This window comes from Micromys minutus, assembly GCF_963924665.1.
Source record: "Micromys minutus genome assembly, chromosome: 27".
Lineage (NCBI taxonomy): Eukaryota > Metazoa > Chordata > Mammalia > Rodentia > Muridae > Micromys > Micromys minutus.
Genome location: NC_137962.1, coordinates 16,956,900 through 17,008,649, shown reverse-complemented (window position 1 = coordinate 17,008,649; position 51,750 = coordinate 16,956,900). Strand labels below are relative to the sequence as shown.

Sequence of the window (51,750 nt, the reverse complement as noted above, 5' to 3'; positions counted from 1 at the left end):
ATCATAAACAGGAATGAACCTTAAAAGATGGCTTTTAAGCCTAAGATAACAGTTCTTCACAGTCTTTCTAGTGGGTTAGGAAAGATGTTAAAAATCCAGTTGGAGAGCTACTGAGAACTCAGAGCCAAGTGGCGGGGGCAGGCCCAGCAGAGCTTCAGAGGTTCAGGGCTATAGACATGAGGAGCAAGGCGCAGGGTGAGGTCTGGGTGGGTGGACGGTAAGTGGAGAGGTATTGTCAACCAGTGAGCTGATCTACAGTCCTGGTGACAGCCGGGAGTTCTCTACCTTGTTGGTCTCCAGAGGCACACACTCAATGGTCAGGTGACAATTTGGTGATGGCCATTATCACCACATTATTAGTTACTCTCCTTCCAGGATTTGAAGACCTCAAGGTTTGTATACCTGACTGAAATCTACAACAGGATTCAGGGATGATCATGATCATCTGGTATTCCAAGCAACCTCACAAAAGGAGGGGGCACTTCCTCCATCATAATTAAAGTCTTCCTCCTTTATTTTATCTTATTTTATTTTCTTGGAGACTAGGAAGAGTAAGGGAATAATCTTTGTGATTAAAAACTCTGACCTCATACAGATAAATAGATTTAAACCAGGCACAAGGTCACACCACCACTCCTAAGCTAAGTCATTGCTTGTCATCATTAAGGGAAAGGTCACCTACCCACCCAAAAAATGCTTGGTCCAACTTAACATTTGGGTGACTTTTTTATGGAAGCCTGGGTGGGAAAGATCCATGAGAGATGTATATCCTTTAGCTGAACATTTTCTTGGGCCCTGTCCAGACCCTGAATGTCCCATTTCCTCAGTGTATTCATTAGGCCAACACCAGCTTTACCAACCTTACTCCTTTTCAATAGCAAAGGAATTAAGGTTTGAGGCACACATCATCCTTAGTGTAGCTGATTGTGTTCTGTCATCTATTCACCGGATTTGCCAGGGACCCATTATGTCTGATGGTCCCTGGGAATAAGGATGTTTGTCTAGTTTGCTTTCTTCTTTTTCTCCTCGTCCTCTATTCTTTTTTTTTTTCTTCATTGGTTTTTTGAGACAGCATCTTGTGTGTAACCTTGGCTGTCCTGGAGCTCACACAGTAGACTAGCCTGGCCTCAAGCTCAGAGATCCACCAGCTTCTGTTTCCCTAGTGCTGTGATTAAAGGCATGTTCTACCACTTCCCACTTGGCAATGTTTTATGATCATAAGTTTTATCATCCTTATTAACTTTTTAAAGCATAAAATATAAATATTAAACATTAACCAATAAAACGTGTTTCGTGCTGAATGCTGGTAAGCAGACAGAAGACAACTGACAAAAGTTACTTGGTTACTTAGTATGCACAAAGAATTCCAGCAGAGAAGCTGTGTCAGCAAAGACTGCACTTGGGACTAAAGAGAAGGCCCAGTGGTTAAGAGCACTGGCTGCTCTTCCAGAGGATCAGAGTTTCTCTGTGTAGTCATGGCTGTCTTAGCTGGCCTCAAACTCAGACCTTCTTCTTGCCTCTGCCTCTCAAGTGCTGGAATTTATGGTGTGCACCACCAGGCTTGGTCTGGCTTGCTTTTTACTGCTATGATAAACACCATGACAAAAAACAGCTTGGGAGAGGAAGGGACTTGTTTTACCTTCACAGCTTAACAGTTTCCATCAGCACAGGAAGTCAAATCAGGAACCCAAAGACAAGAACACACAGGCCACGGATAAAGGCCTCTTACAGGCTTTTTCCAGTGGCTTAGTTCATTTTTTTTAAACACAGCTTAGGATCACGTGCCGAGAGACAGTTGGGCCCTCCCACATCAGTCAGCAATCAGGCCCCACAGATTTACCTATAGGTAAAAGACCCTCGTTGAGAGGACCTTTAGCTGAGGAGACCCCAGGACCCAAGAATCAGCCGAGACCACTGGATGCAAGTCGCAAGAGGGTTTTATTGGTCACAGACGTCCGTGGGTGACAGCCTATTCAGAAGACTGGCGCGCCGGACCAAGGGACAGTTTCTTTTTATAGGGTTTGGGGGGCAGAAGCAAAGTTCAGAAGCAGAAGCATAGTAACCGGGTTCTAATTGGCTAGTTTAAATGTGGCCAGGGAGTGAGCCCAAAAATATGTCTCTAAGGACACAACTCCTGGTACCAGCCGGGGTTACGGCTTCCGAGAATAGTTGTGTTGGGCTTATCTAAGTGTGGGAACTATGGCAGAAATATGGCTCCAAGGAAGCAACTCCTGGTACCAGTTGGGCTGCAGCTTCTGAGGATAATTGCTTTGGGCTTATCTAAGTGTGGGAACGGTGGCAGAAATATGGCTCCAAGGAAGCAACTCCTGGTACCAGTTGGGGGCTGCAGCTTATCTGAAAACTGGACTTATCTGAGTGTCTTCCTTTTTTTGTCTATTGTAAGCTGGCCGCCCACCGGTATCTTGCTTGGCCACCTGGGACCCTGACCTAGCCTGCCCCGTGTGTGCACAGCCTTACAGAAATGGCATTTATTGTTGCTAAGCAGGGGTCTTTCATAGGTTAATATAATGGTACTATTTCCTTCACCCAGGCTCCCTCTTCCCATACATCTTTAGATTGAGAGTTGCAATTAACCAGCATTGCATTTCTTTTCCCAAACCGACATTTCTTTTTCAGACAAAACCTTGCAAACTTAGGGACAGTCAGATTCTGCTGCTTCCCTGGGCCCTTTCTTGGAGCAATCCAATGGCAAATCTTTTGTTTTGAGGCATTGTGCTATCAGAGATATCTGAGGACCTATAGGGGACTAGGGAGACCCAGGCCCTGCAGGCAGGAGTATCCTGGGTAGAAAAAGAAGGAAAGCAGATAGAAGCAGAGCTACAGATAGCAATGGAAACCCTACTTCTTGGCTTGGCCTTTTCCTGCACTAGCTGTTCCCTGTTGTAGGTAGAGCAGCCACTCCAGATAGGTTTGCTCGGGAATGTGGGTGGGGAAAGGACAATCTCTATCCAGGACTTCTCTCTCTTTCCTCCTCCATCACTGCAAATGGGATAAAACTAATCCCAGGATTTGTTAGAAATTTCTACTGAGCTGCCTGGCAAGCACTAGATCCCCCAATTCGCAAGTAATGGAGTCTGTTGGTTTTGTTGTTCTTCTTTGTTTTGTTTTGCCAAGGAGCCTGGTTTCAAGGCCTCCCTGGGGGACCATGATAAATAGCTACCTGTTTTATTAGGATTTTTAGTGCTGTGGTAAAACATCCTGACCATAAACAACTGGAGGAGGAAAGGGTGTATTTCAGCTTACAACTTCCAGGTCACACTCTATTGTTGAGGAAAGTCAGGATAGGAACTCAAACAGGACAGGAACCTAGAAGCAGAAGCTGATGCAAAGGCCATGGAGAGTGCTTCTTATTGGCTTTTATACCTCGGGGCTTGTTTGGTATGCTTTCCTACAGCATCTCAAACCAATACCCCAGGGCTGGCACTGCTCACAATGAACAAGGTCTTCCCACATCAATTATAAATAAATCAAAAATATACCACTGTCTAGTCTTCAGGCCAGTCTGGTGGGAGAATTCTCAACTGAGGTTCTCTCTTCCCAAATGACTCTAGACAGTGTCAAGTTGACTTAAAAACTAGGCAGTATACCACTCCAGAGAACCCTAATTATAATCCCACCCTCTAAGTACAAAAAGGAAAGAAAGTGCTCAGAGGTGCTGACCTCTAGCCTCAAAGCATCCTGAACTGATCAGGAAATTCCAGTTAGACATGTTATGCTGGCCATGGTCTGCAGAATGTAGCTTTTTTCTTTAGATGTTTATGGTCCCTCCCTTTGTCATCCCTGGTTTTCTACCTTCACCCCCTCCTCTTTTCTAAATACTCTTGAGCCCCCATATCTCACTTCATCTACTTTACAAACATGTCTCTCATTATTTTAGGGGATCTCAGAGGCACATCCAGAGCCTCCTAGAGCTCACCTTGTGGTACCAAGGATACTCCCTTTATAGGAGGTTAGAACAGGAGTAGAAAACCCCAACTTTGTCTTGGAGCTTTTTTGCTTAAAACTAAGAAGTGTAATAAACAAAAGAAAACAGTATATTAGATGCCTTGCTGAATAACCAGACCTGTATTTACAGGCCTTCCAGCAACTAAAAACCCTCTACGACTTAACTTGGAGAGACCAGAGCCTAACCCTAGTGGAAAAACACAGGGTAACTGACGTGAGCAATGAATCTCGTATTTTCCATGGCAGTGGTTCTAACGTAGCAAACCCTACTGACGTGCACATAGTACTCTTAGAATACTTCAGATCAGGTGGAAACCCAGGGTAGAAAGCAATACCTATTGCACAATGGAGATGCTAAGATGGAAAAAGGATAAAGTCCTTCAACTGCTCTCAGTTGGCTTTGGTCTGCCACGGGAAGAAGAAACCTCCTGGTGCTTTCCTGAAGAGATTTAGAGAGGTAATCAGGAAACGTACTAGCAAGGGTTTAAGGGCCTTTGAAGGAGGAGGTTCTCTTGAGAGACAAATTCCTGGCCTAATCTTCCCCAGATATCTGCAGAAAACAGAAAAACCTGGTGGATCAATCAGGCAAGAGCTTGAACCAAGTGATCTAGAGTGTCACATCATTTCAAATTAGACCTTGAAACAAAGCCAAAGGAAACCAGACCCATAGGTCATCATGAAAGTTGCCCAAGGGAGGGCCATCCCAAAAAGCTGTTTTGGGGAATGTTTTGTCTGTGGATAGCTGAGGTACTTATTGAAGAGATGCCATCCCCCCCAAAAGAAAAGCGCCATAAGGGAAATGTTTTGACCCTTGCCTAAAACTGTTTTAATTACAGAGGAAATCACTAGAAAGGCCCCAAGAGTTCCAATGGCCCAAGATCACATCTCTCATTTGAACACTGGCAGGTACCCAATCATACCAGTCCAACTTGTAGTGCAGTGGGCATCCTTATAATCAGGACAGTATATGATTAACTTCTTTGTAGATATGGGATCCTGATTCTATTATCTTTTTCTTCTGGTTTAATGCCTAGCCTCATCCCAACCTTTTGAGGAGTATTTGACCAACTCCAAAAATACTTTCTCTTGCCTAAAAATGGAAATGGGTCCTCATCCTTTTCCAATAATACCTGAGACTATTCCTCCCAATGGGCATACATATCCTCTCCCATGTCAGGTATAGTTGGTTCCTCCCATAAAGGAGAACTCATGTTTACCTCTGGTGGAGAATGATGATGAATGGACTGGGAAACTTTAGTCTGGGCCACAACTACTTCACAAAGTCCTGATGTATCTTTAAAGGTACCATGTATTTTCTCAGTCAAGAACAGTACCCACTCAAAACAGAGACAAGAAGGGGACACTAAAGCCTAGTATTAAACTAAACTCTACCTAGTTCTTAAAAGGTAGAGATTCTTGAGAAAATATTCCAGCCACTAAAACTGCATGTGGCGACTTTAGAGGGATCTGTGGTGGTTTGAGTGAGAATGGCCCCCATATTTAAGACTTATGTACTTAAATACTTGGTCTCTAGTTGATGGAACTATTTGGGAAGTATTAGAGGGCACAGCCTTTTTGGAATAGATATGTCACTGGTGGCAAACTATGAGGTTTCAAAAGCTCTTGCCATTCTCAGTTAGCCCTCTCTCTTTCATACCATACCTGGTGAATCTGTAAGCCTGCATGTAAACAAGAAATAAGATCAGGACCCAGTCGGATGTTACAGCAATGAACAGTTAGTGTGAATCTAGTAAGAGTTGGATGTTACAGAGATGAACAGTCAGCTGTGTGGAGTAGATAAGAATGAAATAATTGCTCCTGATGTAATGCTAGAGTGTGATTGATTAGAGTGTGACCACGCCCTTGTAAGCAAATAAAAGCAGAGGTTCACAGCTAGTAGCCAGTGTGCCTTGATGCTGCCTCAGTGAAGACCATCATGCTGTCTTGCTCTCTGAACAGCGGCCTGAGACACACAGACACATTGAGACAGATCTCAAGCCTTGCCTGCGAGCCTCTCTGCCACTTGCTTCATGTGTGTGACATGGATGGATGATTGTCATTGTAGTGAATAAACCTCGAGATCAAAAGGTCTCTGGACTCAAGTCTCTCTTTCCCAGCCTTAAGCTGAATGTGACTCATGACAGAATCAAATGTAAGCTCTCAGTTACTGATCCAGCAACACGGCCTGCTTGTATTCTGCCAGGCTGTCTGCCATGGTGGTCATGGACTCAACTCAAGTTAAATGCTTTGTTTTATGAACTGCTTTTGCCACATTGTTTTATTACAGTAATTGAAAAGTAACTTTAAGACTGAAGTTGGTACTAAGAAGTGGGCTATTGTTATGGTAGACAGGAACATTCTTTGGTTGTTGTTGTTTGGTTATTTTTTTTTCTTCTTCTTCTTGGAGGAATGAGGAAGACTTTAGGATGAGAAAAGTGGTTGAATGCTCCAAGTGAGGCTTAATGGGAAAATCCAAGTGCTGAGAGCAACATGGACCATGGGAGGTCTAGCTCACAAGGTCAGAGGGGAATAATATTAGTACTTGGCTGGAAATCATTCTTGTGATATTTTGGCAAAGAATGTGTCTTCTCTTTGCCTTTGTCCTAAGAGTCTTTCTGAGGCTAAATTGAAAAGTTTTAGAATAATTTGGTTGTCAGAGGAGATCTTAAGACAGCTTACTATTGACTTTGTTGCTCTGTTATTATGATCACTTAAATGCAGGTCTATGATGAAAAAAAAAGAAAGCAGGGCAAAAAGAAATTTAAAAATATACAGTTTGACAAGGAGAAAGAGCACCAGGGAATTTAATGTTGTAGCAAAGCCTGTGCTGAAAGAGACAAGGAGAGGCTGGAAGTAAAAAGCAGCAAAGGACAGGGGCCCTCAAGGTAAGAGCCTGTTGCCTCATCCTGCCTCATCCTGCAACTTGTGGAAGAGAAAGGCCTAAGGAAATTCCTGTTCTTAAAAAAAAAGGCAAAGACAAATCAAATTTTTTTGCAAATTTAATTTAAGGAAGAGGCAGGTTCCACTCCAACCAGGCAGCAAAACATTGGAGCCTTGACCATGTGGTTCTGACTTTGGAGTCAGGATAAGGTGTGAATAAAGGGGTTGTGGAAGATCCCTCTTGGTTAAGAAATGCCTTGGAGGCCAAGCTTGTGGCAGAGGAGGCTCCACGTGGAGGCCTGGAGAGACCCTCTTGTGAAGCTATGGAAACAAAGACTGAATCACATTCGAGACCCAAAGATAGTGGAGATCCCAGAGTTGTGAAATGCCTGCCAAAGAGAGCTGCAGACAGGGAATATAATCAGCCCAAGAGAGGGAAGGAAGTGTGTTTCAGTCAGCAAAGATGTATATGTATGGGGAGAGCTGTTTTACATCAGACATACACCAACAAGATTTGGGGTCAGATCCTTTTGAGTCAGATCCGTGAAGACAAATACTGGCTGACAGGATGCACAGAAAAATCTTTGCTTTACTGGGTTTTGGTTTTGCTGGGTCCACTATTTCTTCACTATACCCCCCTTTCCCTCATTTTGAATGGTAATATATAATCTGTGCCATTATAGGTTGGGAGTATATAGTTCGTTTTTGTTTTGTTTTTTAAATGGTGATAGTAGGAGTTATAATTGCTTTGAGTTTCAGAAGAGACTTTTAGACTTTTAAAGTGTTGAGACTATAAAAGGCTATGAGAGATTTTTGAAGTTAGAAGAAATGCATTTTACATTATAATATGGCTAAAACTTAATGGGAGCAGAGAGTGGAATGTGGGAGTTTGAATGAGAATAGCCTCTATAAATATTCGAATATTTGGTCCCTAGTTGGTGGATCTGTTTGAAAAGGATTAGGAGGTGTGGCCTTGTTGGAAGAGGTGTGTCACTGGAGATGGACACAGGAGGCTTGAAAGCCCTTGCCATTCCCAGTTCTCTCTCTCTTTCTGACTCATGCTTGTGGATTGAGGTGTGAACTCTCAACTAACCTCCTGTGCAGTGCCTGCCTCCTGCTTACCCACCTGCCACCATGCTCCCCACCCTGATGTTCAGGCACTCTAACCTCTGGAACCATGAGACCCAAATAAAAGACTTTCTAAGTTGCTTCGGTTATGCTTTATTACAGCAATTAAAGAGTAACTAAGAAAGTTGGGGACAGTGTCACACACCTTTAATCCCAGCACTCAGAAGAGAGAGGTAGGTGGATCTCTGATTTGAGACCAGTTAGGTCTACAAAGTGAGTTCTAGGACAGCCAGGACTACACAGAGAAACACTGCCTTGAAAAACAAACAACAAACAGATGGGAAGTGACTAAGACAGCATTGAATAAAATAGAGGTTAGGGTAAGACCTCCAACTAATCAATAAAACTATGGTCTCTCTTGACCTGTGGTCCCCTAGCCCTATACCCTCCTGACCCAGATCCTGCATTGGATGATGTACTGTTCTATTTTTAATTTGAAGGGCATCTTCTTTTGTATTCCATGCATCCTATCAGCCCTTATTTGCCTTCAAGTGTCTGACTCATAAGGCAAGACAATTTACTTGGATGGTCCTATCCCAGGAGCTCAGATAGTCACCACTTGTTTGGACTGTCTTTTTCCCAGGATCTCTGAGACTGATCACGTCTCCATACAAACATACCCTAAAGTAGATTACTTGCTACCTTGTGAGACATCTGAAGAGGACATTTCCCAAGAGATGTAAGGTGTTTCAGAAATGGCTCACCTTTATGGGAACGATAGTAATGGAGAAGATGTAGCCTGAGTTCTGTTTGAGTTTGGCCTATCATAGTTTATACCTTCCCTTAGACTGTTAAGAGGGCTTTCTATAGGGTAACAGGCTTCTGTAGGATCTGTATCCCTGGATTTGTTGGCTAGGCTCCTTAGCCAACTATTTACAGAGACACAGAAGTGTCCCCAGATTTTCTAGTCCGGGAGCCTTGCTCTTTCCAGGACCTCAAAGGGGAATTTACTTGAGCCCTTACTTTGGGACTACCTACTTCATCTCAATTTTCCCTTTATGTAGCTGGAAGAAAGAAGGATCGCTGGGCATTTTGGGGACACTTGTCAAACAGTTTAAAATATACTTCTCCTGAGCTAGAAGAGACCCAAGGTCATGACTGCAGCCTGAATCCCCATGCATGTTCCCTTATGACTGAGTCAGACCCTGTCCTGGAAGACTGTGGAATCCCTTCCCCTACCTGGGAGGGGAAGCTCTGTTTTGTGACTTAAGAGAACACAAAGGGTGGGGAAAGGAGAAGGAGAGATGAGACCAGAGGAAGGAGAGGAGAGGGCTGAGGAAGGACCAGAGTCAAGAACACAGAAGGGAGTAAAAGTAAAGGATTTAAAGACAAGGAAAGTAGCAAAGGGACGGGAAGGTTACAGACAAGGATAAGTAAGAAGGTAACAGGAAGTTTCGGTGGCTAGGTGCTTCAAGAATGGGAAGGACAACCACAGTATCTATTCAGGTTTGGTAGGTCTCAAAGTAAGGCTTAGAGAAGGTAAAGAATGAGATTTGTATTAAATTTTACAGGGCTGGAGAGATGGCTCAGTGGTTAAGAGCACAGGCTGCTCTTCCAGGAAATCCAGGCTCAGTTCTCAGAACCTGCATGGCAGCTCACAGCTGTTTGTAACTTCAGTTCCAAGGGATCCAACACCCTCACACAGACACACGTGCAGGCAAAACACTAATTAATATAAAAATAAGTTATAGATTTAAAATAAAAGAAATTCCTTTAAATTTTTTATTTTTATTTTATATATGTGGGTACTTTGCCTGTATGTCTGTATATGCATGCAGTACCCAAAGAGACCAGAAGGGCACATTAGAGCCTTGGGGAGCAGAATCACAGAGTGCTGTCATATGGTTACTGCGAATCAAACCGTTCTTCTTAACTGTGGCATCATCTCTCCAGCCCATGGTCTTAACTAAGATCAAATAGTCCAATATCTTGATGTCAAATTCCTGTTTACACCGATAGAGTTATTGGGCTGCTTCTCTTAACCATTGCAGGGACCTAGTTCCATAAAATTTACTGATCAAAGTTTAAGTGTTTGGGTCTTATGCTTGTTTTTAAACAAGCCTTATCTAAACATTATACAGTAATTACAAGTACCTACAAGTGATTACTAGTAGGCCTGGCCTTCTGGGTGCTTAAGAACCATACCTGGAGGCTAAGCTAATGTGGACAAAGGGATAGAGACAGTACTTTGGCCTAGGTTCCCCAAGGTTAACTAGGTTCAAAGGGACTATGGAACATCTCCCAAAATGTTCTGTACACATGGGAAGCCATCTGTTCTCTTGTTTCAGGAGGCCACAGAGAGGTGGGGGTAGGGGTATCAGAGGGGGTGGGGACCTCTAACCAGCGTCTAGTCTACAAAGAGGAAGATCAACACAGATGGGAAACTCCCTCCATATGTTCAAGCAAAGTCATGGTAAAAAAGGCCTTTGCTTTATTCTCACACAGATGAAACAGGTGGTAAAGAAAGAACAAAGGAACCAGCCCTGCCAGTCCACATGTTCTTAAACACCTAAAAGCAAAGTAGAACCCAGTGATTGGTCTTCTTTTTAAAAAGCAACCCAAGGAGGTTTTAAAACACCTGGAGGGTAGGTGGGGGTTAGTAACATCTCATTAACCATCTGAGACATTATTTAGATAATTATTTCACACTAAGGATTTTCTTCTTGATAAGGAAAATGCTGCTCAAATGTGGGACCTCATTCTCTTGCCTTAATTCAACCCTACAGTGTCTACTTGAAGCTGAGTAAAACAGACCCATGCCCATCTTCTTAAGGGTAAAGGCTAGATTTAAGAATATGTTTACCAACTATAGGAGACTCTGAGAGACTAACTTTTACAGTCATAAACTTGTACCTTCTGCACCTTAAGCACCCATGTTCCCCAATTAAAAGAGAATATCACAGAAACCCTGTTGACACCTCACAGACATGGGCTAAATCATTCAGGATAGGAGAACGTGTTCACAGGACATCACAAGTCAATTTAACAAGACCCAGTGGCATTACTTTTCTCTCAGATTATCAGTTAGATAGCTAGTTGTGCTTTCAACGAGAATACAGATTTTATTCAGGTTTGGCCCATGGTGCTAACTCCCATTAGGACATGGATTGGGATTATCAGGTGCTGGCAGGGCACTGCCAATCAATCAGTTACTTTAACCAACGACACTTACAAAGTTTCCAGGAATTCACCTCATTATTCAGGAGTCAAAAGTACAAACTGATTGCACAGTTACACTTAGGTCTGTCAAAACTGGAGGACCATTTCTTTGACCTTCTCTACCTTCAGGGCACTGGTATGTCATTAAACTCTGTTGCCTGGTTGCAGCTCATCTCATTAAATGAGACATAGTATCTACAATGTTGAAGAGTTCTCTTCAAGAGACACCATGATTGACCTCTGAACTTGAGGTGGCTGATGATCTCAAGTCAAGCCTCAGTGTATACTTCCCAAGGGACCAAGGCATTAAGGAAATCATGAGCCTCTCCGATGCTCATGGCAAAGCTCTTGGGATGCTTTTCTTGCCTGTTCTCCTCCTCTAAGGAGGACAAAGGTGATTCAGCTGCTTTTAACCACATTTTCAATGGCAGGTCTAGTAGTTCAAACAGTTTGACGTCTTCTGTGTTATGGATGGTGCCTCACTGGCACACTGTAAGGAAGACACTGTCATCAGCTAGCTACCTTTGCTCTGACTCTATGACTCTGTGACTGACTAGTTCTGCTGACGCCATCTGGATCAACCCCAGAATCCCAGCTTCTGAGGGACTCCTTTCTCTCATCTGCACCATAAAATACTACCCATCACAGCAAGGACCAGTAAGAGCAGTTGCCCCCATTCCCAATGGAAGTCATGCCAGTTTCTGAGATCGGAGAATGAAGCAGAACCAGGGCACCTCAGCCTGACTGAGAAATTAGAGATGGGCCTCTTTAAGAAGAACTTCTTCATGCTCCTGTGGTTGCTCTGCCTTTTTCACCTGTCCCTTGAGGCTGTCACTTTTGTTTTCTCTACATTGGTCTTCTCTCCAGGGGAGATAGCATAGAGTTCTTTGTCCATCCTATAGAATGGACTCGGTGGTACCCTCTACATGATCACCTCACCCAGATTCCCAGAGCAGCTGTAGGGGATTGTCCAGGATTTGAAGACAACTCCTCAACCCCAAGAATTTGAAGACCTCCACTTAAGGTGATTATGACTGATCAGACATCAGAACAAAGACCACCTCTGGCCACACATGTACACAGCCAACTTCCCTAGTCAGTTTCACTACGAAGGTCTTTCTTCCAGAATGTACAGTTCTTTGTCTATCCCACAGAAGAAACTTGGTAGTATCTCCGACAACCACTCTTCACCCCAGACCTCCACAACAAGGTAAGTTCTCAGGTCCTATCTTTCTGCTCCAGTTTCAGTAAGCCCTTGTGCAATCAATACCCATGTGTTCCCAGGGTCTTTGGTGTGTTTATATCTGGTAACTTTTTACTTTAAAAGTAAATCATGTATCAGTCTGTATCATGTGGGTGGTGCTGGCCATGTGGTGTCTGTGTACATAATTAGGTGCGGAGTCATTCTGAGCTACATGTACACTCAAAAGGGTGCAGGTGCTTCTTGTAAAACGCAGTTACCCAGGGCAAGGCTCAGCCTAAAAGCCACTGTTCACACAATATGAAGTGACTTAGAGCAGGACACAACCTGATATCCATATTCTTTGTGTTGAAAAGGGTTCTACTGAGGCCTGGGGTGTCCAAAATGGCAGAGGAGATGCCATCATAATTAGCTCCCCAGTTCTGAACAGCTGTGGGTCTGGTGGTTCCTCCCTAGAAGGGGATGATTTTACTTGCTTCCCAGAGCTTGCCTTTAGCTTTCTGAGTCCACGCCTGCATGTAGACAAATGTGGTTTTCTCTCCACTGGACAGTTATCTCAGGACAGCATTACCCCTCCCCAGTATAACCACCAAAGGCCTAGATAAGACATCAAGGACAAAAATAGGGATAGTATATGGTAAAGCCTACCAAGTGAAACCCCCAATTTTAGAGGTCTGGGGATCCCCACAGGACAGCGGCTGCTCTGGAAAGAAATGACCTTGCCAGAACCCTAGACAGTACAAGGCCAGAGGCTTTTTAACTCACTGCCCTTCAGTTTAACTCTCTTCTCTTTGGGGACCTGGCTGAAAAGGCACAGGAGTAGGACAGAAGTCTGATGGCCTCTTGGCCTCAGAAGTTCAGCAGTATCTCATGCCTTCCTCCTTGAGGGGCATAAGTAGTCACTATTCCAGATCAGCTTCACAGTTTCCAGGCCAGGGAGGTGCACATAGTCCCTGCTTGCCACCAGGACAGTATAAGCTGCCACACTAAGGTGTTGCCAGACACCCTCAGCAGGCGGGAAGGCTGAGGCTGCTGTCCCGCTGCTGCCTAGCTCTCATCAGACAGGCCTCAGGGAAGCATTAGAGAGAACTTTTCAGAAGGTAGATGCCAGCTCCACAGAGCCCTGTACTTGGGACCCTAAGACAAGGATCCCTGGAGGGGAAAGCGGGAACAGGACCACACTTTTGTCCTCACCAGGCAGACTATCCCACTCTCCCAGACTTCTGCTTCCCCCTTTTGGAAATAACCTGTCACAGCACCTAGCACCTCTGCCACCATGGCTGCGCTGTGGCTTCTGCAGCTGGGACAAGGGTGAATGTCCACCTGGATAGGTATTGAGAGACAGCAGATGAGGGTGTGGTCACAGCTGAGAAGACCCTCTGGCTGGGCCCTCGGGTCTCCTTCATTAGCTCGGTTAGGTGTTCTTGCTCTCCTAGAATCTTCTAGAGTCTTTCTAAGCACACAGACCAGAATAAGTCTCTGGTCTCACTCAGGTGAAGAAGAGATATTTGAAGAAAAAAGGTTTCAAGATTAGAATTGGTTCATTCAAAGATCACACAAATGGGTATCAAGGCTTTTAATTCACAAATGAATGAGAAAGCAAATTCACAAATGAATGAAGATGCTAATAAGACAAGACTGACTCTCAGTTTATAAACCCCCAGGCCCCATGAAAGAACTCTCTTTGCTAGAGATACCCCCTCCTCGAATCTAGAGGATGACTCTGTGATCTGCTCAGGAAGGAAGCAAGAGATACTCCCTCCTCCTTTATGAAGTGGGTTTCACCCTAACACCCGAACCAGAGACAGCATGAAAGACAAAGTCACCCTAAAACATGGCAAAAGAGGAAGGGATTTGACTCCTCGTGTTCAGGGCCTGATGTGCACAGAGAATAAAATGGGAAACAGAAATGTACGTCCATTCCTACCTGCTTAGTGAAGAACAGCCGGTCACTGAGTGCTGGGAACTCCATGACTCTACTGTACCCCCAGTGGCCCTGGCTGTATGCCCTGGAGGATGACAAGGGTAGACAGCCCACTCATGAGCACCCCGAATGGTGAGGGGTGTTAAAAGCTGCTGGTGCTGCCAGTTCTGAACACCTTCTGTCCACCTTTTCAGGTAAGCCTGAACCATACAGGCTATCTTGGCCTCCTCTGCACACTCAGGGCCCTTCTCTGAGACTCATAAGGCTGTCAATGCACACCCAGCTCCTCTAAGACAAATGTCTGGGAAAGGCTCCCTTGCCCACCGGTCTGCCCCCAGGCAAACATGCTGTAGCTGAGGCCTCCAAGGGATGCCTAGCCTTAGCTGGTCCACCATTGGCTCTGATGGGCCCTGTGCCTCCTTCTCTGTTCTCACCACCTCCCATCACTCACTCATTCACTTGGCATAGAGCATCACAAAGTGCCAGAGAAGTTAGGCAAAATCATTTTATCTCAGTGCTCTGAGACTTCTTGGGTAGCAGCAGGCTGATGCTGGGCAAAGGGCCTGCAGCTCCTGTGCAGGAGGCAGCAGAGGACTTGTTTTCTTCTGCAAGAGATGTCAAGGAAAGTTGGCCAAATCATTGGCTGCTCACCTCCTTTGTTCTGGAAACCTTACATTGTAACCAGGCAGCTCAGGCACTTTCTGTACACAATGTGAGTCCTCCGGAAGGTGTGAGCTGAGGGACTGTGGGGGGCAGTGCTCACCTCTGCTGCAACCTGTTAAGAACACTGAATCGGTGTGGGTAGAGAGGGCCTCTGGGAAAGGACAGCTTGGCTGTGAGTGTGTGGGTGTGGCAGTGGGCTAACCTACCACACACTCCATTCTCCTTAGCCTCCAGCTTGACCCTTGGAGCATTAAGTCTAGACTGAAGAGAGATTGGAGGAACAAGTAGTGTCGCAGCCCCTCAGACCCTCCCTGGCTTCTCCTAGGGCACGGGAAAGCATTCTGTGCTAGAAGTCTTAGAGACCATCCATGTTCAGGTTTCCTCCTGAGCTTAATAACCAGGCTCCAGTCCTCCCAGTTGGAGCTGTGTGCCCACTGGGCACCTGCTGTATGCCACACAGCCTTTATCTTAACCAACGTCCACTGAACTCTTCCAACCTAGTGCCCAGTCAGCCTGAACTTATGCCACATGTCAGATGGACAGAGGCAGACAGAGGAGTAGAAACCATGTACAGAGTGGCCTTGGATTATCTGTGCTTCCCCTGGCACTCCTGGCTCCTCCTTGGACATAGATTTACACTCCCAGGCCTCTGGCCCATTCTCTAGGCCACCCCCATTTCTCCAGAACACCCCATCTCCTCAGGCCCCTAGCCAGAGAGATGTGCCTACCACCCTCACTTTCTCGCCTAACCCAGTTACTATCCAGCCTGCATTATGTAATGCCTCCCCATCAACGTGGCACCTATGGTGCAGTCTTTTGTGATTTGACTCTGTCTGCCCCAAGCCCCACCAGGCACTTATCAGCCTTCATCACAGGCACTATGATCAGGGATCCTTCCAGAGCTGACCCTTAAATCCGGGGGCTTGGTGCTCCATCCCAGATACTGCTGGTTTGCTGAGGTAACAGCCAGATGTTGATGACCACACACTTCCAACTGCCACCCATACCACCTGGTGAGTCTGGAGTGTTTGTAGAAGCTCAGACCCTGCAGGGGAATACCTCAGACTAACTCCGGCTCATTACCATCACCATCGGAAACCACCCTCCCCATCTCCATAACAGATTCAACCAAATCAGAGGAGGAGGTAGTGACTGGTCTCTGCAGGTTTCCTTTTTGTGAAAAACTCTGACAATGACAGACAGTGTGCACACCACACCCTCACAACCCTCTCCTAGAACAAGCCTTAGGGCTCAAGCCTGCCAGAGAAACTGATTTCTAGAGGTGGGACCCCCTTCCTCATTCCCTGGCCACTGACCCCAATTTCCTGCCAGTTCTCAGGACTGCTGGAGTATCTGCCCTTGGGTATGAAGAGGAAGAGGACTTGTAGGTTCAGTAACAATACAGCATGACCCTAGTGGAGGTGTGTGGCTCCCACAGGAGCTCAGAGTGGGTGCCTACCTCTGGTCCAGCCCTTTGGGCTTAGGGGAGAATCTATTGTTGCTAGTGTAAGGGCTGTGTCCAGGACCACCACAAGGACTTCCCAGAATTCCCCACCCTCAACTTCCAGTTCTCATCTGGGACTCAGATTCAAAGGTGAGGGACACTCTCTTGAGATAACTGAGGAGGCAATCATGGAACTCTCCCTGTGGTAGCCCAGAGATGGGAGGAAAGGCTCGACAAGTCAGACTGTCTCCCAGTGATTGGGTGATCCTGCTTTCTTTCTGAGGTACTGGACATTGACTGGTCCCTGCTGAGTGACAAATCAGTTGGGTGTAAGGAAGTAGGGTGGCTACCCCTGCGCCTCCTCCTCAATGGGCTTTTCCTCTTGAAAGGGCCCAGAGATGTCACCCGCCTCCACTTCACGCCTTTCAAATCTCATAAGACACCTTGCACTTTCAAACAAACTTTGCCCACTTCCTCCTCCTGTTATGTTGGCCAGGCTGGTCATCGTAAGGACAAACCCCAACCCAGTACCTTCAGCCCCTCCCTTGCCACATCCATCTTGCTACGGGTCCCTGTGTTCCCTTCCAGCTTCTGTGAAGCCATTTCCCTCCCAACCACCCAGCAAATGTCTATATGTGTCCCAAGCCCCAGCTCCCAGCTCCATGACCCTGGTGAGGTCTGCACCCACTCTCCAAGCAGAAAAGCTCCTTCCTCTGCTTCCTTGCCCTGTGCTTTTAAAAAGTCTTCCCTGCTGGCTCTTAGGCTTTGCCTCCCTCCTTTCCAATGTGACTGGTGACCAAATATCCTGTATTCTCAGTTATTTTATGCAGAATAAGAATTCAGTAGGGACAGCCTGAGGGGAACAGTGGTCACAAGTAGACTGGGGAGCCAAGAAGATCCCCTCACCCCTGCATCTCTATAAGAATAGGAGCTACCTTCCAGCACTGACCCACATTGCCCTGTCTTGTTCCCTTGTGTCCTAAATTCCCTCCTGCTTCACCTCCATAGGTAATGGAAGCAAGTCAACAAAACAGTACAATATAAAACCTCTGGGAAAGCAAGCCCCACCCGGGTTTCTGTGCCTGTAAGGGAAGGAAGCAGTCTCAAGTGCCCCGTAAGTTTTACACAGCCTAAGTCTTGGGATAGGACTTGGTTTGTTTATTTATTTTTCTTCAGGTCCCTGTTAGGAGTGAGGGTGACCCCGTGTGGTTTAGATGTGAAGTGTCCCCAGAAGGCCAAAGAGTTGTAATCTTTGTGCTCAACTGGTGGATCCAGTCATTGAGAGGTGACTGGACTTGAACCTCACCAATGGATTAATCTGTTGCCGGAGCCATAGTTTGGTGGCATTTAGGAGGTGGGAGTCTTGCTCGAGGTAGTTTATTGGGAAAATATCTTGTTCTGCTTCCTGGCCATTAGGGAGTAAGTAGTTTCCTCCGTCTCCCATGCTAAGCAATGGATTCAGTTGTCCATGGGATAAAACAATTGAATCTATGAGCCAAAATAAATTTTCCTCCCTTGCTTGGTCAAGTATTTGTTGTAGGGACAAAGCATCGGACTCTCACACTGCACCAGTATCTTTCACTGGGAAGCAGAAGAGACTCCCCAGACTGCCCCAGGAAGTGACAGAGAGGGCCTTGGCAGCCAGGCACAAGACCTTCTGACGATCTCCCATGCCAGTCTGGAAAAGGGGTGCTCCGAGAAAGCTGCAGACTGCAGGCGCATTAAGTGTCAGCTCTGGGATGCTCATTTTTCTAACAAAATGTTCACAGAGCTAATGGTCTGTGAGATAATACCGCAGGGGAATTTAACTCAAGCACACTGAGATCTCCAGCCAGGGAGGAGCTTGGGCCTCACTTCTGTAACGTGGCACGTGTGGAGAATCAAATAGGTGTGATGGCACTGGGAAGGACAGGTCCGCCTCTGTTCTCACTGTCCGCTGATTATCTTTGCATGACATTTTCTCTCATTCTTCTGCTCTTAATCTGCACAAAGAAACAGTCTCATCAAGTCCTTATTACAAATCACTAATGGCCCAGATGGGACCTTTCATTTGAGCTCATCAGCCTTTCCCTATCTGAGAAGTGCTATTGACACCTGCCTCAGAGAGACCAGGCTCAGCTTTTGCTCGGGGATCCCTCTAAGACAAGAAGTGATACCATCTCTTTGACCTAGTTTGGGAGCTGATTCTACTTGTCATACGTAGTCTGGTACTACGCGGGGAGGGCAGCTGGAAGTGGGTAGAGAAAGTGGTTTATGGGACTCTGTGGTAGGAGCCCTGGTGTGCTTGCTGGTGAAGCCAAATGAAAGCGGCTGGAACCTGGTCAGCACACCAGTCTGATTCAAATCCATTTCTCTGTCTTTTGGGGATACCCGACAAAGAGGCATTCTGTATCATTTAACTGTGAGCCTCACACCCTTACTCTCCAACTCACAAAGCCTGCTTCCTTTTCCAGGATAATCTAAATGATCAGATCATTTACTTCAGTTTTGAAAGTAAAAAAAACAAAAAACAAAAAACAAAACAAAAAAAATGACATGGTCCAAGAATCTAGGTGTTTAAATACAATTTGTTACCACACTAAGCATGTTACTTCTGGACAACCTTGGAGACTATGCATAGGGTAGGGTGAACCCTGTGCCCTGGGGCCCAAAGGTCTAACTAGAAAAGCTTGGCTAGGATGGTTTTGCTTGACTCCTGGCCTCTGGACATGGTTCCAGTCTCCATGGTCATCTTATAGGCTCAGGCATTGATACTTGATATATTGATAATAATTAGGTCTTTTGGGTAAAATGGAATATGTCCCAGATTGTCACTACACTCTTTCAGAACTTAGGAAAGCAACAAGCTCACAAGGGCTCCAGTGTAAAAAGGCACAAAATGAAATAAAAGGCCAAGGCAGGAGGGGATAAAGGGGCAGGAATAAGCCTTTCCTAGTAAACACCTACAGCATGTAGCTATCCATAGCTGCTCAAAAATAAAAAATGGCTGCCCAGTGGTCCTGGCCTTAAAGACAGCCTTAAACCCCACAGATTTGAGCCTAGGTGAATCTCCATGTTCTTAGGGGACCATTAAAACAGTATGAGGGACCTCTGTGGTAGACAACTAAGTCAAGGGAATCTGTAGGCTGTGGGTGTGTGGGAAGAGTGGATCCAGATCCCCAAGCTATGCACAGGACTACCTTGGCTCTAATGTCAGTTCTCAAAAGCAGAGCTCAAGGAGGGTGCCTGAAATAGTGGGGCAGTGACTAATCGTCTGGTGGGACCTTTGTCCTAACAGGAGGAACATTCTCAACTACTACTCAAAAGGTTGCAGCCATCATCCCAGGCTCACAGATAAAATGAGATTCTATTTCAAGCTCCTCTGCAAACTGGGTCCTTCACAGCCTTGATTAGAATTCCTGGATTGCCCCATCACCTTTTGGAGAGTAGGGATGGGGAGTGTGCCAGAAAATACATCATGACATTTTTCTGTTGGTGTGTCAAGTCAAATCCAGACTCGCATCATGGAAGCTTTATATGAGGCCACTTGGATCTATGATATAGAAGACTCGACTCTCCACAGGGATTTGGGACAGTTGAAAAACATCTCTCCCAAATTCAACCTGGTTTCAACCAGGTCTACGAGGCCCCCAGAAACTCTCATAAAAATTCTGCTATAGACCTTGTATCCTTGACTGCCCGCTGTCTTTTCTTAGACATAGATGAGAGATTGTTTCTTGGGGTACAGACAGTCTGACATACCCCAAAATTCCTCAAACTTATCTAAAGGAAGATACTTAACACATTTAGTAGTGATCATTGAGCATTTAGTTCCCTTACTCCACAGAAGTAGGTTCAGAAGGAAGGTCTATATCCCTCAGGAAGAGAAGCCCCAAAATGTCTCAGGGAGGGGGCAGAGAGCAGGGTGCAGTGACACCTTCAGGGGATTTTCTGGAGAGGAAGGAGGTCTCTCAAGAGGGCCTGAGGCAGCCATAGCAGCTATCCTGGAGTTTCTCATTCAGAGGTTTTCTGGGGACCTAAGACTAGCCTCAAACCCTAGACCCCAGTTCTTCTCAGAGGAACCCTCTCTCTAGACAACATATGGATGTCTGTCAGCCCTTCACAGTGTTAACTATTCTTGGCAGCCTCCTCTGTGCACCAGTCTGACCTGCTTCAGTTGAGAGGAGCCTACCTCTTGTCCTCCCAGGAGTAGGCAGCTTTGCATCCAGAGAGACCCTGTCTGCCTACGAAGCTTCCATCTGCCAGCTTTTTTTTCTGCCTCAAATTTATGGGGAGTCAAACTGTTCATCAGGATTCCTGCAAAAGTCCCCAAAGCTTAGCTGTGAACAGACCTGGAGCTTCAGAAGCACACCTGGGAACTCAGTATCCCTCATTAAAGAAACCAAAAATAAGCAATCAAAAACCTCATCACTGATGGGTTACCACGCCCATTTAAAAGCAAGACTTCTGGGCATGAGCCAAGCCTGTGTTGAAGCCAGATCCAGACTACAGGTTGTTCCTGAGGCCCAGTGAGAACAGTGCCAGGTGGACTCGTGGGGCCATGTGTTTCTCTAGGACAGCTAACCTCTCTACCATCAGCCTACACAGCTGTTGCTTGTCAACTGGGGTGGGGGGTTACTGGTGATCTTTCAGATCTGCAGGAGGCAGTTGGCTTAGCCACACCCCTTCCAACTGTCATTCTGAGGGGCATTGCAGATCTAAGAGTAAATGAGTCCAAATGCCCTGGGGTAACCTGGATGTGTCCACAGTGATAAGAACTTCTAGACATTGCTCATTCTTTGGACACCAGGTCCTCGAGTGGGACTTGAAGCTCAGGGGAGCAAGCCAGAAGCAGAGCTGCAGACATTGCAGGGAGCGTTCCAACTAATTGTCCCCCAGCCCATCTAAAACATGAATCAGGCTCTGCCAAGCAGCTGTACATGGTGTTCAAGCCTCCTATGGGGACAAAGTCTCCTCTTGAGACTGTCAAATGGGCAAAGGTTTTACAAGAAGAGCTCCTTTTAGATCTCCATTGGGACTATTCCCAGTAGCCCTTCTTGTTTTTCAGATGACACAGAACCCAACTGCCACTAGCTAGGATACTATATCTTGTCTCTGTCTGATTGTCATTGCTCCTCAACTGCCTTCAGTGTCAGTTAGAACAGAATCCTCAGAGGTGAGGCTCCCTCCTGACCTCTTGGCAGTGGCTGTTGGGAATTTGTCATTCAAGCCTTCTGGGTCTTCTGGTTGGATTTTTTGGGGCACAATCCCCACAGAGCCTAGGGGATAATAACTCAAAACAGGTCTGTCTTTGAGGAGGAATTTCCCCATAATAAAGCCCCAACTGGAGACTAGTCCAGTTTTTGTCTTCTCAGGGTACCTTTCAAGTCTGTCTCCTGCCCAGAAGAACCAAATCCCACAGTGAGGGACTGGGGTTTCCTTCAGAAGCTACAGTGGCAGATGGCAGAAGAATATTGGGTGGATGTGCCCACACCCTGAAAGATGAGAAATACCCTCTCCCTCTTCTTCCTTAACCCTCAGTCACACGACTTCCTTTTCTCTCAGGCTGCCCAAGGCCACCAGGCTTAAAACTTCAGGTGCTGGCAGAGCCCTTGACCAGCTCCTGCCTCACGGTTTCCTTCCCCAAAACCAGAGGTATAGTTTTACAGAACATCTGCTTGCATTTCACAAACCAACCAACCAACTAACCAACCAACCAACCAACCAACCAACCAACCAACCAACCAACTAACCAACCAAAGACCTCACAGCTTTTTAAATTTTAAGTAGCATTTTTTTTTGTTGTTTTGCTTTTCTGATAATAGTAAAATGTGCTCCTTTGAACACCCCCCCTAGAATTTTTAAAAGAGGATTCAGAAAAGAAAATCTGCAATCACAGTATCTTGGGAAAGTGGATATTCAATTAGAATTTTGGGTCTTTAGCCCCAAGCCAGACAATGTCAATGTGGTCAGCCAACATTTTGGGAGCAGGTTTCTGACACTGCCCACTGGGCATTTCCTTCTATTTAAGACCTGAAAAGAATCAGTGAATAGTGATTTTTGGGGAGCATTTCTACTTTATGATCCTTGGACTAAATTCTTGAAAGTGGGAATCTAGGACAAACAGGTCACGATGCCCCAGAATAGGGGACTCTTTAACAGCAAGTGACCTGTGCAGGTGCAGACCAGTGGGGTTCTCAGGGGCTCTGGTGATGGCTGTCCTCTGTGTTACCATCCAAGCCATGTGCATGTGTAAGTAACAGGTCTTCCCCCCTGTGTTTCTGTTTCTGTTTGACTAGCTCCAAGGTCACCTCTGAGCTGCCTTTCAGCATGCAGAAGTTTTTCTTCATCTACTAAAGTCCTGTTTTACTGCAGCAGCCACAGAGTGTGCAGGCTGAGCACTGATCTGGTGGCCCTCAGTCCACTGCCTGTGGGAGTCCAATATTAGCCCAGAGCCAGAGAATAAAGAGACAGCCAGAGAGCTCTGGTGGGAGAGGCCACAGCAGCGAGGGATGGAAAGGTGACGAAGAAGTGAGTGGCGTGTAGGCAGTCAAGACAGAAACATTCCAGGTAATATGACAGTTTATACAAAGGATGGTGGGGAGACCCTTGTACCTCCCTTCAAAGAACTAAAGAGGATGGTGGCTTCCTAGAGATTGGACTGTGGCTGACCACAAGAGACTTGGCAGGGAGCTGTAGCTGAGTGAACCAGGCCATGGGAGCTGTTCAGGGACTTCAGGGCCCTTGTGGATGAGAGAGAGAGAGAGAGAGAGAGAGAGAGAGAGAGAGAGAGAGAGAGAGAGAGAGAGCGCTGGCACCCTCACCCTTTCTTCTTCCCTCCCTTCATTGCATCTGGGATTCTGGCCTATGGAACGATGCCAGCCAATGTTTGGGTCAGGACTTTTCCTCATGACTGATCCCTTCTGAAATCACCCTTACAGACTTACCTAGAGGTGTACTTGGCCGATCTCCTGAGTTATTCTAAATCCATTTTAAGTTAGCAATGAAGGTGGAGTGAGAGCCTGATGTGAGAGCTTTACAATAGAGTTTCGAGACAGAGAAATAGCAGGGAGTGGCCCTCAGGATACTTGGGAGCAGTGATGTGGATGGATGTCAGAGAGGTGAGCGAATGGAGTAAATTGGCTAGCTTGCTGCTTAGATGTCTGGTGTACACCCCAACTGGGCAAGGCTGGACAGATGGGACATTTGTTCAGAGTTCTGAGATGTCCCAAGCATGGGGTGAACCCATGTAGCCAACACCTGCAACCAGGAATTCTGGACTGTGGGTCTCTAGGTGGCCTTGGTGACATATAGGGTCCCCAGATCCCCACACCATAAGGTACATTTTAAGAAGTCCAAGGAGAACCTCTGAAGCCTATGTGTGGGTAGGACGGCTGGTCCACAAAGAAGGAGCCAAGTTCTGGGGATGCCAGAAGAAAGGATTGTCAGGATGAAGGCGTCAGAGTGGGAACAGAGTCCCCCCCACACACCCATGTTAAGTAGCTGTCTTAAAGCTGCCTTAGTCACTGCTCTACTGCTGTGAAGAGATACCACGACCAAAGCAATTATTATAAAAGAAAGCATTTGACTGGGGGCTGGCTTACAGTTATGGTTCAGTCCATTATCATCACAGAAGGAAGCAGGGCTGCAGGCAGGCAGGACTTGGAGCTGAGAACTTTAATTCTGATCTGTAGCCAGAAGGAAGGGGGAGTAAGTATTCGAGAGGGAGAGAGGGAGGGAGGGAGGGAGGGAGGGAGGGAGAGAGAGAGAGAGAGAGAGAGAGAGAGAGAGAGAGAGAGAGAGAGAGAGAGAGAGAGGGAGAGATGAGTTTTTGAAAACTCACATTTTCTAAACCATGGCCTTCTGGACATCACACTGTGGCCTCCAGGACTAACTGTTGTGTTGACCAAGGGAAGGGGGATTGGGAAGGCTTGGAGAGGTTGTGAGTCCCTGTGGCCTTGCCCTGACCCCAGGTAGGTAAGAGATATGGAAATCCTGTCCTTGTCAGGTCCATCTTTCAAAGAATCACTGGCTCCGTTGGTTTTGGCTATGCTTGGTGATGGCTCCTGTCGGCTCCTCAAAAAGATCCCCCCCTCGTAGGAAGGCCAGTCGTCCACTGCCCAGGCAGAAGCAAGAGCTGGAGCTTAGTAAGTGGGGTACACAGCAAGTGGGAGTTGGGGTGGGCACACTGCTGAGGGAGACCAAGGCCCCTTTGGGTTGATCAGGGGGTTGAGAGCAGGTGCTCACGCCCATACAGTGTTCAGGTTGAGGATCATTCACACTCTGACTTCCTGAAGTAGGGCAGAAATCACTCATTTTCACGTCTCTATCTCTGGGAAGGACAGCTGAAATGGCGCTACCATCCCTACATCCAAGAAGTCAGGTGGAGCAGACTAGGTACCATTGCCACCCAGCTGAGTAGAAACCTCACAGCTTCTCTGTGTTGTTCTTATGGCTCTAGGGGCATAAGGAGTGGCCTGTTAAGAAATAGCTGTGCTTACTAGGGGTCTCAGTGACTGACAGGCGTACAAGCAAAAGGTTTTACTGCACGACCAAATATGTGTGGGCATGAATGAAGGACTTACTGACTTCCAGTGGGTTGTGCATTATCTTGGCTACCAGCTTAAGGTAGGGTGAGCAATGCCCTCAAGATGCCAACAACAGGATTCTTTCTGCTCTATCTGCACAGGGCCAAGACCAAGGCTCAGGTGAGGACCCTGTATAGCACTTCTGGTACTAGGTCCTACAGGTCATGGTTTGCAAAGGTTTAGTCTGACATGCACCCTGTGATGAGGCAGCCCATGTGTGTGAATCAGAGTTAGGCGCATCCATCATGACTGGCTTTGGATATCATCTTTGCAAAAATGCTAGACAATGAATAACACATAGCCATCATGAAACCTTTAGGGTTTCCCCATTGGTGAGGAAGGGACCTTTTATATATACATGTTAGGTCTACATGGTGTTTGCCAAATACTTGGCATAAGGAAAGGAGGAACTATGTGTTTGGGCTCATTGAGAGTATTTGGTGCACAGTGGGGCTACTTCTGTAGCCATAGCCTATGCAAAGCAGTACAGCATGGTGGAAGGTCCAGATGGGCAATGCTTCTCACCAGATGATGGTCAGGAAGCAGGGACTAAGAAGACCATCCTTCCAGGGGCATTCCAGTGACCTACTTGCTCTATCCAGACCTTCTTTCCCAGTAACACCAACACTGAAACAAGCATCAGCAGACAAGGCTATTGAGTGAATCTGAGCCCTCATGACCATATGGGAACCATCTGTGTGGACCAAGACTTCAGCCTATGAGTCTTTTGGGAGGACACGTGGAAGCCATAATGGTGTGGCTCTAGACATGCCTTCCTGTTTGCACTTGGGATAGCTCCTGAGGGGGTTTCCAGAGACTCACTTCCCAGCCACATGTCTATAGGATGCAACTGGCATCCCTCATACATTCTTGTCTTTGTCTCACAAGTAGATAGAAAATTACAGCTCCAGGAGCCACCTTCCCACCCCACTGATAATGAACATGGTTCTTTTGGGTACGTTTATGGCAGTGGGAGCCCTGACTGGATAGCAAGGTAGAAGCCTCTGTGTGTAAACATCGCTCCTACCATAGATGCAGCCAACTCCTTTCCAGCTCTTTCTCACTATAGTGCATGGCCAAGTCCCAGGAAATCTGTGGCTAATCACTGAGGAAGCATCTGTCCTTTGGAGTTCTGTTTGGGCATATAGATGACAAACCCCAGGATGATGGTTTATTGGATGCTTGCTTCCAGATTCATGATTTAGACAAGGGAGGAGCCAGCTGTCCCACTACTGAGACTAGGCAGGGACTATGTCAGTATGTCACTCCAAATGACCTGCAGTTGGAGTCACATTTCTGGCCTCCTATGTGTAGTCTCTTCTCCTAAACCAACTGGACGAACGCTGACCTGATGCTGAGCTGGCCACCAGGCCTCCTTGATGCATCTGTGTTGAAGGAAGCAAGTCTTCCTCCAGTGTCTGTCCTGTCAGTGTGCCAAGCAGGGACCTTACAGGGTAGGGGCTAGGTGGGCTGGAGCAGGTCCTCTGCACCTAGCTCAGGACAGTTGGTCCTTAGGTCCTCAGGGACTGGTGGGTGTGGCTTGTACTCCTTCTCTGCTTCTGAAATCTCTACAGATAGCTTGGATGTAGGGCTCTTGGGAGAGTCCTTGAATATCAACCCATCCTGGGAGGACATGGTGGTTAATAAGATCAAGAACATGCTGGTCACAGAGCAGAACCTTGTGCTGGACACTATCTGCCACTTCCTGGAGAAGCACAGCCAGGTAAGTTCCGAGAGACTGATACTCCCCACTGGTGGGAAAATTCACAGGGCCTGTCCCAAGCCACGATGCTGAACTCAACTACCACTCCTGGATTCCCAGAGGTCTTGGCCATCCCTGAAACTCCTCACCCTCTATGGGAAGGTGTTGGAGGGACTCAGGGGCTTAGGGTAATGTCTTACTTCCCACCGACTGGTGGAAAGGCACAGAGCCTACCCAGGGTCTCCTCCTGTCAGTGTTGGCCGATGCATCTCCAGGCCCATGACAGTTCTAAAAGCCTTCATAGCAGGGTGCTGCATGGCTACATGGGACTGTCCAGTCCTCTAATGCCAGCTTGAAGGCCAGAGACAATACCAGGAATGTTTGAGATCTTGGGATATATAGGGCTATTCCTGGTGTGTGACTATCAAATTAAGTTTATGACCAATCTCCCTCAGCTGTTGTCCACTTCCTCTGGGCCAATCAGAATGGAACATTCTTTGAGGGCTATAGCAGTCCTGTGTGCTTATAGAGTGAAGCTAGAGAGGCTACTGTTAGCATTGATAGCTGGGCACGGAGACTGAGAACCTCTCAGGTAGGGTGGGGAAACCATCCAGGCAGAACAGAATGAGCAAATGCCCAGTATGGTAGATCAGCACAGAGGCACAATCACCAGGGACATGCCCAGATGCCAACGGGACTTTCTATGTCTGCTAAGAACGTCAGTCTCTGTCCTAAGGGTACTACTGCAGAGGTGGGCATGGCCAGATTTACTTAGGATTGGGGCTCTGGTTCCCAGAGGAACCTTACCTTTGGCTTTCCCTTCCCTGTTTGAGAGCAGGCTGTCCTCCGTCTACTCAGGATCCTGGTACGGCTATACCTATTCTGCTGGTTCTAGACTCTGTATTACCCTGGGGCATTGGGTAGGGATCGGCAGGACCTGAGTATCAGTTTTCCCACAGTTCTGGGAAAAGCAGGAAGTGTCATTCCGGGATGCCTCTGTGCAAACGCTCCTAGAGTTTCTCGGCCTGGACTCCAGGAAGGCTACTGATAAGGTCAGTGCCCCACAGCAAACTGCAGCTGTTTCAGCCCTGTGGAGATGCTTTAGGAAAGATGACCTTCCATGCTGTGTCCCACACAATGGAGAAGAAAGGGCTCCCTCTCAGGGATGGAGTAGCTCCGACCTCACACAGCCCTGCTGTGCTCAGATGGGTGGGTTTCTGAGCAGCATTAGCCTGCTCTTCACCCTGCTGCCCTGCCACAGGCTTTCTTCTTCCACCTCTACGGCATGATCCTGCGTGAGTGCCCCAGCGTGGAGCAGGTGCAGTGCCACCTGGCCAGCCTCCTGGATCTGTCCCATCAGCACTCCAGACAGCGAGAGGTCAGAATATTGTCATGCGTCTCCTTACCAGTTCCCGTCCCTCATGCCTCACTCAACATCACTGTGATATTGTGTGACTCACTACATGGGACACTTCACGAGCTTTCTACCAGCTCAGACCCTGGGAGGCAGCCCTGGTGAAAGAACAGGCCCTAGAGAGCTGGACGAGGACCTGTGCTGTCACTTGTAGGTTGCCTCACAGGGTCCTCTGGTATACAGGGCATTGCGCTGGCTGTGGGTGTGGCCTCCACCAAGCACTTGGAGGAGGTATGGGCCCTGTTGGAGCATCTGGGCCGTACCAAGTTTCTGCGTTCAGCTGTTATATCCGATGACAGCCAGGTAGGGAGGTCCCGAGCACTGGAACATGTTGAACAGGGCAGCACTGGACAGAGAGGGTGCCAGCCCACTGGTGACACTAGGGCTCTTACCTGGCCAACTTCCCCTAGGGGTTAGTGTGGGGGACACGGGATGGATGAAGGGTCTACTTTGTGCCCATGCTTCATAGGACTTCCCCTCCTCAAGACCTTAGGAATGAAAACTGTTGAGTTAAGGGTGTTGAGCCAAAGAGCATCTCAAGTTTTTGAGAGCTATGCCATGCCTGGGACTCAAGTTCTCAGATGTGCCCTGGACCTAGTAGATACAATGAGCAGGTCCACTTTTCTGGCCAGTTCCAAAGGAATCCCAAAGGAGGAAGCTTGCCTAGGCAACCAGCTAAAGCGACTTCCCGGATAAGAAGACTAGTGTCAGCCCTAGGCCTGGGCCTGTGTAGGAGGGACACTAATTGCCACCACCCTAAGTTGCTACAGAGGCTTCAACTTTCTCCTTGGCAAGAGGGAGGTGGGGGCTGGGAGGGCTGAGAGCTTGGCGCCCTCTAGCCTAGCTGTCACCCACCCACAGCCATCAGACAACAACCTTCGATGGAAATGGGTCAGCAGCACTTCCCTGCTGTGCTATGGGCAGATAGCCAAACATACCAAGGAGCAGATCCTGCCCTGGGTGGACAACATCGCCTCGAGGATGGTGTACTACTTCTCCTGTGGCCCCTGTGTGAGGCCTGCCCCACCTCTCCATAGAAAGGCAGGGTGGGTGGGCAGGGCACCCGGGTTCACTCTCAGAAGCAGTACTCGTGCATGGCATGCCTGGTGTCTTGGGAACAGGGACTACTCGGGGTCTGCTCTTTGTCTTCCTGGCTCCAGTGCTCTAGCTGCAGGTGGCTGGGATAAGGCTGTGTCTTTCCAGGGTAGTGAGGCTGACTCGGGGAGAAGGGAACCCTGTATTTAGCTTCCTTGATTGGCAGAGAAGTTGTATGCATGAGTAAGGTCGCTGTGTACATTCGATGGCTCTGTGTCCTGTGCATGTGGGGTGCTGTGTATGTTGTATGTAGGTGGGAGGTGTCTGTACATGTGGTTTGTGTGTGTGTGTGTGTGTGTGTGTGTATGTATGTGTGTGTGTTAAACACCTTCCTGGTCCCCTGATCAAGGGGGCTGCTTGGGTTGTGTGAAAGGATTTTAGGAAACTGTCCCCTGACTGGGCCTTTGGCTCATCTGTGGGGGACAGGATGAGATCCTGAAGTCAAGCTTCCTCTCTGCGGCCATCCTGCTCACCAAATCGATCCAGGCAGAGTATGGCTCTCAGAGGTACAAGTTCACACAGATACCAGAGCTCATCCAGTGCCTCTTGGTGAGTGACACTGGAGTCCACACTGGGTGCTCCCAAGGACCAGGGTAACCAGCCAGAGGCAGGCCCAACACATGCTCTTTCTCTGCCCTCCAGGGCATCCTCCAGAAGGAGCCCAACTCCTTGACCACATTCTTACGACAGAAGATCATACTGGTCATCGTAGGCCTGAGGTAACATCACTGTTCTACGGCATGGGAAGGAAGACAAACTCTTCAGTTTGTGGTGGAGTCAGTGTGTGAGGAGCCTAAGGAGGCACCAGTATACTGGATGTGCTGAGGCCTTTTGTATTCTGCCTGAGAGACTAAGTTAGCTTTCAGTCATGGTTAAGATGAATTGTTAATACTGGCAAAAACTAAGCACTGGCCATAGTCACACACTGAACATAGTCCTGAGCATAGACTGGGCTCTAACCCAGATTATGCACAAAGCCTAGCTTTTCACCCTTGGGCTCTGATTTTACTGCTATCTATGTTTGGGCATATGCCTACTTATACATAGCTTGGATTATGACTCCAGAAACTGTCTAGGTTTCTCTCCAAGCAAGTGCCAATGAATTAGAACAGCTCGCCACGATCCCCATTGTGGTAGCCCTTGTCATTGCACTGAGCCAAGACAATGCCTATTTTCATATTCTAACTGCGCTGTCACATTTGTGCTGGGGGCCCTTTGGGCCAGCATTGCACCCCAGCCTGTCACTTTGTTCTCTTGCAGTAACCTGAGGCCCGGATTCAAACCCCTGCTCAAGTCTCAGGTCCTGAAGACTTGTCTGCAGAGTGTGTACATGCTTCCTCCTACCAAGGACCTGAAGAATGACTCACTTTCATCGGAGCAAGCCCAAGATACCACGGTGATGCCCTGGGCTTAGCCTGTCTCCCTCCCAGAGGTGTGGGTTCTTGGTGCTAGGCCAGGGGTTAGCCTTGTCTGGTGATTGGCAGGAGGAGGAGCTCCGTCTGGGTGTAGACCCATCCTCCCTGGAGCACAGGCTCTCTTCAATCTTAGAAAGCCCAGGACCTTCAAAGTTTTCTGCTCAAACAGACCCTGGTTTCAGTGCTATGCTGGCACCATGTACAGCCTTCCTGTACTTTGTACTCTAGTGACTTCTAGTGAGTTGACAACCTTCAAACTGAGGTGATGCATCCTGGTTCTTGGCTGCTCAGGCCTATCCTGCTGTCTTGAGCTGTCTCTAGGGGAGTTGAATTAGGAATCGGGCTGACTGTCAGTCTTGTGCTTCTGATCAATCTGGTAGACACTTAACGTACAGCTAGTGTCACACCACATTCCAGGCCACACCCAAGGTGGGCAAGGTCAGCTCTGTCTACAGTGAGTGAAGGGAGAACACAATGTTCAGGGAGGAGGCCTGCTTAGGAAAAAAAAAGAAAAAAAAAAAAAAAACCCATCTGTCTTCTGTGGGTGAGTAAGCTTTGCTCCGCAGAATAAGCAAATAAAGAAACAAAGCCTCTGAAGCCAGTTTGTTTCTTAGCCCTAGAAACAGGTTAGCCAGAGAGGCCATGTGGTCACAGGAAGTTGAACTGTGATCTCGGGCTAGGCACCCAGAGTTCACACGAGACGTTGCCTTGTGGATGGTCTAAAGGCCATGCTAGGTGAGCTCAGGGAACTGAGAAAGATGGATGAGCCTCAAGGGAAGTTCACATCCATGTGGCTACAAGGGAGGTGGCGGCCATTCCTGTGTGGAGTTCATCTGGGCTCATGGGTTACCGCACCAGCTGATTCTTGGCAGTCAATCATAGCTTTTGTTAGCTTCATTTTGGCTGTTGGGATGAGCACTTTGTCATGTGCTCAACCTTAATGAAATGTATATTCAGTTCTCACAACTGACTTAGAAATGGGCTTCTATGTAGGTTGTTTTTTTAAACTACAAAGCACTCATGCTTTGTGTGTGTGTGTGTGTGTGTGTATGTGTCTGTCTGTCTGTATTACACTGTACTGTACTGTGGTGCACATGCAGAGATCAATGGAGAACTTGAAGAAATTGTTTCTCCCCTTCTGTGATGTGGGTTCTAAGGATCTAACTCTAACTCGGGTCTTCAGGTTTAACAGCAAGGGCCTTTATCCCATCATCCATCTTGCCAGTCCCCCTATGCAGTTTTTAAACTTCCACTTGAACTCTAGCAGTAAGCCTGTAGTTGGCATTTGAAAATCTTTTCTCCAAGTCCAGGCTTTCTCATATTTTCTGGGTTGTGACTTCTGAAGAGAAGGCGCCACTGGTTAGAAAAAGCCTGCTGATTTTTCTTTTATGGCCTATGCTTCAGGCGTGAAGCCTAGGAAGTTTGCTTACAACAAGGTCACAAAGACTGCTTGGGTTTTCTGTTAGAAGTTTTGTAGCCTGAGGTTTCAGCCATATTTTTGTGGGGGCAGGTGAAAGGAAGCACCATAGCTGTAAGGAATAGAGCACTGTGCCCCACAGCTCTGGCAGATGCAGATGTCCCCCACAAGCCCATGGCTCTGATTCTTTGTCTCCAGCTGGTTTTGCAGTCTGGGGCCTAGACAGAGGAAGTGAATCAAAAGGATGAGCCTGTCCTGCTTCCAGCCTGAGCCTTCTCCTTTCTCCCAGTCATGTGAGAAAGTGTGCCACAAGCCTCTGCCACCATAGCCCAAGTAGTTTTCCAGGGTCACCATGCCTTTCCATCCTGCCTGGCCACCACGAGGCATTGCGTGGGCTGAGTCTTGAAGTTGCTTCTGTCAGGTGTTTGGGCACAACCAACAAAGAGATGCTGTTGTGGGTCTTGAGAGAGACATGAGCCTATGCTGCTGCCTGTGGAAGCCTGAGGAATTCCTTTCAGGGACACATACTCTGGGAAAGCCAAGACTCTCGACTTTGTGCAGAGAGGAATTTCATGTCCATCCAATTTGAAACAGAGCTGTGTTTTGTTAGGAAGAGAGTTTGGCTATAGACTTAGCATGGGGTTGGTAGAAATCGAGGGACCCAAAGAGGTAGAAGTCACACCCAAGCTTGAAAAGTCAGGCTTAAATAAATCAGCTATGGGCACATAAATGACATCTCAAGTTACAGTTCAACGGATTACTAAGAACCTTCTTTTAGGTAAATGAGATTTTTAGGTGCTTCCAGAAGTGAGTAGGACTACAGTCTGATAGGGTAAGATCATAGTAGCTAGGGTCATATGAGGGGGTTAAATTGTGTCTTTCACTGGAAATGGGTTCTCTTATTCTGCTTGTGAGATTTCTATACAATTTTAAGTTTTAATTTGGAGAAGGAGTCAGTCATCCTCAGATCTGCTCAGCTTGAAGCATGTTCATGGCGATTTTTACTGTTTATTTGTAGACAGGTTTCTCCTGTGTAGACCTGGCTATCCTGGGACTTATTATTATATTGTATTCCTATTTCAAATATCTCTACATAAAAGAACAGCCTCCATGTCAGAAGCCCTCAAAGTGGGTTGTATCACTGTGCTGGAATTGTTGACTCTGTGCAGTGACTTGGGTCTTCCAGATTTGTTTGTGTTTTATTTTCTGGATTTGTTTCCATGCTGGAACCTTCCTTCACTTTGATAGAAGATTATCATCTAAAATAACCTTTTCATTTGAATTATTTTCTTTCTCTTTTAATCTTTATCAGAAACGTTGAGGGGGAAAGCTGGGCCTTTAATTCTAGTACTTTGGAAGCAGAGGCAGGGCAACCTCTGAGTTCGAGGCCAACCTGTTCTACGAACCAAGACCCAGGACAGCCAGGGCTACCCAGAGACACCCTGTTTCAAAACAAAACAAAAATAACAAACAAACAAAACTGATCAACCAACCAACTAAGATGGTTTATTTGTATCTGTTTTCAATGGCTGAGACATCAGCCAAAAGTCCTCCTTGGGGCAACAGCAGGAAAGAGTACAGAACAGCAGGCATGAGGAGAGGGATACAAGAGAGGGGTGAGCAGAGCTGGGGAGATGGCCGGGGGTCTGTGTGTTCATACCACACCTCCCCTTAAAACAAAACCTGTCAGGAAGCAGGACTCACTATTTCAGACACTGCCAAGGATATGATCTGGCCTCACTTGCTAAAGTTAGGCCCAGAAGAGTAGATACCTCTCAGCCCTCATGGAGGAGCTGGAGAGACCACAAGGTGGCCTGGCTATGTGATGCTAGCTGGCTCTGTCCTTTGTCAGCTGCTGTACAAGAAGACAGTGCATGCTCTTGACCTACTTCTTCAGAACTTCATCTCTGAGAACCCGAGCATGGATGAGATCTGCTTCCTCCTGCAGGTGAGGCCTGTGAACCAGCCTAGACTACTGTGGAGTGGGCAGGTGGGCAGCAGATGTGTGTGCATGCGTGTGGTATGAGGAGACAAGAATAGATCACAGCAGGCAGACAAATGAGACAGAGATAAAGAGATGAGAGAGATAGAGACATAGTCAGAGATACATAGTAGAAGAGAAGAAGACAGATAAAAGAAACATACATAGACAGGTGGACAGAGAGAGAGAGAGGCACCTACTCCAACAAGGTCACACCTCCTAATAGTGCCACTCCCTGGGCCAAGCATATTCAAACCATCACACTGGAGGAATCTAGACCCATCCAGGACCCCAGGACATTCTGAGGTAGCTGTGCATTAGTCCCACACCCAGGCCTACTTCCCAGAGCTCAGGGCTCAGGAGACTTCCCAAAGTCTGAACCTCTGAGATCCAAACCTGGCACAAGACCAAGCACAGCTTTGTGGCCCTCTGTGTTCTTTCTGTGTGATGTTTGTTTGTGACCTTGCCATGCCCCCAATAATACATGGGGGCAAGCACACCTAAGTGTCCCCAAGTTATGTGCATTGCTCCAGTAAATTGAATGACTCTAAGGAAGGAGTGGCTGGGCGCCCAGGGCTGCGGTAGAACATAGATTTAGTGTCCTTTGGTATCTGTTGAAACCTGATCCCCACTGTGAGGCACTTCAAGGCTACAAGCCTAAGCTAAAAGCAGTGTTGGGAGAAAGGCAGAGAATGCATGGTTGGACCCTGGTGGCTGTGTGTGTGTGTGTGTGTGTGTGTGTGTGTGTGTGTGTGTAGTACTAAGTAGAGATTGAACCCAGGCTCTTGTACATGGATCTCAAACATGCTAGGTAAGAGCTTTAGCACTGAGCCATACCCCGAGCCCTCCTGTGACAGCCTTTATGAGAAGTGGAGGGAGCTGGGAAGAAACAGGAACATATGTGGTTCCTGTCTCTATGCTGTGGTTGCCCTTAGCACCTTAGGACTGTAACCAAGGCCATCACCACTCTTAAGTCCTCTAGAGCCATGCACCGATATAACCAAACATCTTTGTAAAGTAATCAGCTTTGAGTGTTTTGTTACAGAGATGGAAGGTGGCCTAACATAATTTATAGTGGGCTGGACTGAAGCATGAGCCATGGTTGGGACTTGTGGCTGGCTCCAGAGTCAGGGAAATCTCGGGGACAGAGCCCTTAACTTTTGGGACCTGACATGGCCTGCAGGTTGGTAGTAGTAAAGTTGAGTTGAGTTGAAGGATGCTTGTGTCTACCATAGGATTTTTTGGCTGGTGTTAGCAGAAGCATGTTGGCTGTGAACAAACACGAAGGTTTCTTGGGTTTTCCCTATATCTAAGATGACCCAATGCTGTGTGGGACCCCAGAACTGAAGGAGTAGATTGAGAAACAGGCAAGGAGGCCAGTGCTCTGGCTGGGTAGCTGTTACCCTTCCTGGCAGTCCTACTCGGGGTGCATCAAGAGATGGCTGCGATGGGGACTGTGGGCCCAGGTTCTCACACTGCTCTATTCGTCCCAGCACATAGAACACTGGCTGAAGTCTGAGAAGTCCCACGAGCGCAGCCGGGCAGTCCAGTCCATCTATCTGCTTCTACAATATGTGGTGGACTCTTTGAAGCTTGCTGTGAGTTCCCTATACCCCATGGGGAGCCCCTGATGTGGGGGATGGAGGTCAGCATCAAGGAACATGGTTTTGCCATAGGTTTTCTAGGAGCCTTCAGTCTGGGGGCTGTGACTATAGCTCAGCAGAGTGGCCTAAGGAAACCCCTAAGCCAAGTACAGAGACCCAATAGAAGACAGAGTGAGGGGGGAGGGGAGTCTGAGGAAACAGCCTGAGGTCTGTTCAGGAAAGCTGCAGTGTGGAGGACCCATGTCCCAAACAGCCCTGGAAACAGCTAATCTGATAGCTGGGCGTAAAGAAGCTGAAAGGCAGAGTCACTCTGTCCCTGTGCACTCACATTCCAGCTGCTTCACATGTCGGCATCTGGCTTAGATGGGAAAGACTGAGACAAGTCACATTCCTTAAGGCAATGGGCATCAGCTACCACCCCACAACGCAGGCAAATCATAAGCAGGCTTATGGTCAGGTGTGGTTTTAGCTCAGCGCTCAGAAGGGCTGGAGGATTGTACTAGGCTAGCATGAACTATATAGTGAAATCCTGTCAGAAAGGAGGAGGGAGAGGAAGAGGGGAAGAGGAGGGAAAAAAAAGAAGAGGATAAGGATGGCTAAATGCAGGCTGGAAGGAGTCAGACCCTCCTCATAAAGGAAGAGCAGGCAGAGTGGCTCTACAGCATTCAGCTACCAATGAGAGGAAACAGGCTGGGCCGTAAGTACCTCAGTAGAGTGCTTACTCAGAACACACCAAGTTCTAGGCTGGAGCCCCAACATTACACGAGGAGGGTATGGTGGTATATTCTTGGCCATCGTAGACCTCAGAAGGTGGAGGCAGGGGGATCAAGGTTATTCTTGGCTACATATTGAATTTGAGGACTGAACTACATGAGACCCCCATCTCAAAACCAAAATTAATAAAACTAACCTCACCAAAATGAAGAACTACTGTGCACCCAGCAGCCACAGGATACAGATGGGCAAGAAGTGTGTGCAATGTCCGAGTCTCACAAAAGTTGATCAACTATAACTCGGTAAAAAAAAAAAAAAAAAAAAAAAAAAAAAAACTAGCCAGCCCTTCAAAAGGACCACAGATAAAAAGGGACATTGCAGAACCCATGGAAATGAATGTGCCCCCACACAACTGGTCAGAAAAGAAATGCAAATAAAACCACCATGAGGTCCCACCACCCGCCCACTGGAAGAGTAAAATTAAAGACTGGGAACATCAAGTGTTGGCCAAGGTGTGGTGTCCCGGAAATGTCTCACACAGCATGGGGGAGTGTAGGATGTTAAAACTGCCTGCCAGAACTTCCAGCAGTTTCTTTGAAAGTTAAATACACACTTATGCCCTAACCACATAGGTCTTATCCTAGATATTTACCAAAGAGGAATGAAAATGTATATCCATAAAAAGGCTTATGCAAGAGTGCCTATATGGTTTGATTCATACTGGAGCTGAGCTGGAGACCTGTAGATGTCCAGCGATAATAACAGGCAAGTAACTATAGCAACACGCATCCAGCCGCTCACAGGGTGAACTGAATAGAGACAGCTGAGAGGCTGAGTGTTGGGGACTATGGCCGATGTTTGGATACTGATGGAGAAGTTGGGAGGTGAGCTCCATCAGAGGGAATTGTCTTCACCTTGAAACTGGCCTCTCTCAGGAATTGGTTATCCCTTGAGAAACCAGAAGTCTTTTGTCATTCATACATTGATCTGGCATGCACTAGTGCCAAGTGTCATCCAGTGCACAGTGATGTCAGGCCTCCTAGCATCCAGAACTGTGAGCTAAACAAACCGTTCTATCAACCATCCAGCCTCAAGCACTGTTACAGCAGTGGAAAGAGGATACAAGCTTGAGCATATATTCAAGTTGCCAAAATTATTGAATTTCGCCCTGATTTGTAACCTCTCTGCAACTACAGTCTTAAAAAAATACCATAAAAACTGCTAAAAATTCTGTAGTTTGGTTTCTGCACTGTTATTGATTTGAAACTTTATTGTGTGCAATGTTCTAAATATTCTGAAATTTAATTTATGACTAATAAAATGTGGGGGGGTCTGGAAGAAAGGGTCTTCTGCAAACAGACTAGGACCTCCATCAGAGAAAGAGAATTTGGCTTTGTACTAGAGTTGGAGCTGAACGCTAGATTCTCTTAATAGATGTGTGTGTGCACACGCATGCATATATGTATTTAAGCATGTGTCAAGCTCTTGTGTGGTATGTTTGTAAGGCCTGTGTGAGGAGTGCTGTGTATGTAGGACCACTGTAGGAAAAAGTAATGAACTTTGAATACAGACTGTAGATTAGATAATGATGCTGATGTTCAATTAGATTTTTCTGACTGTGACGGTTGCATTTGCCACTAAGGGTCCCGATTCCTATGAAATTGACAGGAGGCGTGTTTGATGTAAAATGCCCAGTGTCCCCTGTCAGAAGAAAGGAGGGGAGTAGAGGGATCCAAACAGAGCAGACTGTCACTAAGGCGAAACACTGACTAGAGGGCACATGGGAATTCTGAGCTATTCTTCCATATGCTTGAAGTGAAATCAAAATGAAAGCTCTAGGACTGGAAATGGAATGGCTGTTAAAGTCCTCAGGGCAGAGGTTTGGTTCGAGTGAGAGCTTTGTCACAAACTGAGTTGGGCCTTATGAAGCTGGCCTTGGGGATTCAATCTCAGGCTGGCTGGGGCATCGAGGCCTGTTCTACTCAGGACTTAAGGACTGGCCCCGTCCCAAGCCCCTGTCCCAAGGCCCCATCCCAAGGTCCCCCCTTCCCAATGCTTCACAGTCCTCATCCCACATTTCCAAACCCACAGACACTGCCAGTGTAGAATGGCCCAGCCTTGGATGCCTTCTGTTTGAGTCTAATGTACTTGGGCACCAGAGACTCACCAAAGTCAAGCTCCAATCGTGTGACCCTCCAGATCTCAGAGGCCAGACATTCAGAGGAGACAGCATGTGCCCTCCCTATCATGGCGGTGAGGATGGCCAGGAGGTCTCTGTCACTACTTGTCAGCACCACCTTGCCTGTGGTAAAAGGAACCAAGAAAAAGGCACACACACAGTGTGTGGCTGTGTTGAGGAAGTTAAAGGAACACACAACTGCGAGAGAAATGGATGGTACTAAAAAACACGTGCTAACCACAAGAGTTGGAGGAACATTCTAGAACTGCACAGGAAGCACACATCCAAGATAAAACGCCACTGGTTCTCTTAACCAGCAGCTCAGCCAACACAGAAGAAAATGGAACTGGAACCAGGACAGAGGGAGAAAAGCTCCAAGAAACAGGACAAAAGCCCAGTGGGTGTGGAACAGTGTGGAAACAGAGCTGAATCCCAGAAGTGAGATGACGGGGCGGAGGAGGTGGCGCTGCTGTGGTGGAAACTGCTCGGTTTGGCTGAGTACACACCTCCAGATAGGGATATCAAGAAATCCCTAGCAGGTCACACTCGAAGGAAAAACATGTGGAAACACACCACAGCCCAAATTATCAAAGACCAGTGAGAGACAGGACAGTCCTAAAGCAGCCAAGAGAAATGAATCCCACACATCAATACACGTGGATATATGCTGGCAAACACATGCTCACACGTATGAAGGCATGCATTCATATGCATGCGCACACACACATGTGCACACACAGGCATACACATATCCACACAGTCATGTGTATATACATACAGGCACACATACATGCACATACCATTATACAGGTAAATGCATACACTGGCAAGCCTGCACGCATATGTGCATACTAACACACACACACACACACACACACACACACACACACACACACACGCACACAAACGTAAGGCTGCAGGCACATATACATATCCACAGGCATATCTGCACACAGCTGCCTGAAGGAAGTGATGGGCACACCCAGCCTTTTATGGTTAAAACCAGAAATGTCAAACAGACAGGTTAGAGAGGTGAAGTGCTCTACCGGGTGTCTCCCAAAGATGCTGGGAACAGGAGTGGAAGGAAGAAGCGGCACAAAGAAGCCAGACCTGGCTCTCTATTGTCCCACTCTCTCCAGAAAGAGGCCGTGCCATCCACGCTGGGTCACCATATAGGCGTACTGACTCTGCTGTGGCGGGACAGAGACAAGATCACACAGCAACATTCTCACTTCTGTGTCTACCTCCTCATGGAGCTTGTTTTCCAGCAGAAGGGTGAGTGGGAGAGGGGCTGGGGAGGGGCAGGGAGGAGGGAAGCAGCCCTCCTGAGCACAACTGTACACAGGGAAGTTGGTGGAGCCTACACAATGGAGTAAGATGAAGCACTTTGAAAGCAACGTGTCTAGAGATTTGGAGATAAAGCTCTACCACCTGGTGAAGGTGAGGTTGCTCAGGCAATGCCTGGGCCTCTGATGCTTCCAGGGCACAGTGCTTATATGGTTTCTTCCTCTCCACTCCAAGGCTTGAATAGATGGGGCCAAAGGGTCCCAGGAACCTGTGCAGGCAAATAGGTTGGGCAGAACAAGGATGGGATGGACTTCTGCTCTTTCCAGGGGTGTTCTCTGTCTGTACCTTCCCTAGTAGCCTCTGCTCAAATAGAACCTTTAAACCCACGGGGCAAAGATTCTCACTTGTATCTCCCTCTGGGGACAAGAGAAGCCAGCCTATCCTGTTCTTCTGGGGACACACTGTTCTTAGCTCTGCCCCTCCATCCTCCGTAAGTTTGAGAAACCCCTTCTCTGGCCTTTCATGGCATACCCTGGCTGTATTCTTCTCAGGCATGGCCTGCCTAGTACACCGGATAGGGAAGAGCAGGGATGGGTTTGTCTCAAAGCTCCATGCCCGAGTCACCCTGGGTGAAACATCCCATCTTCCTGAGCCTCAGATTTTCTACCTTCTAAGTGAGGGTCACTTGGGTCTTGATCAAGCTGCTCCTGAGACTGTCTGGGTCAGAAGCAGTGACACTTTCCAGCATCTGGTATCTCCTGGATCATGCACTAGGCTGAATCTACTGTCCTAATGGCTCCTTCCTAAGAGAAAGAAGATTGGGTCCCATCATTCAAAGGCAGTAGGTAGGGAAGCCAGGCAGAGTAGGGCTATATCTGGGCAGGAGTTGGTCATCATTCCAACCCAGCAGAAACTGGGTGCTGGGGTTCCTTAGAAGGCTGTTTACCACCATTGTCCCTTAGGAAAGTCTTCAGGAAATAGACAGCTGGGAGCTTTTGAAAGACACACTTGCAGCCACCCAGCAATGGCCTCAAGGTGGAGGGACTGGCTATACAGTTTACAGCAGCCTGGGGCGAGGGCAGGATGTGGCCTTTGGAAGCCACTTTGTCTATAGCACAAACATTACTATGTACACGACTTTCACTCCCTCTATGGTAAGAGGTTGGACTCCCCTGCCTGGCCTGAGCCACTGCTGACCAGAGATTTCCCCCTCCCTGACCTTTGCCTCCACATAGATTTTCAAGGACGACCTGACAGTGGCGCAGCACACAGAACTGATCCTTACGCTGGTGCACAGTCTAAGCAGTTCTAATCGCCTCCGCTGTGACCTTGCTGCCAAGCTCCTGCTGATGATCTGTGTGGCGCCTGGCTTCCGGAAGGAGCAGGTGAGGGTGGGTGGCTGTGGCTCCTTTCTGACTGTGTGCACATGCTCATGTGAGCATGTGCCACACTCATTCACACATAATCTCAGAGACAATGAGCGATGACCAGGCCCACCTTCTGCTGTGTGGAGGGCAGCTCTAACTCCCCTCCAGTTTGGCTTTACCAACTAAATTGAAAATTCACTCTTGGGGATGGCCGGACCCCATCCACTTTGGTCCTCTTACAGAGTCAATCACAGCACACCTCTTTCTTTGTTTGCCCTGCCTTCCTTCAGACAAGGATGGAGATGGGAGAACTGAGCTGTAAAGCTATGTCCTACCAGGATCAGAGGGCTTTGCCCCATCTGAAGCTGCATTCCACCTTGCAGGTAGCTGAGCTCTTGCAAGGTCTGTTCCAGGAGCTGCCAAACATCCACTCCAAAAGTATCCAGCAGACCATAAATCAGGCCACCTTGGCTCTGGGGACCCAGCATACTCAGGAGGTGGTAGAGGTGATCTTATCCCTATGTCAGCCCTCAGAGAGGTATATATGTATATATATATATATGTATCATCCCTTGACCTAGGCACCCCAACACGGTCCTCATCCAGGCATGTGGTAGTCCACCTTCCTGGGCCAAAGATCACTTAGCACACTAGGCAAGAATAGGCATTTAAGGGTTTTGTTTCTTTCTTGACTCTGGACTATGGTCAGAGGGGCTCTGAAGGTATGTGGGAATTAAACAGGGTTCTAGCAGTCCCAGGAGGGGTATTGGTATAGAAACAATCTCAGATTTACGGTCACTAGAGAGGCTGACCTGTGTGCAGAGTTTTAGACCAGTCAAAGGCTGTGAAGATACACAAAGACACCCTTCCACCTATCTACAGGTACCCTATGGCCCCAGAGCCCCAGCGAGTCTTGATTCCAGCTGCCACCCTGGATCGTCTTTCAAGAGGCAGTTTATTGACAATGAAGCCTTACTAATTCAGAACGTGGCTAGGGACTGCTGGCAACAGCAGCATAATCATAAGCCTTTTTCAGTCCTTAGGTGGCCAGCCATATGCTAAGCACCTCATGAATACATGTATAGAGTTGGCAGTGTGGGACATGGCAGGGACACTGGCTGAACACACAGCCTTTGACAGGGAGCCAAGTGCAACTGGGGACTCATGAGCTCTGCCTAAAGTGGGTCCTGGCTCTGCTAGCTTCCCTCTTCAGACTAACTGAGTGGTTGGGGTGGGGGGGTAGGGGCTTGCCCTTACTTCCAAGAGAAAAGACAAGCTATAGGGTAGTTATTTGCTTGGGATTCTGGAGAGAGGAGCCATAAGCCTGGTACTCATGCAGATATCAAGCAAAGCATCATAGAATATAGACCTCAGGGCCCCTCACTACCCACCCTCAGGCTTCACTTTCCCACATCCTTCTGATGGCCAGTATTCATAAGAGACACCTGTGCAGTGTTGTGCCCTGTGTTTCCAGTGGTGGCCTGGTCCCTGTCTCATCAGGTGGATCCTACCACTGTGGAAGGCTCTGGCTGCCAACTCTCATGTGGCTCGTGATGTTATAACCCTACTCTACATGAAGCTGAGATTGCGACCACCAAAGAGGCTCCTCCAGTCCACATACCAGGCCCGGCTGGTCTCCCTGATGGTGAGCCGCATCCTGTGCTACATGCCACCAGCATGGCTCCCCCAGTGGGAGCAGCAGTATCCAGAGCTTCCATTGGCTCCTGGGGCAGGGGGTCAGGCACTGTGCTGCCTCCAAGAGCCTCACCTTCAGACCTTTAGCATTGTCTGTGGTCATTTGTAGAGGTGGGCAACAAATTTTACCTGCTCTTGGTGAACCTTTCAATCAGCAGGTGTGGCTTCAGTAGGTGTTTGGGGTACTCACTGATGGGCCAGCCCACTGGACACAGACCCCTGCTGCCCCTCTAGACAGATGCCTCATTATAGACCACAACAGAACTGAAAGTCCCACAGTGGGAAGCAGCAGAGAGCCTTGGCTGCCCTGACATGACTCAGAGACACAGTGACCATGCACTGGTCCACGGTTGGCTGTAGGGACAGGATACCTGACAGAGAAGGCAGGACAGGTGGGAGGTGAGATAGCCAGAACTGATTGTGAGCCAAGCTTTAGAAGGGCCTTACTTGGCAGTGACCCATTATTTCTGCCCCATGAGAAGAGACCCTTGTATTAAGGGGAGGACAGTAGAGCAGTGGTCATGGCACTGCAGGACTGGCTGGGGATGGTTTAGAGAAAGAGCCAGGGGATTCTAGGGCCAAACATAGCCCAACGCCAAAGAAATAGGGCTAGATGGGGTCAACCGCCAGAAACTCCGGCCCAGGAGAGGCCTTCACCATGGAGGATCTGAGAAGGACCTCCCCACAGGATGGGCACTTGGAGAGACCCAGCTCACAGAAGGTGGAAAGAAAAGAAAGAAAAATTGAATCAGTAGTGTGGAAGCCAAACTGAGCAAAGCCTGGAGCTCAGGGCCCAGCCCCAGAGACCACAAGGGATCCTGGTTGAGCCTCAGATCCAGTGCAGGATTTTTGGGGATTTATGCAAGGTGTCTTCACAGGAGGCCAGATGAAGGCAGCAAGGTCCAGACTAGAGTACCTTTGTAGCTGTTCTCTGCTCTTCTGACCAGGGGTTCTCCTCTATCACCCATCACAGGCTCTGGGCACCATTTATGAGCTCCTCTATATCGAGGAGTACAGGGACACAGTCTGCTGGGCTTTCTCAGGGATCCTTCTTGGCCTCCTCACAGAGCTCTACTATCTACTGGAGATGGGCCTAGTGCAAGGCATGTTTGACTATCAGGAAGATGTTCTAGGCTCTAAGCCCCTTGGGCCCTGCAGGTGAGCCAAGATATCTCTGGCCCCTCCCTTGCTCTTGCCTCAACATGCCGATGCTATGGACCCAAGAAGGGAAGGATTTTGAGTGGAGGTTGGATGGGGGTGGAACAGAGTTCCCAAACTGGCTAGTAGGGAGACTCTTGAGCAAGGAAAGTCTAGTGGGTGGCAGCTGACAAGTTTTGGGCACCTGTTTCATTCCACCCTGCCTAGGACTTGCATAGAAGCACTCAAGGGTCTCTTCTGGACCAACCAATACTGGGAGGTGTTTGCTGATGTAAAGCTGATCCAGGGCTGGGAGCTTTTTGGGCAGCTGGAAACGTTCCCAAGGGGAGTGACCCTTTTGGCCAGGTGAGCCCTCAGCTTGGGCACCCTCTGCCTGGGAGAGGATAGAATGGCAGCCCAGCCCCTTGTCCCTACACTGGATCCTGCACTCCAGACTCAGAAATCTGGCCAGCACTGAGACCTAGGTGGAGAATAGAGTCCTCTGAAACTTTGTGCCTGCCTCTTGCCTGTGATAGGGCCATGGCTCATTATAACTGCGAGATCAAGGCTGTCTTGGGGCAGGCTCTCATCTCCCTGAAGAGTACTGAAGAGCGAGATAACATTGTGGGCATCTGCATCATCACTGAGGTCAGCCTGTCCCCTACTCACTCCAGTGGACTTCCCTTCCAAGGTCTCTGTGTCAGTTTTGCTTGCTGGTAGACATGCTTCTTTAGGTCTAACTTCATTTTCACGGCGTGGGTCACTGTTTCCTTGCCAGCTGTGGTTAACAGGTGGGCCGATGGCCCCAACCCCTGCCCAGTTTCTCAACAGCCCAGATGCCTCCCAGTACTTGTCTTGGAAGACCATGTACAACTCCCTGAACCTGGGCCTTTCCAACCGCAACAAGATGGTGCGAGCTATGAGCCTGGAAGGCCTGAGCAGCACCCTGATGCACCCTAAAAAGGTGAGGGAGAAGGAACCTGAGAGATATACCTTCTGCTATCTCATAAGAATCACAGGGTGGGCTAGGCACAAAGGAAGTGTCTGGAAGGGTGTGTCCTCCCAAGGGTTATAGAGAGACCATCAGGCCTGGTTGGCCCTGATTAGTTGCTTCTTATGATAACTCCTGTGACGTACCCAACACCCTACCCTTCTGAACCTCCCAGATCAGGCCTGTTCTGAGATGGTCCTCATGAGGGCTGGAATGCAGCTGCATATTTGGCCTATCCTAGACCCATGGCATGGTTCTGTGTGTTTTCCTGTCCATCATGTAGAGGAGGTAGGGAATAAATTTGGGAACAGTTAGCTTCAGCACTCAGACTTCTTCTCCACCTGGACTGACTCAGAGATGGGTAGATAACACCCTCTGAGAAAGCCAGTGGCTGCTTCACTGGGGCAGCTGGCAGAAACTGATCAAGGGCCCTCCTGGAGGATGGTGGTCTCCCTGCAGGCAACTCTGCTAAGAAGTAAGTTGACAGAGCTGTTGGACAACTTTCTACAACCTGAGTTCGAGGACCCTGCAGGCTTGATGAAGATCATGGGCCACTTCCTGCACTGTCTAGGTGTCCAGGGCATTGGAATTGTCAGCCTCAAGATCGCCCAGCACCTTCTCAGCCTATTCACAGATGTGAGCTGGGCAGGGATGTAGGGGTGGCAGGACAGGACAAGGCAGGGCTGCAGATAGCAATCAGAAACTAGTACCTGTCCTCAGCACCATCCCCAGAACCCACCCGAGAACCTGTAGACTGCTACTAGTTGAAGTTTGTGAAGTTACTGAATCCTGTGCTCAGGATTCTACCTCTAGGGCCATCAAGACTGATGACTCCATATAAAAGCAACATGTACCTGTCATATTGTGGAATGGGACCCAGTGATTTAGGACATCGAGGTTGGGAATGAAGAAAGTCTGAATGAGGAAAGACCACTAAGAAGGGGCTCTGAGATGGATCAGAACCAGGGAGATGAGTGCTAGAATATGCCCCTCTTGGGAGAGGTAGGCAGGCAGTGGCCACTGCACATCTGAAATGAAGGAGGAGGCAACAGACTCAATTTGGGGAGTATCTTTCATAGAAGGGAGGCTGAGTCCTGAAGGAGGTAGTATTAAGAGAAATGAAGACATTAGTAGGCACTCCTTTCGGTGCTGGCTTCTGCACTCCCCTCAACCCAAGGACAAGAGTGCCATGGTTAGGGGCTGTTTATAAAAGGTAAGAAGACAGAGCCTCACCCAGGGTGACAAAACTAGAGCATCATAGACCAACAGTCAGGTCTGCTTAGCAATAGAGGTATGGCTGCTATCACCCCAGAGACTTGCAGAGAAACCTATTAGTGAGAAACCAGGAAGAAACTATAAATCCAAGAAGGCCACCAAAGGCTGAAAGAGGCTGAGGAAATGGGAAAGTAAGAAGGCCCCAGACAGAAATCAGCAGGAGTCAGGGGCTGAGCGGTCATTGACCTGTGGGGTTAGGGACAATGACAGCTGGTCCTGAGCTGCTCAGGACCAAAGTGAGGGGACCAGAAGTCATGGGAAGAGAGGGAAGGGAGAAGCTTGACCTGTTGCATGCCTGAGCAGGAGACCTGCCTCCCCTCCCAGGAAAGGGCAACAGTTCGGGAAGGTGCCATCTTCCTGTTTGGAGATGTCATCCACTATAGTGGCAAGAAGCTTCGGCAGAGTCTCAAGGACCTGGCTTCTCAGGCTACAGTGCCCCTCCTCTTCAATATGGCTGATCCCTGCCAAGAAGTAGCTGTGGTGAGTGTAGTCCAGCTCAGCTGGAGCATCTAGGAGAGCCAGGCTGAAAAAGAGCAAACCCTCAGGGAGGTCAACTGTCTAAGTGGAGACCAGAGTGAGGCTAGCATTCAGGAGAGGCCACCTAGGCTGAGTCTGGGTCTGTAGGCCACCCCAGCAGCCAGAGACAAGGAGCAAGCTCCATCTTGGTGGCGTTTTCTCAGCCACCTGCTTCAGATTCTTTACCCTCATCTCTCACTGGGCCCTTGGCCGAAGACCTTCATGCCACCATCTAAAATCAGCTGCAGAAATCTAGCATTCCGGGAACTTTCTACCTCTACTTTTCCCCTCCTCCCTGTTGCTAAAATTTCCAAACCCAATAATTCTATATAATAAACCACAATCCAGTTATTATAATTATAAGCCATATGCCTAGATTGGGCAGGTCTAACATTATACTAACTTATTCCCCAAGCTATAAGACCCCTTGCAATTGTGGTTTCTCCTGGCCATGTGGTTCTGGTCCATTGTGGCTTCTTCCTCTTCAGTCTTCTCTCCTTTCCCTCTCATCCTCTTCTCCTCTCTGCCTGCTCCCACTCTCTAATCTCCAGTCCCACCCCCCTCAAGCCTTTACTGAGCAGTTAAAATGGAAAGAAGGTTCACTGAGAGCACCTGAGTGTGTGAAAGACTGCTCTTTGGGGGGCAACCCCTCTTGAGGAAGCAGAATTAACATCAGAATACAAACAGCATCAGGACAACTCACAACACTCCCCAGCCCATGGTGTGACCATGTGATGCACTGGAGTACCTACTTGTACCCTGCCTCCCTAGTGGCACAACCCCAAGCCAAAGAGGAGCTTTGTGCCACTCTCCCTGGGGTGGCCCTGAAACATTGGCCGTTTCATGAGGACCTTGCATTTTATAGGCCATGCCTTTCAAGGCACCCTGAGCTCCTGGAACCACCCTCTACCTCTGTTTCTCCTCAGGGCTAGCCTAGGCTCTATTCACTACCCACAGGCCAAGCTTGGCCTCTTCTGGTCCTGGGAATAAGTTCTGGGTTTCTGAGAGTAAGGCTTTATATTTAACAACCCCAACGTGGCCCAGGCCCATATCCACTGTGGGAAGTTGGGTCCTTTCTCAAACAGAGACTAAGGCTTCAACCCTCTAAGGCTGGTACTCCAAACTGGTTTCTCAGAACGAGGCCCAGGTAGCTTTTCTGGAAGTTCTATGTGAATTGGAGTAGGACAGCCCAGGTGGACTGTGTTACCTCTTCCTCTGTCGATACATTCCCTCTCAGTGCCCCAGTGGGTGGTACTGCTGCAGTGACCTCTTCTTGAGGTCTCTGTGGGATGAGAGGCGTGATGGCAAGTGAGAGCAGAGACGCTCTGTCCCTCACTTACAGAAGGCCAAGTTCACGTTCCTGCGCTGTGCCATCTTGCTAAAGTGGGAGTTCCGGAAGGAGCTGTTCGGCAAGCTGGCATGGGGCCAAGGGCTGGGTGCTGCGAATGACATTTTTGTCTACATGGTAAGGTCTGGGTACCTTTCCAGGGAGGGTCTGGGACTGGAGAGGTGTGGTGGCTGTACAGTCATCCCAGACCTCTCTGAGGGTAGTGTATGGGGCCGAGAGGTGGTTCTGAGGGAGGAGTTTGACTACTGGGCTTCTGTGAGGAGCATTTACCCTTCATAATGAAACTCATTCTCTGAAATGTTTTGTCCCCGAGGGAAGAGAGTCTCCACCAAGTTCCTAGAGTGTGCTCAAGGCCACTCTAGCAGGGCCTCTGAGGTCACAGTGCCTCCTGGTGTTCCAGTGCTTATCTAAAGCAGACACCCCTGAGCCTCTGAGCCCATATATTGCAGGGCCCAGAAGTACAAGACCAGTAAATAGTGCCCCTTGTTGTCTAGCCACCAGTTTAATCTTTGGCCCCAGTTTCCTCTACCCTCCTGAGATTATCAGGGGCATAATCTCAGACTCTTGAATAGGACCAAAGTCACATGGGCAAGGCACATAGTCTTCAGGCTTCAGTGGATTCTGGTTTCAGCCACTTGGAACAAGCCTAGAACTGTGTCTGCAAAGATCTCAAGGTGATATTTGGACAGGGCAGGGACACTGAACTCCTGGCCTGCTTACCCATCCCATGCAGTGCACCCTGGGACACCTTGGTGACAGTGACAATAGAAGCATGGCCCTTGAGAAACTCAGGGCTGCAGCTGTTTCACATGGTCCTAACTTAAGTATCAGGAACAGTTAGTCCACAGAGCAGGAAAGGTTTACAAAGAGGAGCAGGGAGGCAGTCAGAAGTGGAAAGGCCACTGAAGACTGGGGAGCAGCAGAGCCTGTCTGTGACACAGGCATGTGTGTCATGTCTGCAACGCATGTTAGCAACATCTCAAGGTGAGCGCCTTGAGAAACCCCCGAAGGCAACTTTGCTCCCTCAACAGTAGAGAAGAGCAGGATACAGAAGTAGCTAGTGATGAGCTTACCTTTCCTCTTCATGACATTGACCTTACAGGGGACCCTGGAGGCTTGGGGGTGTGGGACATTAAGCTTCTGGTTTGTGGTGAGATGGCAATCAGGCAGGCATGGACAGGCATACTGGAGGGTCTCCAAAGTGATGTTGGGAAGGGCCACAAATGTGGATGTTCCCAGATCCTCGGTGTGGGTTCCTCTCACTGGATCAAATGAAGGAACTGGGCTACTTTTCCACATCCTCTAGGGGACAGAGATGACCGCCCTCCTTTCTTCCAGGCCCTCGGCACTGGAAGTGTAAAAGGGTTCCTCAGGAAAGCTATGTCCCTGAAGTGAGGTAGCACACAGACCTTCAATATGGTCACGGGCCCTCTCTTCTCTCCTCAGCTAGAAAGCAATGTTGGCAACTACCAGCAGTTTCTCAGTCAGGCCTTAACGTATCTGGACAGTTCCCACATGACAGTGAAGCTGGCAGCCATGAAGTTCATCGGTAGGTACTGACCTCAAGCAGCCTCAACCCCTACCCTTGCTATCCCCCTGCCTCAGCTGCCACAGTGGATGGTCCTGGGTCTACTGCAGGGACACAGTGGATCTAAGCCAGGGAGGGGTGGAATGTCCCTGCTGGCCAGTGCTCTCCTTCAGTGGACAAGGGTTGCCATTGCTAACAACTTCCTTGACTACCCAGGGGCATTGCTTCAGGACTATTTCAATGACCTATGCCTGTACTTGAGAAAGAATGATGTGATCTACCTGAAGAACTGTAAGCAAGCAGAGCCTTTGTACCTTCTGGTGGCTGGGACCTGTTTTATCTGACACTTACAAGAGATTTCTGGTGGGGAGATGCCTCTCCAGGGTGGGGGCCTCACTTTCCCCTTCAGACTGTGGGTTCCCTAGGGCTCCGAGCTCTTTGGTGAGCTCCTGACTGGACAATGTGGTCTCTGCTCGCAGGTTTGGAGGCCCTCCGCCATGACACGGACTCCAGGACCAGAAACTTCTACCTGAACTATTGGAATGATGTTGTAGAACTGTCTTACTTTGTTCAAGACTAGCTGAACCTGTGATTGTTCTTATTTTTGTCTTTGTGGAGTCCTATCTTTATTAAATGCCTCGGAGAATCTCTGACCTCTCACCAGATGTGTGCAACTGGCCAGGACCACTTCTCAGCTAAATCTTAGCTCCATAGGTTGTCCAGTGGGAAAGGCTCAAGGCTCAGAGCTCCAGAAGTCACCATAGCATTCTAATAAACAGCAAGAGCTAGGGCCTTCAGAGCGGGTGCTACCATGCCCAAGAAGAGTTTAAGACCCCAGAACTACCTTCAGCAGTCTCTTCCTCAAACCCCATTTGTCCTCAGCCAGGCCAGGCTGCCCCTTATGCCTACTTGGCCTATTAGGCCTGTCTTATTCATCTGCCAGTCCGCATCCATCCTACCCTCAAGCATGTCTTACGTGAACCTGCTTAATTGCCGGCCACTCTCTTGTGGCCACTGAAACTCTCATGCTTGCCCAGAACCTTTGCTTAGCTGACATCTAGGCCTTGGTAGAACTTCCAGACTTCTGGGGAAACCCTTCCCGCATTGTTTGGCCACTTCTCTGCTGTTGTGTGGTTCCCATGTGGATACGCATTCTCTCTGGCAAAGTCACCTTTCTCCAAACCAATCTAAGTCCTTCGGTTATGCCCAGTGCCTTTGCCTCTCATAGTGGGATTAGGCTACTATGGAGGCTACCAGAGTAGATTTAGGATGTTCTAGGATCAAAGTCACCAGACAGTGATGAGAAATTGAATGTAGATCCAGCCAAGTGTGTGGCTCTTCAAGGACAAATAGCTTCCTAAGAGATGCTCAAATGTATTGAGTGGCTGTTCAGGCTGAAGATGCTGATGACCAGAAATTACTAGAAATTCCCATGTCCCCGCTGGGAGGCTTAAGAAAAATGTTTAAAATCCCTCAAACAGTGAGCTGGTATAAGAATGGAGAGGGAAGGCACTGAGAGATCCAGGGTCACCAAGGACTGATGAGATCATAGCACTGGGGTTAGAAGACAGGCCCTGGCTCCCACAGGATAAACCAGGCTAACTCCAAAGGCTCCTCAAGATAGAAGCACCTGTGGGGCCGCCAGGGAGCCATGGAACAGAGGAGCTGGTCTGGAGCAGGAGTATGGTAAAGTCCTGTCCAACCCCAGAGATCTTGTGAGACAACTTCCTTCTCTGCCATAGGCCCACATGTCCTATGCCCACAGCAGAGGAAGTCACATAGTCACAGCCAGGTTAAACTTCCCCTCTTCTAAGATCAGGTCCAGTAAGCACATGAAATTCCTCCTTATACAAATGAGGCATCCTCAGCACCCCAACCCTGATCACTGCTCTACCTCACCCCAATATCTTCTAAGTACCCCAAAGGTTTAATATACCTACCCAATAGCTCCTACATATTCCCAAAGGTTTAATACACTCACCCTATAGTCCCTACTCACCCCCAAAGGCTTAATCCCCCCTGCCTGGTTAAAGGACATTCTACCTGAAGCCTATCTCCTGAGAAGTCTTTCTTGTTGCACTCACTCACTGCCCAGGTCTCCATGACCCCAGTTGGTCTTGCCTCACTGCCCCTCTCTGGGTCTGCTGGCTGTG

The 51,750-nt window shown here is 48.2% G+C and overlaps 1 protein-coding gene across 1 annotated transcript; it reads left to right on the top strand.

The window, feature by feature from the left end:
* Positions 1-26,565: 26,565 nt before the first annotated feature.
* Positions 26,566-50,177, top strand: LOC308437875 (maestro heat-like repeat family member 5; the record flags this gene model as incomplete). The annotated part of the gene is made up of 24 exons (XM_080939083.1): positions 26,566-26,655; positions 27,594-27,686; positions 27,896-28,012; positions 28,232-28,351; positions 29,570-29,692; positions 29,786-29,862; positions 30,404-30,539; positions 33,828-33,923; positions 35,450-35,554; positions 39,593-39,728; positions 39,799-39,893; positions 40,976-41,125; positions 41,491-41,645; positions 42,608-42,752; positions 43,776-43,960; positions 44,168-44,305; positions 44,476-44,587; positions 44,760-44,903; positions 45,390-45,566; positions 46,530-46,685; positions 48,064-48,186; positions 49,516-49,618; positions 49,814-49,888; positions 50,077-50,177. The coding sequence occupies 24 exons, from the start codon at positions 26,566-26,568 to the stop codon at positions 50,175-50,177; spliced, it is 2,952 nt and encodes a 983-aa protein (XP_080795209.1).
* Positions 50,178-51,750: the final 1,573 nt, after the last annotated feature.